At 38.3% G+C, this 53,401-nt stretch overlaps 2 protein-coding genes and 1 long non-coding RNA gene across 4 annotated transcripts; all 3 read right to left on the minus strand.

The window, feature by feature from the left end:
- Positions 1-19,858: 19,858 nt before the first annotated feature.
- On the minus strand, positions 19,859-22,222 carry mgst1.1 (microsomal glutathione S-transferase 1.1). Its single transcript, XM_079817434.1, has 4 exons — positions 21,951-22,222; positions 21,154-21,279; positions 20,967-21,061; positions 19,859-20,869 (listed from the first exon to the last, which is right to left on the minus strand). The coding sequence occupies exons 2-4, from the start codon at positions 21,277-21,279 to the stop codon at positions 20,623-20,625; spliced, it is 468 nt and encodes a 155-aa protein (XP_079673560.1). The 5' UTR covers positions 21,951-22,222; the 3' UTR covers positions 19,859-20,622.
- Positions 22,223-22,504: 282 nt separating this feature from the next.
- Positions 22,505-24,925, minus strand: mgst1.2 (microsomal glutathione S-transferase 1.2). Of its 2 annotated transcripts, none has more exons than XM_079817436.1 (4): positions 24,575-24,925; positions 23,511-23,640; positions 23,253-23,350; positions 22,505-23,175 (listed from the first exon to the last, which is right to left on the minus strand). In XM_079817436.1, the coding sequence occupies exons 2-4, from the start codon at positions 23,625-23,627 to the stop codon at positions 22,929-22,931; spliced, it is 462 nt and encodes a 153-aa protein (XP_079673562.1). In that variant the 5' UTR covers positions 23,628-23,640; positions 24,575-24,925; the 3' UTR covers positions 22,505-22,928. The 2 variants fall into 2 exon arrangements, with proteins under 2 accessions (XP_079673562.1, XP_079673563.1); XM_079817437.1 differs by lacking the exon at positions 24,575-24,925 and adding an exon at positions 24,451-24,498.
- A 6,860-nt stretch (positions 24,926-31,785) lies between these two features.
- Positions 31,786-47,643, minus strand: LOC307126754. Its single transcript, XR_013816534.1, has 4 exons — positions 47,213-47,643; positions 47,001-47,109; positions 40,942-41,075; positions 31,786-32,677 (listed from the first exon to the last, which is right to left on the minus strand). It is a non-coding gene; the product is annotated as an uncharacterized lncRNA (long non-coding RNA).
- Between the last annotated feature and the right edge of the window lie 5,758 nt (positions 47,644-53,401).

A 53,401-nucleotide genomic window follows, 5' to 3' on the forward strand; every position in this document is an offset into this window, starting at 1 on the left:
TCTTCGGATCTTCCTACAAGTCCGACTACAAGAATCAAATGAATGCAATAATATTGTTTTAAGCTTTTATGTGCAGAAATAAAGAGAATTAAGGGTTCACAAAATAGGGTTACAAAAATGAATTGGTGATTAAATGAGAAATCACATTTCAATTGAGCCTTTGATATATAAGTTCAACGTGATATAAGAATATCCTGTACGTTTCGGAGCTGAAAACTTCCTTCATAGTCAAAGAAAAGCTTTTATTGACACCAGGCCCAGCAAATGCTCGATCTCAGAATATGTCGATCCTTGACGTCATTGTGTGCTGAAACGCCGCCTCAACGGATAAATATGTACACCTGATTCTGTAGCCCCGCCCACCGACTCGTGGAGCTAAATGGACCGCGCTACCGAGAAATAAACATGCCGAAGATGTGTGGTTTTCACGCGGGGAAGACATTGCACGTATGTTAATTTAACCACAGATTTGTTTGTAAACATGAGACTTGATTTGCAGACAGGATGAGATTACATGAATGAATGAAGCAACACACTAATGTGAGTAAAAAAACTTTTTTATAGGTGATGGTATTGCATTGTTACAGATCAAATACAATGTTACATTGTGTACATGTCTAACTAAACATAACTTACCAGTACCACTGTCACAGGGCTCACAAAGCCCAACGTCCTAGAGCTATGTTTTTTACAGACGGGCTACCAATACGCATCATCTTAAATATGTGAAATAGTATTCCTTTCTTGATGTGCGTTGTTCACTCTCTTGACTTGATATTTGAAGGAAAAATACAATCGCGGAAGTTTTGATCATGCCGTCTGCAACGTACTTGGTGCGTGCGTATATCCACCGATCGGGCGGGCCAAGTAATATAAAACAACATTCATATTAATTGCGGGTGGATGAGAGATAAATCATTGTATTTGTTTGATAAAGACATTTTGCGAGCCCTGAGGGACGAATCATTCCAGTTGCCGTTTCCCCACCCGCTTTCAAAACAATGCCTCACGCGTTCTCATGGGGGAGCCAAAGCTCATTAAATATGCAAAGCTTATCCAATCATAGCAGTGGGCGCTTACTTCCCAGTCTTCAGTGCGGCACGCCCATAAAAACTGAGCATGTCTTGAGAGAGGCTCAAAACCAGGGGGAAAAAAAGGACAACAGTAACTCAGACAACAGTATAAAAAAGCCAGTTCATGACACCTTTAATGGTCCTCTTTAGACATTCTACTAACTAGAAGTAACTTTGCAACTACATGTTAACTAACTCTCATTAGAGTATTAGACTGTAGGTGTTAGGGTTCAGGTTGGTAGAATAAGTTGACATGTAGTTGCAAAGTGACAGTTAGTCTGTCAGTTAATGTCTGTTGGGGGAGCATCAAAATAAAGTGTTTGCAGATATTAATCACTACTCTAATGGAACTGATACTAAAACTCTGAACGGAGATAGCTGACATGTAGTTGCACACATAGATATTTATACGTAGATGCCTCATTCGACCGCTCCAGGCACGTCGACGCGTCGCCATTTTAGAACGGTCAACAGTTCAGATGCTGTCGTCACCCACAGTAGTTTAAAAAAAAAAAATTTGAATGTTCGCAAAAGCGTGTTCACGACAGGTTTTGACCGTTCGAAAATGGCGGACGGCTAACGTATAGCGGCCCATAGAAACAGTCGCTAATGGGGCATCTACGTATACATATCTATGGTTGCAAAGGTCTAAAGTAGACCATCGAAATAAAGTGTTACCCAAACTAGCAACACCGAAATATCAATCGTACTCAATTTATTGTCATTGTCTTTACATCTAAAGTTCATACTACAACAACAAATGATAAGCCCTTTCCCCAAATGAGGAAATAGAAAAATTACACCTAAAATAGATTTAAATACATTTTTAGTAATAAACTTTAAATAAGCATCAATAGACAATTTACAGAATATATGAAATAAAACTAAATGAAAATGAGTTTAAAATGTAGTTAATATTAAGCCAACGCTCAGTATGAGAAAAACTTCTATTCCCCATAAAACAAAAAAAATATATATTAATAATTGTAGATCAATTAAGGTTTATTTTGTCATTTGAAAAATTATGCCAAACAGGGTTGCACGCAAACTGTGAAACATCAAAATATTATGTTTTTGATAATTAAAATGAATACTTAAATCTGTACATAAAGCTGTTGGGTCTGTTCAATATTGATATATCATTTACATTGTCAAAACTTTAAGGGGAGAAGAGTATAGATTTTTGATGCGATTAAACTACCTACTTTTCTTGCTGTTAATTTAATGTTCATTTAGATTCTCATACATATCTAAAAGTTCTCAAAAGTAAAAAACACTAATGCTAAAAAAGTGTTGTCAAACATTTAAACGTTAGGCATTCTGAAGTTTTCTATCCTTCAAAGACAGGCTGACTTTTGGAATTCAAGCAATTTATTTCACCTCCAGATGAGTTTCTCCCGTGTTCCTGCATGTTCAGAAATGGCGCGGTGTGCGTAGAAGCTATTATCCTCGGTCTGTTCAATTATTGATTGGCCAGTGCCACAGGGTGAGCAAAAGCTCAGTATACGAAGACCAAATAAATCTCTGTTTGGACTTTTTAGTCTGTGCCTTCGACTCCCTGGACTTGTGACAGTAATGGGGATGCTAAAACCACAATTATTTGTAACGTCAGGAAGAAATCAAACATCTGCACCGCAAGTTCAAAATGATTTCCCCTGCTTTTCCGCCAGACTGAATGGTTCGGTTGTCTTCTGTAAAGACACACATATGCTGCAACACCTTTGTAACATGCAGACCATTACGGTCCTATAATTGACAGAGCTGGACAGCATCAATTTCACTTCTATTATGACTTCTCGGATCAGTTGTGACTATTCCTATTGGAAGTTTTGGACAGGATAGATTTGAATGATATTTCCAGAGTGATTGAGCTGCCAGTGGTCTCCCTCAGGTCCCTCACAGCCTCTAAAGGAGCTTTTATTTCTTTCATAAAACCGGGCAGATTTATCTATTATTAACTCTGCTCCTCATAGCAGCCACATTTTTATGTATTGCTGAGACAGGGTTAAATGATTTTCAGTTAATTAGCTTGCCTCCAGGTTATTGATTTTCCTTCAGAAAGCAGCAAAGCTCCAAACAGGGGCCTCTGACTGGCTTCAGCTCCGTCTCTGATCATGGCCGCATGAAGGTGCAGCTGAGCTGATGCTGAGAGACAATCCCGTTGCACCTTCGCTGCAGCGCGCAACATACAGTTTCCCTGGAGAAAGCGTCAGAGGAAACACCTATTGTATAACACTCTCATGCACAGCGACATACATAACAAAACTCTCGCATTAAGGCATTTAAAGTCATTGGAGCAACTAAATCAGTTGAATCTTTTGCCATTGTAACAGCACAAGGTCTCAGATGTGATGTGTGTATGCCCAATGGGGTCATGAAAGAAGAATATTGAAGGTCTGCTGCGTATACCAGAGAAATAACTGAATAGATCCACAGAAAAATGCGGTAAGAATCCATACGCTCCAATCAATACAACAATATTGTCAAATAAATCAAATGTATCTTTCTCTAGATTAAATTGTTGAGGTAAAGTCTTATATTGTGTATGCAGAGACTTCAATGTCACATTCATCTTCAGATTTTCAAGTAGGTTGACTGAATTCAATTAGACAGCTCTAAAAGGAAAACATGTCGGAGCGGTGGCCAAGTGGTACATGTGGTGCTTATGTGGGAAATTCAAGGTTGAGTTTGGCTTGCATTTTCAATCTCATTCCAACTTCGGTCTTTTCTCTACTATCAATTAAAGTTGGATATTGGAAAGGACTATGGGCCTAGCAACTACTCAGAACACCTTTCTAACTACCTAACAACAGGCTGGATCTCATGGATTAAATGCATTTTTAAATGGGCAATTTGAGTCCATTCAAAATAACCTTTAAACTGCTAAACTTTTTGACAAACCAACATTCATTTTATGTCTTCAGGCTCGTCTTTAGTTTATAGTTTACACTCAAATGTCAATGGATCTCTGGACATAACTGGAAAGGAAAACACGTCGAAACGGTGGCCAATTGGTACATGTGGTGCTTATGCAGGTAATTCAAGTCTCAGTTCATCTTGAATTCTCAATCTCATTCCCCATCATCTCCTGTCTTTTCTTTACTACACTATATCAAAAAAGTGGACAATAAATTGAAAACATCTTGTGGACTGGATTGTGAGATATTTAAAACAAAGCAACATTTTAAAAAATGCATGAATTTGTACTCTGGACCAAACAACAGCAACTTATCAAAACACTTTCAATCACCTAGAAACACTGACAAGTCAATATTCAAAGACGTTTGTCTTTGGTTAATAGTTGTATTTCTGGTAACAAAAATGTTGTACAGATTGGAGGAAGAGGGGCAGTTCAGAAAGATGCTAACGTACTATCCAGTGTCCACTTGGGGGTCATCTGGGTCTAATCTTTGATTGTGATTGGCTTAAATCGAGATGACATCACATCAACTTTCTGTCTGAGCAGGAAAAAGCGCTTGATCTTTTCATGATAACAGACTCCACATGGTGACGGCTGAGTCTATTCTCTGCCTCATCAATGTTTCAGACCCGAGTAATGAAGTCGAACGTCTGCAAGACTCACGCACAGCCGCTATCATGTGTCTCACACACACATACGTGCCCACACGGAGAGCCATGTGACGATGAATTATGGCACGACCCCTCCCTACTTGACTTCCACAGAGGTGGGCTCTCTGACAAACATAAATTATGTTAATAGAATGAAATAAAAAACACTTTATTCCAAAGGTTTCAGTACTTTGAAATGTCAGGATGATCTAGTACGCTACCTGCAGAGAACTCTGAAGCTTAAGTCAGAGCGCTAAAATATTAAAACAAGAAATTTGCGCGCACTCTCTCTCTCGAGGTGCTGGAAAGGTGGGTGAAAAATGGAGAACGCACGAGCGTGTCTCCCAGGTGGAGTTTTTCCATTCATTAATTGATCCGAGTGCCAAATATAACTCTGCATAAGAGCGCAACGGAATATTGTAGATACCGAAACTTATTTGACGGTGCTTTCATGGGAAGAATTGCCATTAGGCCTGTTTTTTGTCCTGTTGCCTCAATCAAGTGCTTAGTCAATGTTATCTAAATGCCAAATTATAATTATCGTTCAAATTAGGCGTTTGATTTAAAAGAAGTTGATTAACTCCCAAGGTTATTACACTAGGGGGGTTATCTGGCAGGAAGCTCTCAGGAAACAACATTTTCTTCTATTATTCTTGTCCAGATGAGAAACATGAAGGACGTTTGCATCCAAATTGGAGCAAGTCCCACTGCTACCTCGACATTCCCTGTGTATGATGTGAGGGGGGGCCAGGATTCTAAGCAGCTAAATTAACCAGAGATAGGATATTAATTGAACAATTCCATTGTTGCCGTGGCAAACTGCCAATTGATTGGCCCTTCAAGGCCGGATCCTTTCCTCTTTATGGGCGCTCCTTGGGCCGCTGAATGCATTTTCGTTTATGCGAGAGTGAAAAGGGTGCGGGGGCTTGGTCGCGGTGTTCAATTACAGCAGGCGAGAGGATAAATCAATATCATTTAAATTGCTTATGGTAATCACCTGCGATCCAATCACTAAGATCAGCATAGGATATCTGCTGACCCCAGCCAAGTCTAACAGTCCCCTAGCTCCGACACTCAAAATCTCCTACTGAAACACATGTGTAAAGGTCATGCTTTCCAATGCTTGGAGTAGATTGGGTCAGGGCGTTGCCTTAGTGACTGTTATTATGGGATTCGAGGTGTGAGTTTAAATCGTTTCTTCTATAAGGGCTGTTACACTGCATAAGCAGCAGAGTCACTGCAACAGCAGAATCGCATGGTGCTTTTAAACCAGCAGCAGGAAATAAAGCGATTTTTTATTTTTATAATCATTCATTCATTATAAAATGGTTATTAGGAGTGAGCTGTTGAGCAAGGTTTGGATCTTCAGAATTTAAATTTAATTGGCTCACATTGAAGTTAAATTAAATTTGGCCACACACCACATAGCTGAAATGGAATATAAATTGCAATGACAGGAAGAGGAATTTACTGTATTAAAATTCAAATAAATGCATTTTGAGAATCTTTCAGCCTGGTTAGTTTATTAATTAAAAATGATGAAATATAAATTAAATGCACATTTATATAAGGCCTATAAAGCACCAAAATCTTTCAAAACTTTCACTTTCTCAAGCCAACATTCAAAGTTCTGAAACTTTTGACAAACTTTTCTTTTAGTCAGAAATTCTATTCTTGATTGAATTGATTATGAATGGCATACACACAACCCTGATATTGAGAACTTGATCATGAAATATAGCTTACATAAATAAAGGTAAAACATTTGGTAATTAATCCTGTCAGAAGGGAACCCAAACCCCAATGTGTGTCTATATGGGCAGGCTTGTATAACAACAATGTACTAAAAAGTGAAAACGATTAAAGGAACACGCCAACTTTTTGGGACTTTAGCCTATTCACCGTATCCCCCAGAGTTAGATAAATCCATACATACCATTCTCATCTCCGGCGTGCCATAACTCTGTCTGACGCACCCACCGTGAGCCTAGCTTAGCACAAAGACTGGAGGTAAACGGCTCCAGCTAGCCTACTGCTCAATAAGTGACAAAATAACGCCAACATTTTCCTATTTACATGTTGGGATGTGTATAGTTACATCGTGTACGAAGACCGAAGGAAAATGAAAAGTGATTTTTCTGGAATACCCCCATGGTTAGGAACTATACTCTCATTCCTGCGTAGTAATCGTGGAACTTTGCTGCCGTACCATGGGTGCAGCGGCGCAATGATATTACGCAGTGCCTGAAAATTGTCCACAGCACGCTCTCTGTGCAAGCAGGTTGTCACGTTGGTTATGTTGACGAAAGTTAGCCTACTTTCAGGCGCTGCGTAATATCATTGCGCCACTGCACCCATGGTACGGCAGCAAAGTTCCATGATTACTACACAGGAATGAGAGTATAGTTCCAAAACCATGGGGGTATTCCAGAAAGCAGTTTATGTGACATACCTGGGTATGTTTAAGAGTAAGTTAGCGGATAACCTCAATTTTCGGTTCCAACTTTCAGGGTATGCAAGTAACCATGGCAACTCCCTCTCTGAACATAACCTGCTCCGGAGCAGGTTATGTTTCAGGGTAAGTTTGCTTAAGAGGTGTTCAGATGTGTTTTATATAATTAATATAGTTATTATAACCAAATTTGTTTCAGTTATATATATATACACAATAGTATATATTAATTCTAAAGAATTATAATAAAACATTAATTAAAATAAGTTTAAATGTTAATTCAATTAAAATATAGCTCACACATGGATCAGCATTCAATTAATTAGCATCAAACAAACAATTTTAAGATTACTTATTAAACGAAAAGATGATTGCACAACCACCAAATAGGTGGCGGTGTGCACCAAGTAGGTTATGTAAATCGCCATTAAACAAAAGAAGAAGAGGAAGTAGAATGGCGCGCTTTTTCTTAAAGCCTGTTTCAATGGTGAATCATCGATTTGCTGCTCTGTTGAGAATGTCTTGTGTGATCACGGTTAACATACTCTGAGTTGGCTGAACTTACTCCCGGACTCGTTTTTGGAACCAGCATACCTTGAGTAAGCAAGGTTTGGGTTAATTAACCGAGAGTTCAAGGTATATGTGACGGTAAGTTAACCTTGCTTTCTGGAATACCCCCCAGATCAGTCTAAAAAAAAAAAAAAAATGCACCTTTTCATTTTCCATCGGTCTTAGTACACGATGTAACTATACACATCACAACATGTAAATAGGAAAATGTTGGCGTTATTTTGTCACTTATTGAGCAGCAGGCTAGCTGGAGCCGTTTACCTACAGTCTCTGTGCTAAGCTAGGCTAACGGTGGGTGCATCAGACAGAGTTATGGCACGCACGGAGATGAGAATGGTATGTATGGACTTATCTAACTCTGGAGGATACCGTGAATAAGCTTAAGTCCCAAAAAGTCGGCTTGTTCCTTTAAAAACGCAGTATTATGCATTCAGGACCAGTAGTTGGCGATGTCACTTTGTAAAGAAACACTGTGCGCCTATAGACGGAACGCATGTGCACGACATCAACGTCTTGTAGTTTACACGGCGACGATAACGCTATCGTTTTGAAAAACTTGCACTTTGAAACCCATTTTCAAAAGTGTGCATTTTCCCAAAACGCCATTGTTGTGTCAATAAATGTTGAAACGCATAAAAAGTGTTATTTTTAGTTGAAAACGTGTTTAGTTGAAAACGTGTGTTGAAAATGAGTTATTATCAGTCAGAATACTTGTGAGCTTGCATCAAGCCTGAAAGACACTCTTATAATGCTAAGTCTATATTGCAAAAGATTAAACTGGAAAGAGGTTACAAGTGCACTTTCAGGTTTGTTTGTCATGCAGCAAAAATAGGCTCAGCATTGAAATTCTTTTTGCACTTGCAGCTATACATTTCTGCTGTTAACACAAGCACCGGAATGATGCTTATGCCTAAATGTTAGATGAAGCACCACTTCCACATGACTTTTGCCCTACAGGCCATCTATTAGGCATTACGCTGAGATAAATATGCTGAAATCATTGAGTCAACCCAGGGCATTTGCTTCACTGAGCATTTAAGGTAGATTTATTTGCCCCTTCAAGTGGCCATTTCAATGGTGAGTTTTACACCACATGAGATAATATGACTTCCTGTGTATAAATGGCACTGACAAGTGTACAAAAAAAAGGCAAGCTTGCTGCAATTCTCTGAGCTCAGTAATGGGCTTCGGTAGAGATGAAGGGCAGAGAAGAGAGCAGCAATGCGAAAGGCATTAGTTAGTCCTTATTATGTTCACATTCCACTGAAGTCTGTTCTCGCGCCGAGAAAGGAGTCAAACATATGGCCCTGACCTGCGCTCACTGTGTCTCAATGTGATTATGGCTGATCTCTGCACCCATAATTACTTCACATAAACTCACAAGTCGTTAGTTTGTGTGCGCGTATGAGAAAGAAAGCATGCCGTCATTGAAGAAAGGTCACGAGACCGTGCATTCACATCTCGCCCCTGACCTATCTCGTCCGCATTAGCGCTGATGCACCTCTAAAAACACTCTAAAAACGCCTAGTCCAGCAGATACAGTCGGATCCGAATTGCAAGGCTCAAACTCAAATTGATTTATATTGCGCCGTGTCGCCTATAAGTCGGATCCTGGCTAAGCGTTCATTAATTTTTCAAGACCCATGGAGCCATTGTGTGATATAAATCTCTGCTAAACCTTGATACTGGCCCACGCCATGACTTTGAAGTGCTGCCTAATTAAGCATCCGTACAGTTAACGAGCCTTACAATAAGGCAGTGGGAAGATCTGAGAAATATATGATGTCTGTTGTAATATAGAAACAGCGTAGGAGGAATACAACATTATAGCATCTGTCTATCAATATATATAAACTACTAGAGGTTATTCAAGCATGTGTCAGTCTGACTCTGTTTACAGAATGTCCATCTAAGGAACAACTTCAAGGTTAACTCCAAGAGCCTTGAGTTTCCACCCCCCCAACAAAAAAAATTCTTGGTTAGGCCGGACCCCAGCTCTTCCCCAGTGGAAAGAGAGCCCCTTGTGGGCGGATCAGTCATTATTGATCACAGAGCAAGGTTTAGCTGTTCTTCATCTGCCCGGCCTGTAAAATGCTTGGCTTGGCTGAAATATTGCACAGCCTGGAGATGGGCACAGACCCAAAACAAATGAGAAAAAGCCTTTACGGGGCATATGCATGGCCAGCCGTGGCGACCTTGGGGCTAAGTAGTAGTATTTACTGTCACCAGGAGAGGGCTGGTTAAAGAGAAGGACGAAGCAGCCGAAGGATGCTCAAACACTCAAAACACGGGTTGGTTTTAAGAGATACTATTGTGCTATTTTACATTTTCAACTTTCTCTAATGTGTAATGTTGCTGTTTGTGCATGGAAAAGGTCTGCAAAGTTACAAAGCACAAATTCCACTCCAAATAGAGCACTGTTTCTGAACTTCCTGAAACTCTTGTTTGTATCTTGAGTTTTCTTCTGGGAACGTGCACATCACTATAGAGGGTATGCGCGTGACGTCACCGTCGTCCGGAGTGACTGCGGTTACACCCACTGAGAGGCAGAAAGACTGACTGGCAGCATTGGTTTTCAGCATGAATACTGTGAAAAACACGTCTAAAACCGGGAAAGAGCTTTGCGATTGACTGTACAAAATGATTTGACAAGAAATCTAAGGTATATTTTTTACAGACTGTCGAAAGCTACAAAAAAGAGGAGCAAATGGATCGCTGCAGTTCACAAAAACAACTGGACTCCAGGCAGCAAAACATGGATATACAGGTGCTGGTCATATAATTAGAATATCATCAAAAAGTTTATTTATTTCACTAATTCCATTCAAAAAGTGAAACTTGTAAATTATATTCATTCATTACATACAGATGGATATATTTAAAATGTTTATTTCTTTTAATTTTGATGATTAGAACTGACAACTACACTCTAAAAAAAAGGCTCGTAATCATAGGGGAACCTTTTTTAGTTTTTCTTCAGAGGTGCTATATAGCACCTTAGTCAAAGAACCGGTGAAGAACCTCTGAAGAACCGCTGAAGAACCTCTGAAGAACCGCTGAAGAACCGCTGAAGAACCTCTGAAGAACCGCTGAAGAACCACTGAAGCACCCAAATTGGTGCTATATAGCACTAAAAAAGGTTCCCCTATGATTACGAGCCAAGAACCATTTTTGGTGCAATATAGAACCTTTTTTTTTTTAGAGTGTAAGGAAAATCCCAAATTCAGTATCTCAGAAAAATATTGTGAAAAGGTTAAATATTGAAGACACCTGGTGCCACTCTCTAATAAGCTAATTAACTCAAAACACCTGCAAAGGCCTTTAAATGGTCTCTCAGTCTAGTTCTGTAGGCTATACAATCATGGGGAAGACTGCTGACTTGACAGTTGTCCAAAAAAAAGTGTACAAGCAATAGGGATAACCGCACCCTGGAGAGGATTGTGAAACTAAACCCATTCCAAAATGTGGGGGAGATTCACAAAGAGTGGACTGCAGCTGGAGTCAGTGCTTCAAGAACCACTATGCACAGACGTATGCAAGACATGGGTTTCAGCTGTCGCATTCCTTGTGTCAAGCCACTCTTGAACAACAGACACTGCATGAAAACACTGAAATCCGGCACTATCCGGGCATGGTATACTCCTGTGTAATTTGATGTTTACCGGATGTATGTGGGAAAAAGCGGATCAGAGTAACACGGAACAGTATATTTCCAGAAAAACCCGGAAACCTCACGTATGCGGACGTATACAGGAATCCGTGAAATTTCACGGACATATACAGCTGAAACACTGCTGGGTGTGCTAGGACTGAAGACTGTTAGGTGTGAAGAAGACCTTTCATATGTTAATGACTGACACTTGTGCTGGCTGTTCTCAGAGGGAGGGGGGGCAGGGGAGCACTTCAGGATTGAGAATTATCTCTGGTCTACTGTAGGCTACAGCAAACAAGCTTTTTACACAGAAAAAAGAATTCTTAAGGCCCTGAAACACTAAACTGAACTAGCAATGACTAAAGCCGACTGTGGGGTTGGTTCACGTTGCCTGGGTCTGGGCCAAACCATCAGAATGGTGTGTCAGGGCCTTAAAACCACTGCATGAAAAGAGTCTCTAAATCAAATATTTTTTATAAAAACAGTACAAAATAAAAACCCTGTCTGAACAAATACGTTCACAAAAAAATCTGAATATGTAATGAAATAAACAAAGAAATGTAATGGAATTAACAAAGGATAATTAACCAAACATTTTAGACTATCCCCAAACAATTTTTGCAAAGTTTTACAAATTGTAGGCAATAATAGAATTAAATAAAAAGGAGATGAAATGTGGAAAATGAAAAAGTTTGTTTTAAAAACACCAAAAACTGATATGCTCAAAATAAAAATATGGAATAAAAAAGAGCAGGGATTCACTTGCTCAAGAAACACAGAAACACAAGCAGATCTTTCAGCTCTGCAACTATTAACAAAAAGTGTCACTCCAAGATTCTTAACTATAACACGCTGCAAAAGAGGGGCATTTTGAGGTTTGAAATCCACCACTCACAATAGATGTAGGTGCAACCAATAAGGTTACCAATAAAAATAAGGCAACCAATAAAATAATCCTAATTTTACAGAAAAAAACGTCAGTTTTTTACAGTATTTTCTTGTAATTTTGAATTATGTTTAAAACAATGTAAAATTACAAACAATATCTAAATAAACAACTTGACTGTTATTTTAAGGATTATATCATTAATGACAAATTACAGTAATTCTCATTTTTTTATACAGGAACATCACTGTATTATTTTTCTGTTTTCATAAATAACAAATTCATGCAAAATTACAAACAATATCTGTAAATTAACAACTGTAATACAATATTTAGCTCATTATATAAAAGGTTTATGTTTATGTCCATACTAACAATTTAACATTATTCTTTGTCTTTTTAAAGTAAATCTTATTAGTTTTATATTTACACTGTAAGAATAAAAACCTTTAAAAAAACAGCAGCTACAGCTGCAAAACAAAAACCGTAAAATAAGTCAAATATCTTAAGTCAAATAAAGTTAAAAAACTTCACAGAAATTTACATTAAACGTTTTAGAGAAAACACTATTAGTTTACAGATTTTTCCTTATTTAAATTAAGATATTTTACTTTAATTTTCTGTTTTACAGTGAAGGTGTATTTTTACATTCAAACTGGTTTTACATTCAATTCTGGATACAAATATAACAAAATATATAGCAAACTAAATATCAAACAATAATTGTTTTTAAAGAGTACAAATCTGCACTGCTCTCCAGGTAGAAACTTTCAAGCCTCTGCCCACACCACAAAACACCATTTGACCAATTAATTAAATATAACAGCAAATAAAAATAAATATACACATTTTCTAACTGTTGTTTAAACAAGTTTTTTTCTATATTTGCCAGGCTATTTGCTGTCTTTCCGTGTTCTTTTGAGCGTGATTGGTCAATCTGAACGTCATCCAGAAATCTGGCCAATGACAGTGCGCGCCTTCCGTTTGAATTATACACCCGTTGTCGTTGCTCGTGGCTCGCGGGGACGCGACGCGATCGCGGCGTCTAATCTTCAACAGGACGGCTTCTTCTGTCCATTAATGGCATTGCATGGATCATTTTAAACCTGTTAAAATCTTATTTTGGACGAATTTTGATTGTGGGATGTCGACTGAGAACGAAAAAACATGAATACGAACAGACTAAGGTTTCAATGGCGGACAGCAGACGGCAGAAGGTAACGTAAACCCCTTTATATTTTTTCTACTGCTTATCAAGATATAACGTTAGTGCATTAAAGTCATATGCTAATCGTGATTAACTTACATATTCTGTTTCTGTGTTTTGTTGTAATATTGTTAAGATAGGGCTGGGTGTTATGGCGATCTGATGATACTGACTATTGTTAGTGATTTTGCTGTAAACGTTAACATTACCGTTTTATATTGCGGAATGGGAATATAGCGTATATAACGCAGCACTGACTGTACTAAAACTTTTTGACATTTTGACAAGGAAACATGCATGAATGTAGAATAATGAACGGGACATGCATGTGTTAAAATAAGCCTCTCTCAGACAGCAGGCGATCCCGAAATCAATTATCTTTCTGTAAAATGCACACAATTATCTCAGAAACCTTGTCATGTGAGGTATTTACTTGATTTAAACAGTCAGTTATGTCTTAAGTAAGTTAAACAGTTCAAGTTAACGTGGGGAAACCCGGATGCGTGTCATTCTGTGCATCCGTTCTTAAAGGGGCTGCAGCTTTGTCATAATTTTAATAAAACAAAAGAATAGAGAAGACCTTCTGCTTCTTTTAGAATCAAGTGATATTAATTAATTGAATATCATACAGTGAAGACTTTTAAAGCAGTATTATTCTGTAGCATTTTAATAAAATATCCATCAAAATATATATATATTGTGATATCGTTATTGTAAAATAAAATTTCTCATGTATGTATAATTATATGGTCATAATGCCCATCCCTACTGTCAGCTAGTTTTAAGATCAAGCTTGTCATAAAATGTAACAGAGTTTTGGAATGAATAATCTGAGATCATGTACTCATTCAGCAGAGAGGACAGGAAAACACCATACTTGGACTCTGAAGAATTATAGGCAAACCAGGATTTTGGATCTACTGTAAAGTTTTTGTATGGGCCTGGTGAGTATGTTTTGCAAGTCCATGTCCGTAAGTTGATAATTAATATTAATGTTTTATCAAACAAATTAATATTAATTTGTGTGTGTGCATGTTTCTTCCCCCCTCATGATCCAGAAGTTTTGGATCCATGATCCTGAAGAACTTTTACAGATGTTGACCCTGAATGTGTAAAAGGTAATCTTAAAAATGTTGTCATTATTTTAATATTCTCTGTTTTTTTCTGTAATGTAGACGCATGCGTTTTCTGTGAAGTTGCTTTGAAACAATATCAGGGTTTTTTCTACATTGAAATTTTTTGCCGGCCGCCAAAACAAATTTTTGTCCCGCCAAAGCCTTATTTGTTGAGTTATTGTGATTTATGAGTGATGTAGAACAGATAACTGCTGCGCTTGCGTTAACTGAGTGACAGAGAGAATGACCAGTGAGCTCATCCCTCGCTCGCACTCTCTCTGTCTTCAAAATAAGCATTCTTAGCTTTCTAATGTTTCACATTTTACGTTAATCAAAATCAAAAGGTCGGAAGGCCGAATCCATGTTGCACGTGGCGCTATCAGACGATGTCTTCCTTTAATTACCGCTGGGTGTGAAATGCGCTCAAAAAACATTGACTGATTCTCTGACCAGCTGACATAAAGCATACTTTCAATAAACAGGAAACAAATCCTATCCGGTTATGAAGTGTTTTCTGTGTGTTGACAAATCTTTCGCGATGTTCTAACAGACGGGATTCACACACAACGCGTCTGCTAATGTCCGATTCGCCACCTAATGACTCCTTTGAACCGAATCATTTTAACGACTGGTTAGAACTGATCTGTCCAACACTGAACTAACGAATTAGTTTAATAATTTACTCAGAACAACACCTGAAATGAGAACACAAGTGTGCTTACCCACTTTAGCAAGAGTGGATAGTAAGAATTATTTTTAATTATCAACAGTCTTTCAGCTTATTTATGTGGACAATGTGTAGTAAAATAAAATAGCCTAAAATCATTTAGTTTAGACTGGAGTGAGGTGAACCCAGAACAAATTTGTTGTTAGCTAGCTGATTGTATATGGCAGAAAATTAGGCTATTTGTTCATTTTTTTTAATACTATTTTTTTAATATTGATATGATTATATACCAAAACAATTATCAGTAAATAGTGTAAAAATGAGGAACAAAAACAAACATCAAGGTATCAAAATAAGCAAAAGTTACAAACTTTTTTTGAATTTATTTCAAATTTATTGTCAGTATTGCGCTTGCAGATCAAGTGGGTAGGGTATTTTTTTTTACCGTGCGTATGTGTGTGTATGGATGACCATGTCTGTCAGCCACCACCGAAGACCATTTTTGACCCAGGAAAAACCCTGAATATGTATTGTGAAAAGCGCTATACAAATACATTTTAATTGAATTGTTTTACTTACTTTTATTGCCATTAACTATATATTATTAATGTATTATTTGGCAGGTCGCAAGATGTATTTTATTTTGTGAGACTTTGCTGAGGAAGTATTCTTTGGCTCAGTCTGAAAAGGCCCAGAAAAGAAACACTATGAAGAACATCACACAGAACCGTCAGAGAAAGAGACAGGTAAGTTAAGAAACCGGTTAAGCTTTTTCCCTCCAGAATGTTATTATACTTCTCTCTGAGTTTTAGTGGTTCATTTACTGTCATGTTTTGCAGTTGCTGGAGACCAGGTCCAGGGTTGCACAAACCAACACAGAACCTGTGGAAGACCGCAACTATAGACCTGATGTCTGATGAAGATGCTGCTGTTGTTGATGGAAGGCCAGTGTGGATGGTTAGGCTAGCTACTACAAACCAGACTAGACTGACCCACGCTACGCATCACATCACCAGCCCATCACGGCAGTTTGAAAAAATGTTCAAAACTCAAACAACATTGTGTTAGAGTTGGTCACAATTCTTTTATAATTATAATTTTAATATTCAATTGTTCCATTTTATATTTTCTTTATTCCTATGTTTATATACTTATACTTTTATTGGTTCCCATATATAGAGTATTTACATATATTTTATATACACTTTTTAATTTATAGATTTCTTTGTCTCGTTTTATATTGTATACTTTGTATGTTTGTTCCTTTTTAGATGTCCATGTTGCTTTTGATCTCCACGTTTTGTATTGTTGTTCCTCTTACGTCGCCTTCCTTTAGAAACATTTTGTTCACTTATCTTTTCCCCCATTAATTTTAATGTATGTTTATAATGCTCTTTGTTCTTTTTATTTGGTTATATTGTTTACTTGGAATATTTATATGTATTTTAATATATTTTATATACACTTTTTTTGTCTTATAAATTTATTGTTCTCATTTTATATTGTTTAAGTTGTATATTTATTCTTTTCCTTTTTATGTTCACTGTGTATTTTATTCCTTTACATCTCTATCTTTTAAATGCATTTTGTTCATTTTTTTTCCCTTTTTGTTTCTTTACCAATTCATTTTAACGTATATTTATGTTCTTTGGACTGTTTATATTTTTACATTTGTTCCTTTACATTTTCATCCCTTTTAAATACATTTAGTTCACTTGTTTTTGTTTCACCATTGTTTTAATGTTCATTTATAATGCTGTTAAGAATGTTGTTTTTTTTTTATACCTTTTTAATAAATATTTCAGACTTTCTCAAATTGTTTTGTGTGTATTTTTCTTTTGGGAGGGAGAGGGGATTAATTTATATATATATATATATATATATATATATTAATGAGCAAAATCTGCATAGCTGGCCTATAACCAATCAAGTCCCTATGCTACAAAACCTAGCCCACCCTTAGCCTTAGAAGTAACCAATAAAGTCACTTGACTGGGTTTTCAATGCGCCCTGTCCTCCAATAGCAGTCTGGGTTTTGGGAGTGGTTTAAAAAAAAACAACCAATCCAGTTTGAGATGAAGGACCAATAGGGGATGGAAGGCAAAGCTGTTTAGAGGTGTGAAAATGTCTCCTGGGAAAAACTTGATGGGATTATTTGCCATGGCAACAAATGGCTGTAGCATGGGAGTATACGGCCACAACATACATCCGATTTGGTACCATTTCGGATGAATACGGACATATACGGATCCATGGAATTTGACCTATCCGGCCAGTATACTCCTGGATTCTTCCGAATTTCAGCAGTGTATACAGGAGTATCCTGGTCCGGATACACCTTTTTTCATGCAGTGAGACAGCGTCAGAAGCGTCTAAAGACAAAAAGGACTGGACTGCTGCTGAGTGGTCCAAAGTTATGTTCTCTGATGAAAGTAAATTTTGCATTTCCTTTGGAAATCAGGGTCCCAGAGTCTGGAGGAAGAGAGGAGAGGCACACAATCCGCGTTGCTTGAGGTCCAGTGTAAGGTTTCCACGGTCAGTGATGGTTTGGGGTGCCATGTCATCTGCTGGTGTTGGTCCGCTGTGTTTTCTGAGGTCCAAGGTCAACGCAGCCGTATACCAGGAATTTTTAGAGCACTTCATGCTTCCTGCTGCTGACCAACTTTTTGGAGATGCAGATTTCATTTTCCAACAGGACTTGGCACCTGCACACAGTGCCAAAGCAACCAGTACCTGGTTTAAGGACCATGGTATCCCTGTTCTTAATTGGCCTGCAAACTCGCCTGACCTTAACCCCATAAAAAATCTATGGGGTATTGTGAAGAGGAAGATGCGATATGTCAGACCCAACAATGCAGAAGAGCTGAAGGCCACTATCAGAGGCTCTCATAACACCTGAGCAGTGCCACAGACTGATCGACTCCATGCCACTCTGCATTGCTGCAGTAATTAGTAAAGGAGCCCCAACTAAGTATTGAGTGCTGTACATGCTCATACTTTTCATGTTCATACTTTTCAGTTGGCCAAGATTTCTAAAAATCCTTTCTTTGTATTGGTCTTAAGTAATATTCTAATTTTCTGAGATACTGAATTTGGGATTTTCCTAAGTTGTCAGTTATAATCATCACAATTAAAAGAAATAAACATTTGAAATATATCAGTCTGTGTGTAATGAACACTGACAAAAACTATACAAATTTTACGATATATACAACATTGAAGTGTATTTTTATAAAGCGTTCACAGGCAAATTTGCTTTATGCATTTCCCCGATGTCAAAATCAGGCACATATAAATGTCAGGAAACATAATTCCTGCCTGCATGTCAATATCCATGGATCACTGGATCTTTGATAAGTTGGAAGGAACACTATATCAAGTCCAACCTTTAGTTTAAACTGATAAACCTTTGTTTTACTCGTGTTTTTGCAGTTTCCCCTATTAAATCCAGTCATGCAGCAGGCTCTATTGCCACTCAGTCCAGCTGAGGGGGGTGTGTTCTGGCGGGAAAGTGACGTCAGTAAATACCCTCTATATTCCTCATTTAAACAATTCCCGCCGAAGGCATAAACCAAAAATTTGAGCGAGACCTGTTTGCATTATGTTGAAATTCGCGGTTATGATAAGGGGTGTGACACTTCCGAAACACGCTTGAAGCAGTTGACCAATCACAACACATTGTATCAGATTTATTATGCTTTTTGGAAGGAGGGGCTTCATAGAGACATGAACTAAACAGAGCGTTACTGACAGACTAGGAAGAGAGGTGCCACAAAAACAGGAACATTTTGTTTTTTGACAAACCAAACATGAAAACTTGTTCTTAGTAGAAAGCAAAATCAAGACTTTGAAAAGGGCATAATAGGTCACCTTTAACTAGTTATGTCCCTAATATAAATCTCTTTTCAATCAGCTTGGTCAATTGGAAATCTGCCTGTTTAAAATCAAAACTGTTTTTTTAGTGCACGCTTCTGCTTTTAATGTGAATGGTTCTTATGTGCATTTACCTTTTGGGGGGTAATTTCTTATCAAAATGTCATAAGTTGCCCTTTCTCTGTTATGACTCACACAACACTCACTTTTAAGTATAACTAATGGATAAAATCCTGTCTTACATTTTTGTTTTTGTTGTTCAGTAAGCCATTGCTCTTGGAAATACATCACAATACGAAAGATTGTCGCAACTTCTGTTTCAGGCTGACTTTAAAATCCCAGAATTGTTTGCCAGAGAAAAACTAAATTGCTGCCATGCCAGATAAAACACTTCTCAAACACACATTCTGCATGAAAGAAAAATTTGAGTAATTTTCACTTACATTCATTTAAACATATTTTCACTTACCTACATTTAAACTGGCAAAATTTCAGATATCCTTGCTTTACTTCATAGTTGAAAAGTTTTTTCGGAAGATCTGATTGGTCGTGGCTGTGTTGAGATCCTTCCTTTTACATAAATGTCATCAACTTAGATTTTACGACTTAGGGCCTACTTGTATAAAGACTTAAACTCTTTGAGACAAAAATGCTGAAGGACACGTTTAAATGTATCTAATGCTAATTATGTAACCGTGATTATATTTTTCATATCTGCATTGAATATGTTTACAAGCTATTCAAAACATAGCAAGGTAATGTATGAAGCAGGAAAAACAAGATACCATTCCTGTTCTGTTAAGCAGGGATATTTTTATCAAACGTTTGCTAACGTACATCCTCAATATAAGCAGTGTGGCTGTATAAAACAGCTGAATAGACAACGAGTGCACATGAATGAGTGTTTTGTATGTCAAGGGTGAATTAGAAACAAATAAAGAGGTGCTCCATGTGCATTAGACAAACATGAATGTAAACATTAGTACAACTTGGGCTTTCAAATAGCTCCCTCTAGTGGACAAAACATGAACTGGCTTCTTGCACACTTGCAACTTTAAAAGATTAATCGCAAGCATTTGTCAGAAATATTTTATAAATAAATTTTACCTTTTTGATGTCGTTGCCCAACATTTCTTTAAATCTGCTGACAATAAAATGCTAATTGAATATTTTCCTGCGCTTGTCTTTGCAACTGTTGAACTACATGCACAAACTTACAAAGGCCTACTTATCTGACAAAATAACTCAAAGTCGGTTGCTCATGATTAATAAGTAACAAAAAAACAAATATTCGATGTACAATTCAGGACTCATCCTTGAATGTGTGCCAGGAGTTAAATATTACATTGATTGAATTTTATCAGCAGTTTAAAGTCATATTTTTAGCTTTCGTGTATACTATAAACATTTAAGGGGTGTGGTACTGAAAGCCAATAGAAAACACACTAAAATTTGCATTAAAATACAAAAATGACACAAAAACTTGCATTTTCTTTCACTCAAGACTGCAAAAAGCATGTAAACTAAACCGAAATGGTTTTAAATGAGTGCTATCCATTAGAGAAAAAGAGCGGTGGTGAGCACCCTGTAGGCCATAGACAAAGTTGTAAGCAGCCCCACACCAAAGACCAGACCTCTGCTAGGCTGGGGCAGAGCCAGAACATAGGTCACTGTGTGGATAAAGCGCGACCCCACAAACACCCGGAAGTGCAAGAGAGCTGAGGAAAGATCCGGCCCAGTGAGTGCATACAGGAGACCAATCACCACAAAGGGAACAATGTTTTCCAGGTCATTCAGATGGCATCTGTGATTCAAGAACAATGGCATCAGAAAGAGACAACATCAGTAGCACCTTCATCGTTCACCCAGTGATCTTGTCATAAAACAGATTATAAGTTTACCGTCGCACTCTTTCCACATCCGGATCAATCCTGACCAGTTTCTTCTTGTCGTCTGTGGTCTTCACCAACATGGTGTCCTCAATGTTTGCAAAAACCTAAAAGAGGAGTCATCAAATCCGTGAAAATTGAGTGTTTGATAGCCAATTCGAAAATTTGGAAGAAAATGAAATTGAGCACAATACTGCACCTGTTTTGTCAAACGAAAGTATGAAGTCACGAGGCTCATAAGCATCATTTTGAGGATGACTATGGTTGCATATGTGGAAAAGGCCAGGAAGACCTCGCTGTCAATCATGTGCACAACTTCTGCCATCTTTATTCAAATTATGGTGGTTACAAATGCAAAACAAGGAAAATTAGTAAACATACACAAATAAAGACTCGTATGAAAAATTCTCACAAATGCAATAAAAAAAATGTATTATATCACCCCTCCTATTGCTCTAACTAACACATTTGGCCAATTTCTACCATCTTGGACTACTTAAAAAAAAAAAACAGCATGTTCCAAAACAGCTGCCGATTTAATCTTGTCAGTATCACAAAGCCAAGCTTCAAATGTGATATTCATAAAGTTTTATTTAAAGTGAACAGAGTGAAAAAAGTATAGAAACGTATACAATTATATTTAAGCAAATATTTCTTTAAGAACGTTGAGTCGTTTGTGTCCTTTTAAAGTTGAATTTAGTAGTTTAGTGCAGAACAAAATATCAAATTATCAACTGTTCATATCGCACAACTGAAAGGATTTCATATTTTAGACGTTTAATATTGTAACATCCCATAGGGTTAGTGTTCATACCGCCTGTTTACTAGTTAAAATCAATGGAAACAATAGAGCAAACCAGGACGCCGAAGGCGGTCTCTCTGGAATGTCAAAAATGCACGGAAAGGCACTTTATGAAACATAAATACTGACAAGAAGAATAAGCAAAAGTACAAACACAAGAAGTTAAAATATTGTCGTTTTGACGCGTTTCTTACCTTTTTGACGCCGCTCAGTTTCACAGCTCTTCCTGAACTAAAGTAGGTGGGTGGGCGTTCAAGTTTCGCATTCAAATAATCTAAAGGACATTCAGACCAACTGTTATATTTATGCAACCGTTTGTTTTGCGTAATATGTATATCCCAGAAATCTCCTCATGCATGCACGTTGCTGTCGTTCAATTGAGCATGACGGTTGTCACAAAATTGTGGGTTCGATTCCCAGGAAATAGCCTACATGAACTGCAGTAAATGCTAGTTATCACACTTCTATTAATATTTCTCATGGGTGGGTTTGTTTTTTACTTTTTAGAACATACCTTAAGGTTATTAAAATGTATAAAAGAAATAAGTCATGCACAAATGGTGTCTTGCCACACTGCATGGGGTAAGTTGTGCCATATTATAGTTTCTTTAATAGATTTTTAGCTGAATTTCAACATGGAAACAAATATGAAACTTAACTTATGTTCATACTGTAATCATGATGATTTTGTAATGTCTCCCAAAGTGTTATTTGCACCCTCAGGTAGACCAAATAAGACTGTGATAGATATGTTGAAAAATGTTTAATAAAGAATCCATGTAAGCCATGTTACAAATTATAATATATATTAATACAGATTATAAAGTTAAAACCTAAAATAGAAAGGTCTCGTTCAAATATTGAAGAAAAGCTGGTTTGAGCACTTGGAATGCATCCTAAAGACTGTCTGCATTGATAACAACCCGCCGTTGAATGCTGAGTCATTGTGACAATGACTTGACTGTTAACAAACATTTAGAAGTTAAGCAGTGAAATTAGCACCTACAGACTTGTATGTGAATACCTGTATTTTGGGAACTGCAAATTCATCAAAATTACAGAAGATTTGATGACAGTTGTATTATGAATAGCATGTGTATCAGAAAAGATCAAGCCAGGGAGAATAAAAGATATAAAACAGGTCTCTGCTGTTCTATAGTGCATCAGTGTCTTTAGAGAAGGAGTACTGTGGTGAGCACCCTGTAGGCCATTGAGAACGTTGTGATCATTCCCACCACCCAGGACAGAGCTCTGCTAGGCTGGGGCAGACCTATCACGTAAGATACTGTGTGGATGAAACGTGAACCCACAAACACTCTGAAGTGCAACAGAGCCGTGGAGAGATCCGGCCCCGTCAGTGCATACAGGAGACCAACCACCACAAAAGGAATGATGTTCTCCAGATCATTCTGATGGCACCTGTGATTAAAGAGCAAAAATCACTGAGAATATTCACAATTAACAGGTTAAATGAGGACAGAACGGTTCTTTCCTACCTTCGGACACGTTCTACATCAGGATTGGTCTGGAGCATCTTCTTTCTCGCCTCTGGATCTTTTTTGGTAATTGCCGTATCTTCCCAGTTTTGAAAGGCCTGTATGATGAACAGAAAGACGTTAATTATATTGCTGAGGAGCAACACTATAAAACCTACAATTAGATTCGATGTTCAAGTTGATTTCAACATAATGAATCAGTCTTTATAACCCACTTATCTCTTTATCGAAATTTATATCAAACTGAATCTTTTGCACCTTTCTGGTCAGCCTGAAGTATGCAGTCAGAGGAGCCATGAACATCATTTTGAGGATGACAATAGTGGCATATGTGGAGAAGGCCAGGAACACATCACTGTTTATCAGGTCAGCCATTTTGAAAAAAATCCTTTAAAAAGGACAACATGTAGAAAATTACAGAACAAAATAGGGCAATAACAAGACTTTAGGGAGTTATTGTAAAGCATGCAAATGCACATATAGCTAGCTTATATTATAGGGTGAATTCATGTTGATTGGGACACTTTTCCCAATTCATCCGATGGCAAAAAGTGTCCCAATCTACTATTTTCCGGTTGGGAAATATTATCTTTTATACAGCGTAATACAATTTTCTAGCATGTTATGTATTGATGCAAGAATTTATGGGAACTCTGAAACAGTTCTGTGAAACGGTTCTTTTGAACAATTCTTTTCAAATAACTGATTCATAAAACAATTCACTGGTTCCTTTACGGCCTATCTTGTAATTACTTTCACGCTTTGTTCTACAGCATATATGCTATATGTCCAATTTTTTTTTATGTTAATAACTGTCTGTCATAGCTAATCATGATTTGTTTATTCCGATTCGGATCGATTCGTAAACGAGTCAAGTTGTGTGAACCGGTTCAACCGATCCATTACAAGGATCCGACTGATCCAAATGATTCGTTCAAGAATCGTTATTATTGAATAAACAGTTGAGGAAATACCTCTACTGTACTTAGCGAATAAACAAGTTCTTCAAAGATGCACATTATTTAAAAGCCCTTACTTAACAAACACGCTACCGATACCATACCATATATTTTGCTCAATATATTTTTTAAACCCCATCCACACTGTTGCGCAGTGTCCACGCAAACAATATCGCCTCCATGTTAAATCAACCTGTTTACACAGAAAGTGAGAGTAGGCTATCTGCAGCTTCGTTTACTATAATAATCTCGGTCCATTCGCTCGTAGTTGTAAACGTCATCCGCATGTAGTCGTTTACAAAGTTTAATCAAATGCAGCAATGTAACAAAATTGGGGCAACAAGGGAAATCCTCCATGCTTACCTGGTTGACGATTCTCGCGGATGACAAGTGCTTGTCTTGTCAGACAGCACTTTGAAATCTGAAATCCGTTTAGGACAGCCTACTTGGACCAGATCCAGCGCATTCCTTGTGGTTTTCTTGTAGTAACGTCAAGTTAACAGTTTAATTATTTGGAGCCTTTGTGGATCAATGACTAATATTATATAATATAATATCCTAGCTTACTTTGATCTGCACAGGTCTTCCAGCTAAATCAAACACAATAATCGCCGTTTCTTTTGTGTTTTGTCTTTTCTTTTTGCTGTTGGCAAGTAGGCTATAGGCTATGCTTGCATTTTTATGGTGACTCCCTAAGCCTGTCACGTTATGAGTGAGGAGGGGTTGCAAAACATTTTAATTTCAACCCCCAGTTTATCTGGAATATTTTACCCAGGCAGTAAAATTGTGCTTCTGTGAATAGTCACTGGAACAATATAGGGCGTTTTATGTAGGGCTACCATGTAATCAAAACGTATGCTTTTCTGACCACATACAGATAAACTGAGATTGGTCTTAAAGGTATAGTTCACCCAAAATTGAAAATTACTCCATGATTTAGGCTACTCACCCTCAAGCCATCCTGGGTGAATAGAACGAATACAATCGGAGATGAAATAATGCCCTCTTCCAAGCTTTATAATGGCAGTGAACCTGACGCATGACATATTGACGGATGCGTAAGCGCAGAACAAAACACTGACACTGGTCACAAATTAGAAGTCTAAAACTTGAATTTTTAAAGATGTCAGAGGATTATAAGATATAAGAGGAGCTTGAGTTTGTTGCCCAGCACTATTAGTTTGAACCGCATCAAAGCTTACGCTACTCCTACATCATGCCAGGGATACTTGCGTAGGCTGTCTGCCGGAAGCTAGTAATTTTAGTTTTTAAATGTTTAAATATGGATATTTTTCTTACACAAAGGCCTTTATTAACCTTCAGAGCCATGTGGATATCTTTTATTATGGATGGATCCACTTTTTTGGGCTTTAAACTATCCTCCTCTATCTACTGCAATTATAAAGCTTAGAAGAGCCAGGACATTATTTAATATAACTTTGATTGTATTCAGCTGAAAGAAGAAAGTCATATACACATAGGATGGCTTGAGGGTGAGTAAATCATGGGGTAATTTTCATTTTTGGGTGAACTATCCCTGTAATACAGGTGTAAACAAAACAAGGTTTGAGGGGTCATATGATCTGTATCATATGATACATCCAAACTTAAATAGTGTTATAACTAAGCACTTTATTAGCCAATATCACAAAACATACAAGAGATGGTAAAGAATACGCTAGCAATTCCAAGGTTATAGGTTCCAACCCAGTCTCTTTGGCATTGTCACAGGATAAATTAATTGAGGAAAATTAGCATAAAAGAAGTAATACCATGACTTCCATCTCGTACAAAATATTACGAGTTGTCATGAGAGTGTTTTTTGAAGTTGCTTGGGATAAAAAGCCTGTCAGCTGAACAAATATACATTTTGTGCTTTTCTTCAACTTCTATAGCCTTAAATGCGCATTTTTTCCAGGTGTTTTCAGTGTCATGCCAAACGCCGCATGGTGCATTGGCACTTAACCATTGCCATCTTGAAGGTATGCGTTTAAGGTATCCGCTTCGTTAGGCCTTATTCTGTTGACTGCACACATAAGGCATCATGCCACGTAATTGTAGGCACTAAAGAGATCTAGTCATTCTCCGCTCCTGTCATCTTCCTCAGGAGAGTATCTCGAAGCGAGAAGTTAGTCTTGTCTCAAGCTGAGTGAAGAGCAAGATGTCTTCTCCCTCCTTACAATTACACCACTGTCACGCTAAACAGCTGCACGTCGTGTTGCCATTGTGCTCGTGTTTTTGTAAGGCATTGCAGGTGCGAGAAACATCCTTATCGCTGCTGGAACATATTCTGGTCTTTACATATGGATGAGCTGCACGAGGAAGTGCGGCGCGGAGAACTAGTTGATAAAGAATGTGGACTGATGAGATATTCTCCCACTGACACGTCGCGTTTGCCGGCTTCTTCGACTAATATGTTTTACCTCGTGTTTACCATTCCAGGGAGAAATGTGGGACTGTGCTACTTTGCCAGAGGAGCACATGAGAGATGTCAATCAATGTGCAGGGACAAGGGATTTAAAGATGTCGTGCCGCAGTCAGAGATTTAACAGTGTGGTCTGTGTCAGGTGTCAACAACTTCACCATCAGAATAGTAATGCTGTGAGACACATATCATTAGTGTTTGATTTGCACCTCACCTGAAGAACGCTAACTGCTTTTCCTTCAGACTTAGAAGTAGTTTCACATTTAATAAAAAAAAATGGACTTTGAACACTGCATGCTGCACGGCTGCCTAGTGTTTCAACACTTTTGCCAAGACATATGACATTTTTATCTAATTGAATTGGGTAATCTTTCAGTACTGTACATATTATGAATTCAGAATAAACGCAAAGTATTTGATTCAAAACAGTTAAAAGTATGCACTTCTAAAACGTTTTGCAATACAGTTGGTAAATGACAAAGTGACTTTTATTTGTTTTGGCATTAGTTTAACAAATTTTAAAGTTAAGCATTAATACACTACCGTTCAATATTTTAGGATCAGTAAGATAAAAAAAAAAAGAAATTAATAGTTCTATTAAGCAAGAATGCATTAAATTGATAAAAAGTGACAGACCTATTCTATACTAAAGATTTCTATTTCAAATAAATAGTGTTCTTTTGAACTGTCAAATCATAAAAATCCTGGAAAAAAGAATGCTTTACTGATAATGGTTTTACTATTTACTATTATTTTGAAGAATGTTTGTAACCAAGCATAGAGCAACCATTGACTACCATAGTAGGGAAAAAAATACTATGGTAGTCTACTTGGTTAAACAGTGTTTACTGTATTTTTGATCAAATAAATGCAGCCTTGATGATCATTCTTCTTCTTCTTAAAAAAAAAAAAAAAAAAGATTTATAATGTACAAAATCAATTTACCAACCCCAAACTTTTGAATGGCAGTTCAAATGATATAAATTAAAATAAATATATATTTTTTGAAGAGGCAACCAAAAATCGTATTATATTCTTATACACTAAAAAATATTGTTTCAACTTAAAGTGTTTGTACTGCCTTAATTTTAAGTTTAGTCAACTCAAATATCCAAGTTGTCACTGTTAAACTTACCTTAAACTAAACTTAAAATTAAGGCAGTACAAATATTTTTTTTTAAGTCTGAAAAAAAATTGTTTACAGTGTATACACATTTCATTGTAGACATGTATAATTCTCCCTACTAAAATAATTTTTCATGTCCGATTTACAACATAGATCAAGCCTCCCAACCAGCCGACTATCTGTATGTCCAAACAATGAAGGAAACCAATGAAAGTATTCATTACTTTCTGCTACTTTGAACGTGGCTCATTCAAAATCACAATTTAGAGAACGATACATTTGATCTTTTTTTCTTTCAAAATAAATCAATAATTGAATGTCTTTCTTCTTTCTTCAACATATATTGCTTGTAGGCCACAGCACACAATGCTAACAACCTAATAATACATGCTATTGCGAGATCACTGATGTGAGGGTTGCACAAAGCAAGGTAACTAGGTTTTTGGCCGTACAATCTCTTGTTGATTTGTATAATTCACCGTTTTAGAGCGAGACAGGGAAGGAGAGTGCTCGTACGAGAGAGAACCAAACACAAATAATGCAGTATGATTTCCCAAAAGGACCTGTTAATGGCCAACACATGAATTGATCTCTCACCAGTCTCACCAGTAATTGGGATGCCGACTGTGGTGTCACTTTATTGATTTTTCACTGGTAGCCAACTTGCACCCGGGTTGTAGGACAACGATGACTAAATAACAGCCAGACCAATGATCTTAATGCTAGGAGCCAAGCACAGCTATTGATTTCATTACTGAATGCCTCCTAGGCTCCAAGCACATACATTTTTGTATCGACCCAAGGCGGCGTCTACATTTCTTCCTGCACTGTCACATGCACTGTGCCTGGGCATTCAAAAGGAGAACGCTGAGTATGTACATATACTTGCTGGGATGCATGTGTATGCCATAAATTTGCATCATGCAATCACCATGTGAAGGTGACCCGCTTTGACAGGGCTGACAGTTTTATGTCACCAAAAAACATGTCTGAATTACCTCTGTTTTCTACACGGCTCTCTGGATAATTAAGTGCATCATCCGGATGTTTGAAGTGCACTTTTCCTTTTTGGAATTTTCAGTGTGAACACATAACTCACATTATATATACAACAAAATGGGATAGAATAGTGCACGTCTGTGAATTGGGATGCACATACACTATATTGCCAAAAGTATTGGGCCACCCCTCCAAATCATTGAATTCAGGTGTTCCAATCACATGGCCACAGGTGTATAAAATCAAGCACCTAGGCATGCAGACGCTTTTACAAACATTTGTGAAAGAATGAGTCGCTCTCAGGAGCTCAGTAAATTCAAGCGTGGTACCGTGATACCGGTTGCCACCTGCGCAATGAGTCCATTCGTGAAATTTCCTCACTACTAAATATTCCACGGTCAACTGTTAGTGGAATTATAACAAAGTGGAAGCAATTGGGAACAACAGCAACTCCGCCACAAAGTGGTAGGCCACGTAAAATCACAGAGCGGGGTCAACGCATGCTAAGGCGCACAAAAGTCGATAGCTACAGACCTCCAAACTGTGTGTGGCCTTCAGAATAGCTCAAGAACGGTGCGTAGAGAGCTGGGGATGGGGATTCCCATGGCCGAGCAGCTGCAACCAAGCCTTACATCATCAAGTACAAAGCGTCGGATGCAGTGGTGTAAAGTACGCTGCCACTGGACTTTAGAGCAGTGGAGACGTGTTCTCTAAAGTGACGAATCACGCTTCTCTGTCTGGCAATCTGATGGACGAGTCTGGGTTTGGCGGTTGCCAGGAAAACGATACTTCCCTGACTGCATTGAGCCAAGTGTAAAGTTTGGTGGATGGGGGGATTATGGTGTGGAGTTTTTTTTTAAGGGGTTGGGCTTGGCCCCTTAGTTCCAGTGAAAGGAACTCTTAAAGGGATAGTTCACCCAAAAATGATAATTTACTCACCGTCAAGCCATCCATAGGTGTATATGGTAATCTTCTTTCAGACGAATACAATCGGAGTTATAATAAAAAATGTCCTGGCTAATTCAAGTATTATAATGGCAGTGAATGGCAGCCCAAAAATGTATGCCCAAAAAGTGCATCTATTATAAAAATAATCCACGCGGCTCCGGGGGGTGGGTTATAAAGACCATCTGAAGTGAATCGATGGGTTTGTGTAAGAAAAATATACATATTTAAAACTTTATAAAGTAAAATATCTAGCTTCCGGCAGACCATCTTCCGTATTCAACTGTCGAAGAAAGTGTAACGCCTCTCGCAGTTCAAAACACTTATGTCTGACGTCATCGTCACCCCAGTTACACTTTTTTAGGCCAACTCCGTATTAAACCCTACGGTTTTAGAATGGAATGTCATTAAAGTTCATGTGCATGTAAAGGCAGGCGTCCGAAAACTTTTGACAATATGGTGTATATTAAAACGAGAGCAAGTCTTGGTATGTCTTAAGTTTTTGGTGAGTCTCAGGATACCGTTTATGTCAAGCAGAGCTTAAATGGCAACCGCAGCCAAAAAAAGTCCTAATTATGACACAAAAAATATAAGATAATAAATCAATTATGAGATTGAAAAGTCAATTGATATACTAAACCATTATTATGAGATAAATGTCCAAATTATTAGATACTAAGTCATAATTATGACATAAAAAGTTGTCTATACACTTCAAACTATTTAAAGTGCCCCTATATACTTTTTTTTATATATTACAGCTCAAGTGCTGAGGAAGACTATAGAACAAAAATTCAGAAATGGTTATGGGTGTTTTGTTTCCGACACGTGGTGTAAGCGGTTGACCACTCACAACAGACTGGGCCATTTGACCAATCAGAGCAGAGTAGGCACTCCGTAAGGATGGGTTTAAAGAGACTGAATCTTCAAACAAACTCTTTGAGAAATGAGTAAACCTATTGTAGGAGACCTCCAAAACAAACTTAGGGTCTTTTAAAATAGCATAATGGGGGAACTTTAAACGTTTTACCTTTCTTAAAGGGTTAGTTCACCCAAAAATGAAAATTCTGTCATTACTTACCCTCATGTCGTTCGACACCCGTAAGACCTCCGTTCATCTTCGGAACACAAATGAAGATATTTTAGTTTAAATCCGATGGCTCAGAAAGGCCTCCAATGGCACAATGCACTTTACACTCTCGAGACCCACAAAAGGTTCTAAAGACGTCGTTACAAAGTCCATCTCACTACAGTGGTTCTACAATAACTTAACAATAGCGCCGAGAATAGTGAATCAGTGAGTCGAATCATGATTCGGATCGCGTGCCAAAACCGCTGAATCGACTCACTGATTCATAACGCTTCGAAGCTTCATGATGCATTGTTTTGAAATCGTCATCACTATATAAGTCGTTATTTAGGGTTTTTTTTGCGCACAAAAACTAATTCACGCTTTATAAAGTTATTGTAGAACCACTGTAGTGAGATGGACTTTGTAACAACGTCTTTAGTATCTTTTATGGGTCTTGAGAGTGTAAAGTGCATTGTGCCAATGGAGGCCTTTCTGAGCCATCGGATTTCAACTAAAATATCTTCATTTGTGTTCCGAAGATGAACGGAGGTCTTACGGGTGTCCAACGACATGAGGGTAAGTAATTAATGACAGAATTTTCATTTTTGGATGAACTAACCCTTTAATGTTAGAGATCCCTTAAGTCCATCAGTACTCTTAACTGCAAACTACTAATAATGTTACCAAAAGATACTGTAATATCACAGAAACAGCATGGTGGCTTCTGGTTAAAAACCTCCTTGGGTACTCTTGAAAGTTGTCTGCAGCTCCTCTTAAGTTCTTTCTGTCTTTAATAACCTATCCATCGACAATGACCCTTAACTAGCAGAGCCATTAGGAAAAGAGGCTACTTGTTCTGCACTTAATTACGGCAAACACCGGTGCTCATTATTGTAAAGACCTCGTTTCCCCATAAGCTTCACCTAAACTGAGTTTAATGACAAAATTAGTCAACCTGTACAATTGCTAATGATCTATTATGAAAATCAAACACACAAACGACAGTTAAGTGGGGGAAAAAAAGTCATTTTTAGAAAACATTACCATCACAAATCCACTCAAAATGCGCGATATGCCCAATGCATTTGGAAGAGCGTGGCACTAGGTTGTGAGTTCAAATCCCATCTCAACTGATAAAATGTATAGCTGTAAATCACCTTGAATAAATGCTTCAGCCAAAAGTATACTTTCATGGGGATTTACAAAAAAAAAAAAACAGAATTAATTCCATCATTCGAAAATTCATATTGCTATTGTCCATGATGGTTTTATATTCAGCGAACCAGTGCAGGTTAACAGATAAGTCTAATTTCAAGCAAGTTCATATTCAAATTTTCAAAACTCTTAACTACAGGAAAAGTTTTGCAAACTAAATACCTCCAAGTATCTCAGTCAACGAACTCTCTGTTAATCATCTCACATTTCCAACAGTAGCTTGACACCTTTCCGTGGCACGGGCCTACGAGTGAGCTACGTCAGAGCAGTCATGGGCGGAAGGTCTCATATCGGATATGGCTCCGGGGTGCAAATTAAGATAATTACGTACTGTGAATTCCTCGATAAGTGGTCCTCCAAACGCAGACGATACCGTGTTCACGCTTACTTAATGCACATCTGAACAAAAGCGAGTGCTCCTGCTAGGCGTAACGCTTGGGCCTCGGCGCTCTGCAGGAGGGCTCGTCTCATTAGGATGCTTATTTTAACGAAGCGTCTCCACGCTGCAGATCACTGCGTGGCCCCATGGATCCGCTCTCCTCCTCACAAAGGGAAATAAATCTCTTTTCGGCAGGATAATTACCAAGATAATTTTATCCGTAATGATGCTTGTCAGTCAGGAGAGCTGATGAAATTAGAGATGTTCTTGTGTAAGGAAAAAAGAGAGAATCCCAGCAGATTTATCTGTCAAGAATGAAAAGAGATGAAGAAAGAAACTAGCGAAAGAACATTCTTTTCTCCAACCTTACGTGTAATGGTGTTCAGATGAGTCTTACACAAACATTAGGATGTTCTTAAAGAAAAGGTTCTCCTAAATATGACAATTCTGCCATTATTTACTCACCCTTATGTTCCAAACCTATATGAAGTTATTTGTTTTCTGTGTTCCACACAGGAAAAGTACAATCTTTTAAGAGTCATGTAGCTCTTACAATATAGTTGATAGAAAGTCTGGAAAGTCGATGACTTCGAGTGAGGAACAGGCTGCGGCTTCAACAATGACCAACAATCAACACCATTGGCAGCAAAATGGCAATGGTTGCAAAAACCTTTTGAACATGATGCAATTTTAAGATTATCTGCATATACATTACTTTTCTAAAGTTTGGGATTGGTAAGATTTTTTATGCTTTTAAAAGAAGTCTCTTCTGCTCACCAAGGCTGCATTTATTTTATATTAAAAAAAGTAATATTGTGATATATTATTACAATTTAAAATAACTTTTCGGTTTGAATATTGTGATGTTTGTATGTACTGTAATAAAATAAAGAAGCAAACACAGGCACGAGTGTATCTTCTCTTTCTTTACTTTCTTTCTTCTCCTCTTCCTTCTCCTCTACTGCCATCTAGTGGCTACACAATGCTTCTGCAGACACAACATTTCCCCTTTCTTTGAAGCATTTATATTGGGGTATTGTACTAGAACATTACAACAATACTGTAAAGTACTATTAGTAAAACCATTGGTGTATTACTCCTGAGGACTTCAAAGAACATTTTCTTTAATGAGTGCCTTAATAACATTTAAACTTAACCAAGTAAACAACTCAAAACAACAACTGTTGAATTATGGCTATTTCAGCACCATTACCTCTATTTATTTCCGTAACACAAAGTCCTTCAACCAAGCTGGCTGTTTAGGAACTCTCACACTTCTTCTGTTACTCAATTGCTGTTCTTGTACCTGAACCTGAGGCTGTAAGCTTGGTTTCACTTCTGGTGTTTTTCTCAAACTTATCAACACCTCGTTTGGAACTCCAGTGAGACGAGAAGCGTTCCATTTCTTTCCATCCTCCAGCAAGAACGTGTTTGGACCAACTCTCTTTCTCACCAAAAATGGAGCAGTGTACCTTGTTGAGCCTTTATGAACATGCTCTGGTTTCTTAATACGCACCCAGTCCTTTTCCTTGAATTTGGGTACCTTAGCTCCTCTCTTTTTGTCAGTATAGTCTTTACATTTCTGCTGTTTACGTGTCACAGTGTCTTTGATCTCTGAATAGGTCTTCGCTTCCGTGCAGGCAGGCAGTACATTCAATTTTGTGCGCATCTTGCGACCACGAAGGAGTTCGAAAGGTGTAGCCCCCGTGGTAGCATGTGGTGTTGCTCGGAAATTATGCAAAAACTGCGTCACAGCCAACTTCCATGGCTTCTTTTCCTGGATTGCAGATTGAATGCATTGTTTCAACACCCTATTAAATCGTTCAACTGCCCCGTTGGCCTGTGGATAATATACACTGGAGTACACATGATGAATGTTACGCTCCTTCAGGAAATCAGCAAAAGCAGTAGATGTTAGTTGTGGACCATTGTCAGACACTAAACAGTGTGGGTTTCCTTCTCTACTAAAGATGGTGTCCAGAAAGTTTGTTATGACATCTGTTGTCACTTGCGATGCAAAAGCTACCTCTGGCCACTTACTATAGTAGTCCACCAGTGTTATGGCGTAGCGGCAATCCCACGTAGCAGACTCAAATGGTCCCACAATATCGATGGCTACCTTTTCCCATGGACCATTAGGTAGTTTCACAGGTATGAGAGGTGCAGGTGCAGGCTTGGCTGTTTTGTCATTCAGCTGACATGTCAAACATGAGGCAATCAAAGTCTCTACACTTCTGCCCATTTTCGGCCACCAGTAGAGCTCGCGCAGTCTTTGTTTTGTCCGTACAATGCCTTGGTGTCCTTCATGAGCTAAATTCACCAGTCTTGTACGCAGTGATAATGGGACTACTAGGCAGTGATCACCACGCATAATCAACGGACCTTCCACGGAAAGCTCATGTCTGATGTGAAAGTAAGGCTCTAGTTCTTGTGTCACTGACTTCTTGTTTTTAGGCCAGCCATTCACAATTTGTGCGCGAAGTTGTGCTAGCTGAAGGCAGTTCTCTGATGCAGAAGAGAATTCAGAGACTGACATGGCAAGTAAGTGTGAAACAGTGGCAACCATTTCTGGTTCATCTGTTGAGTCACTGGTCTCAGGTAAGGGGAGCCGAGATAGGCAGTCTGCTGTTGTGTTGTACCTCCCAGGGCGGAATGCCACATCATAGGAATAGCATAACAGACGGGCTGACCACCTGGCAATTCGCATGCCAGCTCTCCCTGTTCCTTTGGATGTAAGAAGCGTTGTAAGGGCTTGGTGATCGGTGCGCAGAACGAAATGTCTACCCCAAAGATACGTTCTCCATTTTTCAATGCTCCACACGCAAGCCAGTGCTTCCCTTTCCACAGTCGAGTACTTTCTTTCGGCTTGCGAAAGAGTTCGAGAGGCAAATGCCACTATGTGCTCGGTACCATCAGTGCGCAGTTGAGAAAGAACACCCCCCACACCGTAATCAGAAGCATCTGTACTCACGTAAGTTGGCAGTCGGGGGTCAAACAGAGCTAGAATGGGGCTCTTTGATAAGAGTGTCTTCAGTGTGACGAAACTTTGTTCAGCTTTATCAGTCCAGAGAATGTTTGTGTCAGTGGAGGTTCTCAAAACTTCTCGCAGGGGTTCAACCACTGTTGCATAATCTGGTATAAATTTACTATACCAAGATGTGAGGCCCAAGAATGAGCGCAGTGAGGCAGAATCATGGGGCGCAGGCGCGTGTACAACAGCAGCTACGTTATCGGGGTCTGGATGCAATCCCTCTTTAGAAATTGTGTGCCCCAAAAATTTAAGTGTTTGCAGCTTAAATTTACATTTCTGCATATTTAGTTTCAGACCTGCCTTGTTCAGACAGTGAAGTACAGCATTTAAGCGAGTGTCATGGATGTCCTCTGTTGCGCCATAAACGATTAGGTCATCCAGATAAGCTTGAACACCTGACAATCCATGCAGTATAGTCATCATCATTTTCTGGAAAGCAGGCGCGGCTGAAGCCAGTCCGTATGGGACACGTTTATAACGAAACAGGCCGTCCAGGGTAATAAATGCTGTTAAGTCTCGACTTTCCGGGTGCAATGGAACCTGGTGGTATGCTGAGGCTAGGTCTATGGTTGAGAATACTGTCGCCCCACGCAATTCAGCCAACAGTTCCTCTATATGGGGCAAGGGGTGACTATCTATCACTATAGCCTTATTAGGCTCCCTTAAATCAACGCACATGCGAATTCCACCTCCTTTTTTCTGTGTCACTACAATTGGGGAGACCCATGGAGATGCATCAACCCGTTCGATTATGTCATGCTCCAACAGATTTTTCAGTTCATCTGAAACTGCTTGCCTCACTGACAATGGCAGTCTTCTCAATTTTTGCTGAACAGGAGTGAAACCCTCTTTCACTTTCACTTTGTGTATGAATCCACTTGCGCAGCCTACCGTATGCACTGGAAGTATTTCCGGATTCTCATTCGTGATCACAGTATCGCCTTCAATACGACAGTGAAGAGCTTTCAGCAGATCCATTCCCAGCAAAGGTGAGCCTGACTTTACTATGTAGAATGTGCCCACCGCTGTATTACCATCATGGAAGACGTTCGTAGAGAAACAACCCAGCACTGGAATAGTCTCTTTGGAATAGGAAACTAATTTTACTTTCGCTGGATTGAGGGTGCATGAAGTGAAATGTTTACGGTACATGCTCTCGGGTATAATGGATACTGAAGAGCCTGTGTCCACAATTAACTCCACTGGCTGACAATGTCCGTCATTGGTTTTAATTTGCACTGAGCAGAGGATTTTGTCTGTCACAGTCTTAGGGTCATTCATGTACAATACAGTGAGCTCTGGTATCTCAATCTCACGTACCTGTTTCTGTGATGAGCGGCAAACTTTTGCAAAATGCCCAATTTTTCCACATGAATTGCATACTGCTTTGATCGCTGGACATGAAGGTTTGTTAGCCAGATGGTTGTTGGATCCGCAACGGTAACATGAACGTCGTTGTCTCGCGTTAGCGACTGGTCGCTCTGACGAAGAGGAAGGTGTTATATTTCTGTCCCGTTGTTTTACATTCCGGTGACTTTGTATGGCTCGTACTTGTGAAGTGTCTGAAAGAATCTCAGAGTTCTTTAATGCAGTCTCCATTTGCGCTGCTATCAAAACAGCTTTGTTCAGAGTGAGGTCCGCTTCTAGTAAAAGTCTATCCCGAACGCGTGAATTAGCTGCTCGCTCCACGAGCTGATCACGTAGCATTTGTTCTTCCATGTCTCCGAAATCACATGCAGCCGAAAGTTCCCGCAAAGCAGCAAGGAACTGGTTAACAGTTTCATCAGTCCGCTGTGTTCTTTGTCTGAATTTGTGTCTCTCTGCGACAACATTAACTGCAGGAACGAAATATTGTTTCAGTGCAGATACGGCTGTAGTATAAGTATTGCCCGTGTCTGGTAAGTTATAAAACAGTCTTTGTCCTTCTGTGCCTAAAGCATGTAGCAGAACAGCTCGCTTTCTTTCCTCCGGCCATGCGTCGCCAGTAGCATCGATCACGAGTAGGTAATTTTCAAACATTTTTAGCCAGACTGTAAAAGTAAGTGAAGGCTCACCAGGGCATGGCAGGAATGGAGCCGGTAAAGGAACTGTAATCGACATCCTCGTCGCCAATTGTGATGTTTGTATGTACTGTAATAAAATAAAGAAGCAAACACAGGCACGAGTGTATCTTCTCTTTCTTTACTTTCTTTCTTCTCCTCTTCCTTCTCCTCTACTGCCATCTAGTGGCTACACAATGCTTCTGCAGACACAACAAATATCATTAATATATCATTACTCCAGTGTTCAGTGTCACATGATCCTTCAGAAATCATTCCGATATGCTGATTTGCTGCTCAAGAAACATGTATAATTATTATTATTATTATCAATGTTGAAAACAGTTGTGTACCATTTTTTTCAGGATTCTTTGATAAATAGAAAGTTCAAAAGAACAGCGTTTATCTGAAATACAAAGCTTTTGTAACACTACCATTTAAAAGTTTAGGTCAGTAAGAATTTTTGGAAAAAAAATTAAAGAAATTAATATTTTTATTCAGCAAGGATGCATTAAATTGATCAAAAGTGACAGTAAAGTCATGTATAATGTTACGAAAAAAAGTACAGATCCCAAACTTTTTAACGACGTTATATATATACATTTATATATTAGTGGTGGGCCGTTATCGGCGTTAACGAGACTCTTATCGGGCGATACAAAAAATATCGCCGTTAATCTATTCTCAAAGTTGGGTTGGGAGCTGCGTCTATACTACGCAAGCTATGATGACTTTCACCATGATATTTTAGCGCGGATGTACACCTCGCAGAATTGCACTGTAGGGGCGAGGGAATGAGTCTTCGAACCTATGTGTATATACCTGTGTGCGAAATATCTGAAACGATACGATACTCGTTTTCTACAGTATCGATATCAGCTGCGCTCTCCTCTTCTCTCCTCTCCTCTCCGACCGACAGCCAGTTGACACTAACCCGCCTCCTCTCATTCAGTCTGGTTAACCCTCTGAACATGATTTTTCCTCATGACAGCGTGTTAGTGTTGGTGTGACTAGACATGCACCGGTAAACGGTAATACGATATACCGCAATAATGAACATGCACAATATTGTTATCGTGGGCACTTCAAAATACAGTGAATAATTATTTATTACGAATTATTCAGATTTTTAGAATGCATTTTAAGAATACTTTACCCATCAACCGTTTAAAATGAACAACACGTCAAAGAGGAACGCGCACTAATGTAAACAGACCGTGCATGAGCTGAGCACATGGCGGAACGAGTGAAGGAGACGCGCTGAAGTGCACATTCAGTCTTTGACAGCAGAGGGCGCTGACGGAACAGCAGAAATGCAGCTGTTTCCCCGGTAACCCTCGTAAACAAAACGATACGGTGAAAAGACTTAAGGCTATTCATTTTCAAACTGTCTAATCTGGACTAAATTACATGCCCTATATATTGTTTGAATATGTTCTGACTGTTGTTCAGTCACACACTTTACAATAAGGCTCCATTATTTTCCATTATTTTCTCCATATATTTTTATTTTTTTAACATTAGTTCATTCATTAACAAACTGATAATGAAAAATACTTCTAAAGCATGTTTTATTCTTAGTTAAATGTACGTTTCAGCATTTAATAACACATTATTAAAATCAAAAGTTGTAACTGTATTATTTAATGGACCTGAGCTTACACTAACTAACAGTTGCTTTTTAAAACTAACATTATCAAAGAAGAATAACTTCTGTAAAAATGTAGCTATTCATTCTTTGTTAGTGTTAATGCATTATCTGGTGAGACATTATTGTAAAGTGTTACCTATTGTTCTTTATAGTTATTTTGCACTTAATCTGTTTTAAATATTTGTTTACTTTATACATGTTTGTGTATTGCTTTATTGTATTTAAATGTTTGGTTCTTTTGTTATAAGAAAGTTATTAAACCTGTTATAGTATGACCACTTTTTTTGCAATTTATTTCAATATCGTGATAATACCATAATACCGTGACAAAAGCTTCAGCAATTAATCGCAACATGAAAATTTGATATCGACACATGCCTAGGTGTGACCGGTCTGAATTTCGCGCGGGGTTGCACATAACGTTAATTCTACTAATTCCCGCAGATTTCGCGCTCGCATCTGAAGCGCACACACAACGTAATAAAGCCGCCTCTGACATATAAGTGCAAAAATGAGCTCCTTTTTCCATCTTTTTAATGGTCAAATACACTCAAAAATGTCTCATGCCCATCTTGGTGAGTTTTAACGTAAACACAGTCGTAACTCACAGGAACAGTGTTTGGGATCCATGCGTGCGTCAGGTCTTAAAGGGACAGAAGTTATTTATCATTCAAACTACAAAAAGACAAACGATCACTTACGAGCACACATATTCTGAATGCCTTCATCAGAATTCAAATGAGCCATTTTTATCTAGATTAATTCCAAGATTACAGTGAGATTAATCTAGATTAAAAAAATTAATCTATGCCCACCACTAATATATTTATATATATAGATAGAAGAGAGAGAGAGAGAGAGAGAGAGAGAGAGAGAGAGAGAGAGAGAGAGAGAGAGAGAGAGAGAGAGAGACAGACAGACAGACAGACAGAGACAGACAGACAGACAGAGACAGACAGACATTTAAAAATAACTTAATTACAGTAGTACAGCACTAGTTACTAATTGATTAAAAAAAGGTAGTTTCTTACTAGAATGTGGTATAGTAACATTATATTGTGTCACACACTTGGTTTATTTCTTCTGCTTGCATCCCACAAGTGGCTTTGGATAAAAGCAACAGCTAAATTAATAACTGTAAATGTAAAACTTAAAATATAGTACATGAAGTCATACAGACTACTTTTATGCAGGGATTTTTTAGTCCAAGTTGGAGCTTGACTAAGGAAGTTTGTTTCCGGCACAGGGTCAAGAAAGGTAATTGCGACTTTATATCCCACAATTGAAATTTATTTATCAGATTGTGACTATTTCTTAATTTCTTATTATCTCAGTATTACCTTTATTATTGTATATGGGTACAAACATTACCATACTTGAGAGATAAAAATGTCAAACAGTAAAACGTTCATGTCAAACATAAAACAGTAAAATAAATATTTCTAATTTTGTGCTCCATGAAGAAAAAAAAACATACAGGTTTGGAACAAAATGAGTTAGTAAATGACAGAATTTTAATTTTTTGAGCGCACTACCCATTTAATCTAAAGCCTGCTGAAGTATTGAATCATTTAAAGCAACAGAATGAATGACCATTGTTGACTTTACATTAACATTGGTGTTAGAGATAAAGCAATCTTTTGGCTGGTACATAATAAGCGCCTGCTTTCCATTGGTGGACATCATATATATCTTGACACTTCATTAGCTGTTCACACACACACCTGGATGTAAACATGTAGACACTCAACTTAATAGTTAATGCTATGAAAAAGCCAGCACAGCCTTTAAACCACACAAAAAACAGCACTTGATCGCAACATGGAAAGCTAGAGAGCCAATACTTACTCCAGTGGCACTGCAACTGCACAGCTTTGATCTTGGATGTGAATTCTCTTAACTTGTCTGGGCTTTCAAAAAAGGGCTACTTAAATTATTTCAGAGATGCCGCTTCTCTCCGACGTGGCAAAGGTAGAGCCCTCCTGTGGATTTGGAAAGATAAAAGGTGCTCAAACAGACATCACGACAGGTTTATTATATTACTTAGCATAAGCACTGCCAAGCATCCCTTAAAGGAATAGACATCTTGTGTTTTTCCCTTTAAACAACAAAAAATTAACAGTGAGGAATTGGGACCCTGCTCTTGTGTTGTATCACTCAACAAAGGCGCGTGAACAATCGCTTATTATGTCAAACTTTGACAATGACAGAATTGGAACAGGGCTTCTTCAGCGCTCCGTCCCCCACTGGGAGCCCCCCCTACACACACACACACACACAACTCCGGAAAGAAAGTTTACTTTTCCTGTCATATGAAATTACATTCGCATTTGCGGAGCATATAGCAGACCATCACAAGGGAAACCAGTGTTGGGAATAATGCATTATAAGTAATGCGAGTTACGTAATCAGATTACTTCTTTCAAGCAATGCATTTTTAAATTTACAACAAAATATCTGAGTTACTTCAAATAAGTTACGCAAGTTACTTTGTTTTTCCATAAGGGCCTTGACATTTGCCAAAAAGACCTTTTTTGTTTTAAAAAACAAACAATCAAGCCCAGCCCAGGTGAGAAACAGTAACACAAAAGTAACAATGCATTACTTTCTATAAAAAGTAACTAAGTAACGTAACTAGTTACTTTTTTGGAGTGTAGCACAATGTTGTAACGCTGACCAGTAAGGTGTTAAGGTTGGTCATCGAGTACACTAGCTTTTTATTAATTATTCAGACATTTGAGTGGATATTACCTTGTATAAGTACATTAGCATTATTGTTCAACAGCCCCAGGCTTAGTATTCATGCTGATATTCCACACAATAGCGAGTGTGATATTGATTTTATGCAAAAGTTCAAGAAGTTAAAGGATTAGTTCACTTCAAAATGAAAATTTTCTGATATTTTACTCACCCCCATCTCATCCAAGATGTTCATGTCTTTCTTTCTTCAGTCGAAAATAAATTACGTTTTTTGAGGAAAACATTCCAGGGGTTTTCTCCACAACATTGACTTCCAAGACAACCAAAGGTCCAAATCAAGGTAGCTTCGGAGGGCTTCAGAGGCTCTGCGCGATCCATCGGTCATCGGTTAAAAGAATATACTTTTTAACCTTCATCTTGCACTGCTCTGCGGCTCGTCGAAAACGTCACGCTAGACATAGGCTAGATACCCTTTAGCAAAAAAAAAAGGTGAAACAATGACGTCAGTTGAAGGGCATTTGTATTAGTCCTCGCACGTCGTTGGACCGCTTGAGGCAGTACTTCCGCCTACGTCTAGTGTGATGTTTTCGACGTGATTGCGCAATCACTGGCGGGCCACAGAGCAGCGCAAGATGAGCAATTTAGGTTAAAAAGTATATTCATTTTTCTTTTCTTTTTTTGAAAATGACAGATGGTTTCGCTATATAAGACCCTATTCCTCGTCTGGGATTGCGCAGAGCCTCTGTAGCCCTTCGAAGCCCTTTGAAACTGCATTGATTTGGACCTTCAACATTTTGGTTGTCATGGAAGTCAATGATGGGGAGAAAATATTTGATGTTTTCCTCAAAAAACTTAATTTCTTTCTGACTGAAAAAAGAAAGACATGAGCATCTTGGATGAGATGGGGGTGAGTAAAATATCAGGAAATTTTCATTTTGAAGTGAATACTGATTAACTTATATTTTAGACAAAGTAGCAACAATACAGTTTCATTCCAATTTGAGTCAATGGAGTGAATGATTCAATGACTCACTGATAAATACAGTTATTGTGTGTGTGTGTGTACAGTCATGGTCAGAATTATTGTCAGCCTTGGTAAATAAACAAAGAAGCCTGTTATAAAAAATAACAATAAAGCACAAAAATCTAACCTTTCATTGACGTGTGAAAATGTGGGGAAAATCTCTTTACGAAATAAATGTTTTTCTCCAAAACATGTTGGCCACAATTAATGGCACCCTTTTATTCAATAGTTTTTGCAACCTCCTTTTGCCAAGATAACAGAGTCTTCTTCTATAATGCCTGATGAGTTTGGAGAACACCTGACAAGAGATCAGGTGTCTCCAATCTCTCAGATCCTTCAGGTCCAATAGTATCTGACAACTGAATATGCTGGACTTTGTTTTTGGATGAGTGAGGAGGATTTTTCTTCAAACCCTCCCAAACAACATGTGGTGATGTAGGGACCCCAAGACTTAACACATTTCTGCAATTCTCCAGTGGTGATCCTTGGAGAGCCCCTCATACCTCTTCCAGGAAGATTCATAACATCTTTAGTTGATTGGAACTTCTTAATTATTGCCCTGATGGTGGGAATGGGGATTTTCAATGCTTTAGCTAGTATACAGGTACTTACTATTTTGTGAAGCTCAATCTTTTGCTGCGTGATGAATGATTAAGGGAATTTGGCCTTTGTGCTTCCTCATATTTATACTCCTGTGGAACTAGAAATCATGACTGGACAATTTCATGCTAAAAAATGTAAATATGAATGGGAATATACTTCAGAGATATTTAAAATTCTAGTGGTGCCAATAAATGTGGCTAATGTGTTTAGGAGAAAAAACATTTATTTCATAATGTAGTTTTCTCCCCACTTTCAGTTCTTTTACTTTAATGGAAGGTTTTATCATTGCAAATTTTTGGAATGAAAGATCAAAGGGATTATTTTTACAGCAATCTTTGATCATATTTACCAAGGGTGCCAATAATTCTGACCATGACTGTACATATAAATTCAGACCATTTGAACTCATTAACGGACCTCAACTGTAAAGATTTCTATAAACTGCAAAAGTTACTTTCACTCAAAATATTCTGTAATGTTTTGCTTGCTATTCGCACTAAACTTCACCTCCGTGGCAGCAAAAAAACGACTTCAAGCGAGGAAGCGCAGACAGGATGAAGTCTGCTGTGGTAAAATGAATACACCTCAAACAGAGTCATTAGCAGGGAAGGGTTCACAAATTAAAGCAGTAAAAGGGACTAAAGATCGATTGTGGGGGATTTGGGCTGGCATCGCAGCGTGAGAACAGCAGCCGGATGTTTGCACGCTGTAAGGAGGGGTCTGGATCATACGCTAACCTTCATTCAGTGCGCTAGCTGGCGGCCCCATCATTGAGAGGAAGGAGTGGGCCGCCAGGGCATTGATTGATTAATCAAAGCTAATGTTCTTTTGATCAGCAGGGGCTGCCCTATTAACCAGCGAAGGAAAGAGGGGGAGAAATGCTCCATCTTTTATTTACCCACTTGCGAGGTCCCTCGTTGGCTTCCATCGCCAACTTCAAAGGAGACTGTGACAATTCTGTCACAGTTTTGACTGATAGAAAAAAAAGTTTTTTATACATTTTCCCTCGACGGTAGATTTTGTTTAATCGTTTCCAGCCTCGCTCGGTTTTAATATGTGTCGAGGAAGAGAATACAAGTCTCATGTTTTCTTCATGACTGTTTCCTCTCTCGTCTAGTTGTCTAGTGGGTTGTCCTCTTTTTCGCACTGTGCCACTTTATGCCATGCACTGCCTGTCACAAGGACACCCAGGGAAACTTCATGCAACTTTTTGTTGTTTGCTATAATTTATCCCCTTGTTCCAGGTTGGAGTGCGCACACTTGCGGTGTCAAGCATGTGCCTAAAACGACATATACAAATGACACTGTATATGCAAACCTCCCCTAAGAAAACACTATTATTCATTTGTTTGCACATCAATATTTAGAAATAATTTCAAAAAGAGTCTTTGGTACACCTTTATTCTAACAGAAAATCATTTATTTATTTAAATTTAGTTTTTAATATTAAATGATATTTAATTTTGTTGTTGTTTTATTTACATTTAGATTTTAAAAAAGTATAGTGTGCAAAGTTTAGTTTGGAAACTACTGACCTCATACTGTTTATCCACCAGAAAATGATTTTGGAACCCATTGGTTAATTCATTGCAGAAGTGAAGAGGTCAGATCTGAATTATACTGTACACCAATCAGGCATAACATTATGAACATCATCCCCCTTTTGCTGCCAAAACAGCCCTGACCCGTCGAGGCATGGGCTCCACTAGACCCCTAAAGGTGTGCTGTGGTATCTGGCACAAGATGTTAGCAAACCATTCCTGAACCATTTTTGCTTTGTGGCAGGGCGCATTATCCTGCTGAAAGAGGCCACAGCCACCAGGGAATACCGTTTCCATGAAAGGGTGTACATGGTCTGCAACAATGCTTAGGTAAGTGGTACGTGTCAAAGTAACATCCACATGGATGGCAGGACCCAAGGTTTCCCAGCATATAAAGTGTCATTTGTATATGTCGTTTTAGGCCTCGTACAACACATGCTTGACACCGAAAGTGTGTGCACTCCAACCTGGAACAACGGGATATTTTATAGCAAACAACAAAAAGTTGCATGAAGTTCTGATGCTCACATGCCCACTGTTGCCGCTTTCGGCAGTGGACAGGGGTCAGCATGGGTCTGCAGCTATCCAGCCCCATTCGCAACAAACTGCGATGCACTGTGTATTCTGACACCTTTCTATCAGAACCAGCATTAACTTCTTGAGCAATTTGAGCTACAGTAACTCTTCTGTTTGATCGGACCACACAGGCCAGGCTTCACTCCCCATGTGCATCACTGAGCCTTGGCCGCCCATGACCCTGTCGCCGGTTCACAACTGTTCCTTCATGGAGCACTTTTGATAGATACTGACCACTGCAGACTGGGAACACCCCACAAGAGCTGCAGTTTTGGAGATGTTCTGACCCATCTAGCCATCAAAATTTGGCCCTTGTCAAACTCACTCAAATCCTTATGCTTGCCCATTTTTCCTGCTTCTAACACATCACCTTTGAGGACAAAATGTTCACTTGCTGCCTAATATATCCCACCCACTATCAGGTGCCGTGATGAAGAGATAATCAGTATTATTCACTTCACCTGTCATAAAGTTATGCCTGATCGCAGTATATAACACTATTATTGTCAGACTTAAGGAACAAATGTATATAATTGACTAATAATAACTACCTACATGATTTAAAATATCTGAAATTAAACATTACAAATACATTATAAGAAGCAGAGAAGTTGGATATTGAGGACATTAGGCCAGAGTGGGGCCCATTTTTAGCCCAGGATTTTAATTAATTGTGTAATCAAAATATATTATACTTTTTATATTTTACTTTTATTTCATTTATTTTATTTATAAAAGCCCTGGTAATTTTCCTAATTCTTGTTTTTCGTTAAAAGTAAAAAAAAGGAAGTAACTGTGTTTGGCAAGCACTGAATTATTCAAAGTGAATATGTTTTCAATAACATTCTGGAAATAAATTCTGTTAGGGAACACTTTTTTTCCTTTCCTTTTTGAAATACAAAATGTATGTCCAATTATAGAATCACTCAGCTCTACAAGCTTCACGTGACGTGATTTTGGGTGTAAGAGCATCGCTTGCACACCATCTTCACCGCAACTAAAACTGCCGTCGATTTGCAGATTGTTTGTCTCTCATTGAAAATTAATTATAGACTTGTGCCTTCTACATTGAAGTGGTACTGCAGGACCAATTTATGACTGGCCCACCGGGAATTCTCCCGATTCTCCCAATGGCCAATGGTCCTGGTCTGAGGATGTGAATAGTGACACATAAACAACCTTTGACTGTTTTCACAATACAATATAGCCTCATACCTTAATAAAACTAAGAGTAGAGAAGATCAACTAAGAGAAACCCAAAAGAGCCTACAGATACATCAACTTCAAACTGAAGGGCAACTTCTTGGCCGCAGCATGCTTTTGTGGACACAACAAGACAATCAACTGCACACAATCCCACCCCAGAAGGGACGTTTGCTAGCCTTGTGGCGTTTCATATCATGTTTAAAGTTCCCAAAAGTGCACTTTTTTATTTCTTTACAGTTAGATGAAGGGAGACCAACCTGAGTGTAGACTAAGTGAGGTGTCCTTCTACATCTTGTTTCATGTTGTTGGGTGACTCTCAAAGTCTTGGAAAACTCAAGGTCTTTTAGTCGGGTCCTTCAGAGGTCTCTGAGGGACATACATCTCATATTTAATAACAAAAATTCAGAAGCAACTCTCTCAACACATATACAAACATACACGAGCAACTTAATACACAAACGACACTTACAAGTTGTGTGAAGTTGCCTTTGTCTTTGTTTTTCCTCTCCTGTTCTCGTTCCCTCCACTCCTTTTCTCATCTGAGAGGCTGTTTCCTGCTCAACCCCTGCCCTTGAGTTTTTCCCAATGTCAGTGCACACTTCAAACACCAGCTGACAAGCAGAGGAGTCTGCTGAGAATCCCTATTCCAAACAATTATTCCGTCTCCTACACGTTGGCAGATCTCTTCCCAGAGCATTACGTCTAATCAAAAGGTCCCTTTGACCCATCAACAACTCCGTGGACGTGCTGATAAATTTGCCCCTCGCCGGTAGGTTTGAATATAGTAATGCTCACATACGTTTAATATATAAAAACAAGCAGTGCAGATGTCGATTTCTAGAAGCTAGAACGCCTGGAGAACATGTTTGGGTCGAGCAAACTCTCTCTCCCTGTATCTTTGGCAGGCTTCAGGCAGTGACTGTACCTGGGAAAGTTTTGTTAAACAAACAACATCTTGTGAAACTAAATCATTTAATATTGATTAAAGCTGGGGTAAAACAACTCGGGAAACTTGGCCGCAGACTGGATGAGCAAACGCAGCTCCACGAGATACAGATGCTCCTGTGAGGAACCTTTTTACCAAATGTAATCTCAACCTTTATAGACCCGTTTGATTTTACTTTAGAATAAGCTTGCCCAAGAGTCTTAAAGTTGTCTTTTAAATTCCAAAATAGCCAAACTGGTCCATTATGACCTCAAATCATGATGTGCAAACCTGAATTTAAAAACAGCATTCATAGGATTGCCCGTACAGCCTCACAGGAGTCAATAATTACAATCCCTGATTAAAAACAAGACGATCAATAGAGATCACCGCCATGTTTTTGGAGTATCCATCAAATGTTGTAATCTGCGAATGGAGCTTGATCTTTCAGTGCCCCTCCCTCAAACTCATCTTCACAAGCTGATCCTCCTTTGCAGGCTTTTTTTTTTCATTTATTTGGAGTATTTTCATATTGATTGTGCTGTAACTGAGGCCTTTTGTTTGGTAAACCCCAAAGCCAGTCTGAAATATGGCCTTGCTAAAGTACATCAGATTGCAGGATCAGTTTCTCCCTTCAAGAAGCTGAAGACTTGAATTTGTTCACTGCAAAGTTATCAACTGGTACTGGGTTCAGGCATTGAAAAGGGGATTTTACAAATGGCAACAATTTAAATTTCACCAACTATATCACAGACTTTGTGAGATGACAAATACAAATTGGTCCTTTGTTACAACCTACCCCACTACTGGGGTAGGTTGGAACAGGTAGACAAAATGCACAAAAACTAAGGGTACTCCCAAGTGATCTGCCACAACAACAGTTTTATTTTAAATGAATGGCTGCAACAATAAAATACGTGTGAATATGGGGAGTGTATGTGCATATTGTGTGTGTGTTTGTTTATGCACATTCATATGGGTGTGTGTGTTTGTGTGTGTATGTGTGCGAGAGCATATTAACATAAACATAGGCATTCTGTAGAATTATTAAAATCACAAAAATGTTCTTAGTTGTATGTAAGTGGATGGTTTCAAGACACGCGTTACAACCTAACTTGCCACTGTCACCCATTGTTTAGCTAGCTGTATTAGCATGGTGCTTTGAAATTAGCAGGAAGTTGATACACCTTTGGCCTGATATAACTCATACAACATTATCTACAACAGTAGAAGTACTAAACAAAATATTATCTTTTTTTTTTTACTTTCTCACCTCAGAATTAGATTTTCTGCTGTAGCTTCAGGAGAGATAGCAACACAGACTGGAAAACCATTGTTTAGCTAGCTGTATTAGCATGGTGATTTGAAATTAGCAGGAGTTTGATACACCAATCTTTTCTAGAGAAACTACACTTTGGCCTGATATAACTCATACAGCATTATCTACAACAGTCGAAGTAGGGCCTACTAAACAAAATATTATCTTTCTTACCTCAGAATTAGATTTTCTGCTGTAGCTTCAGGAGAGATAGCAACACAGACTGGAAAATCTCCATGTGGGATCGTAAAGGAAGCCAGAGGAAACTGAAACTGTCAAATGACTCCTATCTTATCCGTGATTTGTGGAATTGGTAGTGGTACAACTCTCCCTGTGTTACAACTATACCCGGTCTCCCCTACTATTTATACTACAAGACTGCATTGAATAATGGATGCTAATGCTAAAATATATGATATAGTAACAGCTATAACTTTGAAACTAATAAGTGATTGATAACGTGTTTTAGGAACAATTTCTCCTAGCAAAAGGATGTCATTTGTTCAATCTAATTTCATTCAAATTAAGCTTAATCGACAGCCTTTCGCTGTGAATATACAGCCTACTTAACTAAAGCTTAAAAAACATAAACAAACTTTTTCAACTTTTACAGACAGTTTGTCAGCCTTCATAACCTTTTAATTGAATGAGGATTAATTGATATTGGGTAAATGCCAACAGTTAAACTCACGTTAGTCTTTGTAAAAGCCATTTACCTTCCATTTCATTAGCCCTGTAGCATTTTAATGGATTATAAATACTTGGCGGATCTGTCAATGACAAATAATTTATCCACTGCAGATCTGAGAGGGATCAAAGCTAATTAACTTTTCCTCATTAATTTCAGCTGCAGAGTTTGACAAGTGTGGCTGGAGCAAAGGCTCTTCGGAGAGTCAGACATCAGTGCCAGGTGAGGCCCGAGCGCAGGTTTGATCTTGTATACATGTATTCCTTCACTACTCGGTCGCTTGGGAGCTCCGTGCCAAGGTCAACATTCAAAGACAACTGCACGCAGCGAAAGACACTCCTGCACGAGCCGTGGCTCTCTTTTGTTGTGCGCATCACAGCAGCATCAGAGGGTGCGGACTGACACTAGTGAAGTCCCTGGATAGCAACCATCGCTACCGGTTTCCGTCCCCTTCACAGGAAAAGCTACTATACGTTCTAATTGCATCATTAATATCATTAGGGATTAATTGTCTTCTACGCCTGGTTCACTCTTGCTGTGTTGATGAGGCGCAAAGTGCGAGTTTTGATGACCTTCAACCCAAAGTGAATAAAAGAAAACTCCAGTCTCCAGTGGCTGAATGGAATTTCTTGATGTGTACTTGAAGGACAGCTTTTCTTATGTGCAGGATTAATTTTCCCAAACTATTATTCCTTCTAGGTCTCCCTTTACCCTGTCTGGCAGATCTGACCCTTTGAAGGAAATAAGTCTGAGACTGCGGACATTTTATTTAAACCTGGTAATACTGACCGTTTTTCAACAAAACAAAACAAAAACAAAAGAGCAAAAAAACTAAACAACCAAGGAGCTCAAATAATAACTTAAAATAAAACTAAAACAAACAAAACAGAAAAAATTAGCTGATATAACTGAAATGAAAATAAACAAAAACAAAACAAATGAGCTAAACACACAAAACAAACAATAAGCTTAAATAACTAAAAATAAAACAAATTAAAAAAGGAAAAGAAAAAATGACGCTCATAAGTGAAATCAAAATAAAAACAAAAGAGCAAAAAAACAAACAAACAAAACAAGCTCAAATAACAAATGAAAAACAAAACAAATTTTTTAATCTAATAAAAATTAGCTCATTTAACGGAAATGAAAATAAACAAAAACAAAAGAGCAAAAACAAACTAAACAAACAATGAGGTGAAATAAATTAAAATAAAAAACAAACTTAAAAACAAAAACAATGAGCTCAAATAACAAATGAAAAACAAAACAAATAAAAATCAAATAAAAATTAATCATATAACTGAAATGAAAATAAAACAAAATCAAAGCAAAGAGCAAAAAACACAACATGAGTTTAAATAAAATTAAACAAAATAAAATAAAAATCGAAAGAAAAAGTGAGCTCATATAACAAATGAAAATAAAACTAAAACTAAACAAAAATGAAAAAGCTCATAACTGAAATGAGAATAAAATACAAAACAAAACAAAAGCAAAAAACTAAGAAAAAAGAAATGAAAAAAAGAAATAGCTAATATACTGGAATGAAAATATAAATAAAATATGTAAAGCAATAAAATATAATATAAAATAAAAGGTGTCCCAGATAGAGAGACTCAGACTGTCTAAATGAAAAAAAAGTGAAACCAAGCAGACAGAAAAAAAACACATTCATACAAAAAAAGAAAATATTTATATTGAACTCATCACGGGAGAAAAATAGATAGCAACAATTGATAGCTATTTCAGCAAAAGAGTATCTTGACTGCAGCTAAACTAGATTATGGCAAGCTTTGAAAACTTGAAAAGTTCCCCAACACTGAGCATATTCCATACGTGCATAAATGGACAATATCTGTTTTGTCAAAACTCCAAAATCGAGGATGTCAAAACAAGCATGTTAACATGCAATTGACACAAAACTGTCAGGCTTCACTGTCATATGCCAGCTCAATAAATGCTACCAATTATTCATAATCTCACCGGCAGCGTTTCGAAGACAACTTCTGACATTCTGTCACAGATCTTTTGCCGTCGTTTTGCTCTCTTTTGTCTCCGAGCATGTTAAAATTCAGCAGCCGAGAGACGACTTGCCAATGATAAGCAAAGGCACCCTATCAGAATGAATGCAGCTCAGTGCTGGATGTTTCTGTTTAAGCATCCTTGAACAACTCTCAGACAAATGAGAGAAACATAAGATGTGTGTATGCTATTAATCACACAGAATAACATGTTTCCATAGCAATTGATTACGAGGTGGGCTGGTGTTGCCGCTGGGTAATATGTGAAAAGCTCACGCACAAACCTCCAACACGCAAAATCCTGGCCTGTGATGAATGTAGTTGACAGGTGACTCACATGTCATTAAAAATGATTTTTTTTAGCCTGGAAACGCCACCCTGAGCGCACCATTTTTCACAACCGCTTCAAGGAACAAAGAAAAAGAAAAAACATTTATGAATAAAACAGCAGAAAAGCAATCAATCTGAAAAAAGACATTTGTCAGAGAGTGAGTGAGTGGCGACCAGCTGACAGAGTCAGTCAGATTGGTTCAGAAACCGGGTTAGAAGAGCTTTTGCACCGGCCACCTAATCTATGCCACACATACTGAATTAGAAATATATGACAGATTGACTCCTTCGACTGTTTATAATCTGAACTCATAATTCTGGGAATCAGGGTCCAATGTACTTTTTGCCACACATGGCAATGGAAAGTAAACTAAGATCCATTTTCATTTAATAATGTATTAATAAATGTTGAAATTGACATGAACTAACATTAATAAATGCTGTAGAAGTGTTGTTTATTTTTAGTTAATGTAAACTGAAGTAGTTGACTAATGACAACATAATACTTCAGCATAATTGTATATACAGTGGGGAGAACAAGATACAATGCCGATATTGCAGGTTTGCCCACTTACAAAGCATGTAGAAGTCTGTAATTTGTATCATAGGTACGCTTCAACTGTGAGAGACGGAATCTAAAAATCCAGAAAGTCACATTGTATGATTTTTAAGTAATTAATTTGCATTTTATTGCATGACATAAGTATTTGATACATCATAAAAGCAGAACTTAATATTTGGTACAGAAACCTTTGTTCGCAATTACAGAGATCATACGTTCCCTGTAGTTCTTGACCAGGTTTGCACACACTGCAGCAGGGATTTTGGCCCACTCCTCCATACAGACCTTCTCCAGATCCTTCAGGTTTCGGGGCTGTTGCTGGGCAATATGGACTTTCAGCTCCCTATACAAATTTTCTATTGGGATCAGGTCTTGAGACTGGCTAGGCCACTCCGGGACTTTGAGATGTTTCTTACGGAGTCACTCCTTAGTTGCCCTGGCTGTGTGTTTCGGGTCGTTATCATGCCGGAAGACCCAGCCATGACCCATCTTCAATGTTCTTACTGAGGGAAGAATGTTGTTGGCCAAGATCTCGCGATACATGGCCCCATGCATCCTCCCCTCAATACGGTGCAGTTGTCTTGTCCCCTTTGCAGAAAAGCATCCCCAAAGAATGATGTTTCCACCTCCATGCTTCACGGTTGGGATGGTGTTCTTGGAGTTGTACTCATCCTTCTTCTTCCTCCAAACACGGCGAGTGTCTATTTTTGTCTCATCAGACCACATGATCTTCTCCCATCATCCAGATGGTCATTGGCTAACTTCAGACGGGCCTGGACAGGTGCTGACTTGAGCAGGGGGACCTTGCGTGCGC

Source organism: Gobio gobio (assembly GCF_949357685.1).
Source record: "Gobio gobio genome assembly, chromosome: 5".
Taxonomy (NCBI): domain Eukaryota; kingdom Metazoa; phylum Chordata; class Actinopteri; order Cypriniformes; family Gobionidae; genus Gobio; species Gobio gobio.

Coding starts and splice junctions, on each gene's coding strand:
- mgst1.1 (XM_079817434.1), bottom strand. CDS start 21,279: ATGGCAGAAGTTGTGCACATGATTGACAGCGAGGTCTTCCTGGCCTTT. Junction 21,062..21,153: donor ACTTTCGTTTGACAAAACAG/GTGCAGTATTGT, acceptor CTCCTCTTTTAG/GTTTTTGCAAACATTGAGGA. Junction 20,870..20,966: donor GATGTGGAAAGAGTGCGACG/GTAAACTTATAA, acceptor CTTGAATCACAG/ATGCCATCTGAATGACCTGG.
- mgst1.2 (XM_079817436.1), bottom strand. CDS start 23,627: ATGGCTGACCTGATAAACAGTGATGTGTTCCTGGCCTTCTCCACATAT. Junction 23,351..23,510: donor ACTTCAGGCTGACCAGAAAG/GTGCAAAAGATT, acceptor TTCATCATACAG/GCCTTTCAAAACTGGGAAGA. Junction 23,176..23,252: donor GATGTAGAACGTGTCCGAAG/GTAGGAAAGAAC, acceptor CTTTAATCACAG/GTGCCATCAGAATGATCTGG.